At 36.2% G+C, this 70,405-nt stretch overlaps 8 protein-coding genes across 12 annotated transcripts in view; 6 read left to right on the forward strand and 2 right to left on the reverse strand.

Moving 5' to 3' along the window:
• The window catches only part of LOC117617857 (NAD-dependent malic enzyme 62 kDa isoform, mitochondrial), an 11,588-nt gene extending 9,163 nt beyond the window's left edge, over positions 1 to 2,425 (forward strand). For both annotated transcript variants that reach the window (XM_034347454.1, XM_034347455.1), the window contains 5 exons: positions 474 to 528; positions 628 to 699; positions 1,386 to 1,448; positions 1,571 to 1,685; positions 2,147 to 2,425. In XM_034347454.1, the coding sequence (XP_034203345.1) occupies positions 474 to 528; positions 628 to 699; positions 1,386 to 1,448; positions 1,571 to 1,685; positions 2,147 to 2,221 (380 nt within the window). In that variant the 3' untranslated portion in view covers positions 2,222 to 2,425. The remainder of the gene's footprint in view (positions 1 to 473; positions 529 to 627; positions 700 to 1,385; positions 1,449 to 1,570; positions 1,686 to 2,146) is intronic.
• Positions 2,426 to 12,517: 10,092 nt separating this feature from the next.
• On the forward strand, positions 12,518 to 19,512 carry LOC117617645 (dynamin-related protein 1E). The gene is made up of 15 exons (XM_034347105.1): positions 12,518 to 12,998; positions 13,268 to 13,331; positions 13,428 to 13,535; positions 14,152 to 14,253; positions 14,825 to 14,875; positions 14,966 to 15,027; positions 15,545 to 15,635; positions 15,736 to 15,800; positions 16,165 to 16,359; positions 16,494 to 16,613; positions 16,701 to 16,771; positions 17,550 to 17,775; positions 17,902 to 17,952; positions 18,038 to 18,415; positions 19,078 to 19,512. The coding sequence occupies exons 1-15, from the start codon at positions 12,861 to 12,863 to the stop codon at positions 19,204 to 19,206; spliced, it is 1,851 nt and encodes a 616-aa protein (XP_034202996.1). The 5' UTR covers positions 12,518 to 12,860; the 3' UTR covers positions 19,207 to 19,512.
• Positions 19,513 to 27,161: 7,649 nt separating this feature from the next.
• On the forward strand, positions 27,162 to 28,925 carry LOC117619113 (haloacid dehalogenase-like hydrolase domain-containing protein Sgpp). Its single transcript, XM_034348963.1, has 4 exons — positions 27,162 to 27,267; positions 27,704 to 27,973; positions 28,158 to 28,419; positions 28,528 to 28,925. The coding sequence occupies exons 1-4, from the start codon at positions 27,230 to 27,232 to the stop codon at positions 28,717 to 28,719; spliced, it is 762 nt and encodes a 253-aa protein (XP_034204854.1). The 5' UTR covers positions 27,162 to 27,229; the 3' UTR covers positions 28,720 to 28,925.
• A 516-nt stretch (positions 28,926 to 29,441) lies between these two features.
• On the forward strand, positions 29,442 to 31,565 carry LOC117618165 (probable pre-mRNA-splicing factor ATP-dependent RNA helicase DEAH2). Its single transcript, XM_034347774.1, has one exon. The coding sequence runs from the start codon at positions 29,442 to 29,444 to the stop codon at positions 31,563 to 31,565; it is 2,124 nt and encodes a 707-aa protein (XP_034203665.1).
• An 889-nt stretch (positions 31,566 to 32,454) lies between these two features.
• LOC117618936 (nucleolar GTP-binding protein 1) lies at positions 32,455 to 39,021 on the forward strand. Of its 2 annotated transcripts, XM_034348713.1 has the most exons (14): positions 32,455 to 32,634; positions 33,180 to 33,313; positions 34,596 to 34,716; positions 34,839 to 34,903; positions 35,003 to 35,116; positions 35,333 to 35,407; positions 35,709 to 35,747; positions 35,825 to 35,896; positions 36,444 to 36,557; positions 36,709 to 36,780; positions 36,889 to 36,925; positions 37,036 to 37,148; positions 37,956 to 38,162; positions 38,481 to 39,021. In XM_034348713.1, the coding sequence occupies exons 1-14, from the start codon at positions 32,556 to 32,558 to the stop codon at positions 38,559 to 38,561; spliced, it is 1,323 nt and encodes a 440-aa protein (XP_034204604.1). In that variant the 5' UTR covers positions 32,455 to 32,555; the 3' UTR covers positions 38,562 to 39,021. The 2 variants fall into 2 exon arrangements, with proteins under 2 accessions (XP_034204604.1, XP_034204605.1); XM_034348714.1 differs by lacking the exons at positions 37,956 to 38,162; positions 38,481 to 39,021 and adding an exon at positions 37,714 to 37,949.
• Positions 39,022 to 39,116: 95 nt separating this feature from the next.
• LOC117618937 (phosphatidylinositol N-acetylglucosaminyltransferase subunit P-like) lies at positions 39,117 to 40,771 on the reverse strand. 2 transcript variants are annotated; one of them, XM_034348715.1, is made up of 5 exons: positions 40,554 to 40,771; positions 40,078 to 40,223; positions 39,915 to 39,987; positions 39,441 to 39,559; positions 39,117 to 39,332 (listed from the first exon to the last, which is right to left on the reverse strand). In XM_034348715.1, the coding sequence occupies exons 1-5, from the start codon at positions 40,673 to 40,675 to the stop codon at positions 39,220 to 39,222; spliced, it is 573 nt and encodes a 190-aa protein (XP_034204606.1). In that variant the 5' UTR covers positions 40,676 to 40,771; the 3' UTR covers positions 39,117 to 39,219. The 2 variants fall into 2 exon arrangements, with proteins under 2 accessions (XP_034204606.1, XP_034204607.1); XM_034348716.1 differs by having other exon boundaries at positions 40,078 to 40,284; positions 40,554 to 40,743.
• An 18,570-nt stretch (positions 40,772 to 59,341) lies between these two features.
• LOC117617161 lies at positions 59,342 to 60,892 on the forward strand. The gene has a single exon (XM_034346442.1). It carries the CDS (start codon positions 59,697 to 59,699, stop codon positions 60,621 to 60,623), a length of 927 nt encoding a protein of 308 aa, XP_034202333.1. The 5' UTR covers positions 59,342 to 59,696; the 3' UTR covers positions 60,624 to 60,892.
• A 7,579-nt stretch (positions 60,893 to 68,471) lies between these two features.
• Positions 68,472 to 70,405, reverse strand: part of LOC117619738 (probable purine permease 11) — a 3,086-nt gene continuing 1,152 nt past the window's right edge. For both annotated transcript variants that reach the window (XM_034349754.1, XM_034349755.1), the window contains exon 2: positions 68,472 to 69,848. In XM_034349754.1, coding sequence (XP_034205645.1) covers positions 68,755 to 69,848 — 1,094 coding nt within the window. In that variant the 3' untranslated portion in view covers positions 68,472 to 68,754. The remainder of the gene's footprint in view (positions 69,849 to 70,405) is intronic.

A 70,405-nucleotide genomic window follows, 5' to 3' on the forward strand; every position in this document is an offset into this window, starting at 1 on the left:
TTACAAACAACCATGGATGCATGTGAGAGTTATGGGCACACATGCACATGCCTAACATAGATACCAAGGCCTGCAGTTGTTTGATCCTGTTTGGCGGCTCTCTTTCATGAAAAGCACAAGGGCATTTTGAGTAGTCATGTTCATCTATAGAGTATTTATGTTCTCTTTATGATATGATGCTTGTAAGCTTTACCAATTCATTGACCATTTTTTATTCTGTAGGCTTAAAATGGCTATCCTTTTCCTGCTTTGATTCTATCATTCTACTGACGAAAAAACATTGTCCTTCCGTACTACGACTATCAAAAGAGAGAGAGAAAAAAAGAAGCTTCTCTTTCTAGTGTAGAAAAGATTCCTCAGCTTTTTATAAAATTATATGCTAGTTATATTTAAGATTATGAATCATTTATCTACATTAATATAATATAAACTGGTCTATCAGAAGTTCTTACCTAGAGTTCTATATTTGATAGGAAATGGCCATATTGGGCACTGCAACCAGGGAAACAACATGTACCTTTTTCCGGGGTTAGTTGTCCACTTTCTCTTTTCTAAAGGAATGCAGATCTAATTTAACTGTTTCAGTTGTGATATTGTATGATTATAAATGCATCTTTTCTCATGCAGTATTGGACTTGGTACCCTTTTATCTGGCTCCAGAATCGTCTCTGATGGCATGTTACAGGCTGCAGCAGAGTGGTATTTCTCATAAACTTCATCAATAACTTTTACTGGATGGACATTTCAACAGCTCAATTTGTCTTAAAAAAGAATTTCAGAATCTATGCATTTTATTTATTGCCCTTGAATCATCTGTTATGATCAATAAGATATCTTGACCCAAACGAATTATCTGGTAAATTGTGTTAATAATCAATTGGAGAAGGTGCTCTGAGCCTTCCCTGAAATTATACTCTCCTGTGTACTTTTTTAAAGTCAATATGTTATCACATGAATTAGTCTCGGATTTGTAATTGGTTGCTTACCCTAACTTCAGTAGTTGTAATATACACATGCATATTGTAACTGTCATTAACAAGTGGGAGAAAATGTTAAAGGATAAGGTGGCTCTCTCTCATACAGAAACTGTATTTGGATCAGGGAATTCTAAGTATAAGGTAGTAACTGTATGAAACTAGACATATATGGAGAAAGTATTCCATTAGTCCATTGAGGATCATTTTTCTCCCTTTAGTGTGGAAGAAAAGTGGGGGAATCTGCTGATTATTCTAGTACAGATTACTATTACTGATTTATGATTGTATGCACTTTTTTTTTCGGAGATATACATGTGCATTTGAATAATTCAACTTTCTAAAATATATTCTAGAGTGGAAGATTATGCTTTAGGTTCTTCTGAGTTCTAACAGTCAAATTGAAAACAGCCTTGCAGCATATATGACAGATGAGGAGGTTCTTAAAGGGGTTATATACCCTTCTATATCTAGGTACAAAATGGCCTTTATTATTTCTTATTGTGTCCTTTCCCCCGTCTTTATCTTTATTTGATATTAAAAGGATTTATACTCAAGCTGTTATGCATGTCTATAAACCCGGTTCATATTTGCAGCATACGTGATATTACAAAGCAGGTGGCTGCAGCTGTGATAAAGGAAGCTATAGAGGAGGATCTAGCGGAAGGGTACCGCGAAATGGATTCTCGAGAGCTTCGGAAACTTAGTCAGGTATATCTGGTTTGCAATTCTATTGCTTTGTCGGATGATGTTGATAATGGAATATATTGAAAAGATGAACCATTAGCAGTGAGTATAAAAAAAGAAAGAAGATGGATTAACCATCTCATCTAGGGCATGACGATCCCTTCTGCATATATTTGACAAGAATGTTTTGAACCCATATTATTTTAATTACCGTGACGATTTGATATAGCATAAAATTTATTTTCTTGAAAATTTTGTTACACTGCTAGCATTTATAAGTTCGTGTAGAAGTCAAATTCATAAAGTGTTCCCAGAAGAACTTTCCATCTTATTTTCTGATCAGTCAAATTCGTAAGAGAAACATTTATATCCAAATCTGAAACTACTTTCATAAATATATTCATAAGATATCATGAATGTCTTTGCTTCTTCAAAATCAGTGGTTCTGGAATTGCCATGGTCATTGATATAATTTTGGATTGCAGGAAGAAATCAAGGAATATGTACTGAACAGCATGTGGAGTCCAGAATACCCTACGCTAGTTTACAGGAAGGAATGATCACGTATAGACGAGAAGTCAATAATATAAGTGTTGTATCTATCGATTCTTTTAGTCAAAATTACACGTTTTGTCATGTTGCTCTTCAATTTTGAGCAGGTATCCCAGAAACTCTATAATGTTATACTGGTTCTTGTGGCAGAGAGAATTTATTCATAAATAAACGAAATTTCAAACCATAAAATTGAAGCATAGTTGAGGAAATTTCTTACCGTGGAAGATGGAGAGGAATGACCTCAAATTTGAATGGCTTAGCAATTTTAATTTTTGGTATTGAACGGTTGATATCAATATGCCGGATGAATGAAACATAATAACAAATGGTGATAATTAATAAGAAAATACGAAGTGTCAAGACGATTTGGTTCGGTATTGGTTTCGAAGGCCAAATCAAACTGAACCAGACTATTGTGGTTTAGTTCGATGTGATCTAAGATTTCACTGTTTAGTGTAAAAATTGACCCTAATTCCTTTTATCGATTTGGTTTGAACAGTTCGTATGGTTTTTTGCCCATACCTCCATTGTAGTGGACATACCAGAAAATGTAGAGATTTTCTTACCATTTTTGTGTGGTTTTCGTCTTTTTTCTTTTATTTTAGAGGACTATGAACTAAGAGGCGAGTTTAGGGACTAAAATCTAACTCATGGAAAAGCTCAGGAAGACTTGCTCCAAATTAGCCTTTGATTTTTCTTTTATGAGTATAAGCGATTTGGGGTTTACACTCTTTGGGTAACTGAGAGTTTCGAACCTCTGCCCACATGGGCAGAGGTGTAAGAGTTTAACCAACTAATCGCAATTAGCCTAAGATTTTTAAATATGTGAGGTGAAGTTGCTAGTTTACCCTTAGGGCAAGCTCAATGGTAAGCCCTTAAAATGGTGGATAGAGCTCTATTTAGAGCTCCATTGAAATCTTTCGGGCTTTAAAGGAATTTTTTTCACAATGGAGTCCCTATATTTGGAGCTCTAAATGTTTTCATTTTGTAATTTAGGTGCTAAATTTTTTTGTTGTAACCTTATTTTGTGTTCATGGATGTTTATGTTATGTTTTTTTATGAACATTTCAATAAAATAAAATAAAAGTACAATTTGCCTGAGATTTTGAAAAATAATATAAATTAAAAGCAAACACAAGGAAACAACAAACAGAAAAAAAATACAAAATACAAAATACAAAATACAAAAAGTAACAGCATCAATCCCAAAAAAACAAAAAGAAATATAAGCAAAAAAGGGGCTGCCAAGGAAAACAAAAAGAAAAAGAAAAAAGACACAAGGTCAACCATTGGATCAGCCAAGGAAAGTAGATCCGAGCGAGTAGCCATGTGGAGCTGCACAAGTGAGTGAATGACAGCATCTAAAGTGCGCTTTAGCTTTCCACGTAACGAGCCCCGATTGGTTTCAATGGCTTCACCCAGAGCTCTATATATATGGAGGTGGATGCAACCCTCCGCCCAGACTTGGGTTTTTAAATACCCAACTTGCTTCTATTGGGGATGACTTTTCTGATCCTATGTGCTACCTTTTAAAGCTCAACAATGATGCAGCCTCATTTAGAGCCTCCATTGGGCTTGCTCTTAAGTAACGGAAAAGATTAAGGCCATCTCCAGTCATGTGCTATATTCTAAATATAGTCCTAAAATAATACAAAACCCATCTTCAGTCATGGGCTAAATAAAATTTTGGCCAAATTTTGGCCCTTTAGCCCTCCAACCGAGCCAAATGTAGCCAGCTTTGGCTTAGGCCAAATTTATAGTGGGCTCCATCCATGTGCTTTTCAATCACCACACATTAAAGCACTCTAAACTTCACTTTTCTCAAAATAATAAAATACGAAGGATCCTAAAATATAGTCATGCATGGTTGAGATGGAAAAATTTAGCCCTGCACTATTCTTTAAAAAATTAATATTTTAAGGGGCTAAATTTTTAACCTTGGACTACATTTAGCCCTATGGCTGGAGATGACCTAAACTTGGGTATATGGTCAAATTGAAGTATTGCATGAACTAAAAATTGAGAGATTCATGACCTATTGCTCATAAGTAATATTTTTATTTATTTATTTATTTAATATGAATATTGACACTGGATTAGAGTATTCTTGAGATGCGAATAAAAACTATACAAGCATATTCTTAGGAAGAATTTTTTTAAAAATATATATTAACAAAGTTATTTTACAATGAGACATTCATTCATACAAAGCCATTTTTACAACGGGATATTCACATATAACAAAGCTAAGTCACCAAAATATCACTATATATATCATTGTCTTATTGACATCGTCAAATTTCATCTACATCTTTGTTTAGGGATGGCCTGATTATAACTTAACTTAGCTACTTTAAAAAAAAACACTTATGGCTTCACTTTTCATTCCAATTTATAGAGCTATATAGTTTCATAACTTATATGACCTGCTCTTACTATAAATAAACAAATGTAATAATGCTTTACTTTATTCAAGTTTAGCTCCGTTTTTTTTTTAAATGAAGAAAAAGGGGGAAAATGCTAAAACACCAACACAACAACTAACTAGCGCTAATCAGGCGAGCCTTAACAGCTCCCAAAGAATCATTAAGTAATAAACAACCAAGCCAGGCAGGACTCTCCTCAAAATAGTAACAGCCCAGGTCTAGATTGTGACTCCAAGTAGCCAACCCATCAGCTACATCATTCCTCTCTCTATAGATATGTTGAAGCTTGATCCTTCTAAACAAATTCATAAGCCTTTTACAGCTACTGACCAACCCAGCATTAGGATGACAAGCATTCAAAACCTTACTCTAAATAAGAAGTACAACAATATCATAATCCATCTCAATAACAATATCATATACTTTTTTCTCAATAGCCAAATTCAACCCAAAAAATAGACCCCACAAATCAGCTTCAAGCACTTCTCCCTGGTCTAAATTGACAGCAAAGGCACCAATCCATTGACCTAAATGATCTCTTAGGACCCCTCCAGCACCAATGGCACTAGTACTGCCCCTGCGAGACCCATCTATATTTAACTTGACCATACAAATTTTAGGAGGGACCCAAGCCAACAACACTTGCACTTTATTAGTTCCACTATTAATACTGTTGAGGCCTAAAAAATTTAGGGTTAGGTCCAAATGAATTCTCGGTCTAACGCAATGTCTTATTAAGAAAAGACCCGATTTGGAGTACGCAAAAGTTTATCATTCACACTTTCACGAGTCACGACCACGTGCCATGCCAAATAAATATGCAATTTATCACGTTAAGAATTAAAATGAGCCTATAAAAGGCGCTGGCTCTACAAGCCCATGCTAATTATTCTGTTAAGCATTATGTCTCTTTTCAAAGATGATAAAATTCAAGCACACCAATCGACATGCCATGCCAAGCAGGAAATCATTATTTCACACCTAGCCACGCTACAAGTTTAAGTGGGCCCAAGCCACACAAACGCTCGGGGCTTGCTTGAATGGGTTATGGTATCGATGGTAACGAGTTTTCATGAGATCCATTAATGAGCCGAGAAATGGAAGTTTTGAGCTGCTTGGGAGCCTCAAAACTCAAGCCCATTTCTTGAGCCCAAATATGTGGGTAAGCATAAAAGAGAGAAAAATCAGCTCAATACTCTAGAAGAATTGGCCCATCGCCTTAATAAGATAGCCCATAACTTTAGGAAATTAGCCCATTCTCTTAATGAGCTAACTCATCACCTTAGGAAGGCCCAAATAGCCCAAGTGGCTTAGAAAATATCCAAAAAATCTCCAGCACATGGTTTGAAATGAAACCATGATAAAAACCAAGAGATGTTTGTACGCTCAGGCTGCTGGGAGACTCCAGTACATGGCCAAAGACAAACCCAACGCAAGCCATCAGAAAAACCAAAGGGAATTCAAACGTGTAGGAGGAATACCTATTAGGCAAAACGACTCTACCCATTATATTTTCCTCTGTAAGCTCTATTTTGAAAACCAAAGGAGAAAGCATGTGGCGCCTCACCACCATGGGGGAGGTCCAGCCACACAAAAACTTTGGTACCCTAAAGGGCCTCTGACCCATGCGCTCTAGTTACAGAAATTTCACAAAAATGGAGTGAATGGAAATAAGCAAAGGAAAAGTGGGAATGGAAGATCAATAAAATTAGGGTTCTAAGTGCCTATAAAAAGGAGCTTCCTCTACCCAGCAAAAATCATCATCCATAGTGCGACCAAGCTTCGTCAAGCAACTGAAAAGTCACTCGATCCACATCCAGAGAGCAAGCTTCCTCTCTTGCTTCCAAAACCCAGCAATTTCGTGCTTTGTTTATCATTCTCCCCATATCTTTCCCTCATGGCAGACTGTTCTGTTACTTGACAAAGTTTTTCGTCAAGTTGCCAGAAACTACTCAACACACCCATTATTTCTCCCATCTCTCTCTCTCTCTCTCTCTAATGATAAACTCATGAAGGCTCAGCTTCCATGCCACAAGCTTCTCATGCCAAGCCATAATATTGATCTATAACAATTGTCCATCTTGTTGGTGAGAGGAACCAAAATGCTTCCTAAGGCTCAACGATCTTTTCGAAGCACTCTTGGAGCCTGGTTCTTGAACTTAAGTGGAGGGGCAAGCATACTCTCCCACTACTAGAAGCACCATATTCAAGCTATAGTTCTTCCATCTCTCTCTCCAAAAACTGTATTCCAGATCTGAAACACTTATCTTCTGAAGCCAAGTTGAAATCATGGGCATCACCTTTTTGGTGAGAAATCCAAAAGTGTAACCAAGCGTTTGTCACCTTTTTGGTAAGATCTCAACTCTTTCGGGGTGTTTTGGGGCCTGGTGCAGCAAACTCAGACAGGGGCGCAAAAGAGCTCGATCTACTTCGCAGTAGTCCAACAAGCCTATTGTAGCTCTGAACAAAAAGACCCCAACAAATACCAACAATTGCCTGAAATCAATCCTTTGCAGCAGTAAAAATCAAATCTCTGGGGTTAAAAGGCAAATCAGTTTCATCTTTAAAAATAAAGTCATTTTTCAATTTGCAAATATACCAGCATATAAAAACAAACATAATTCTACATGGAATCTGAGCAAAGTGAGCCTTAGAACACAAATTGCTTAACAACCAAGGATGAAAATCAGTTTGGAAAAAAGGCAAAGCTTGCGTAGAATTCATAAAAACATCCCAAACCTTTCTAGTTCTAGAACAATCTCTTAAGATATGCAAAGTAGATTCAATAGGCCACTTACAGTAATTGCAGGCACAATTCCTAGTAAGATGCCTTCGAACTCGTTGCTCATTGGAGATAATTTTCTCCTAAAAAACCAACCAAAAGAAAATTTGGAGTTTAGGAGGGATTCGAAGCTTCCATAGAACTCTCCACCAAGGATTTAGCCAATCTGCCCCCTGAAAAAGCAAGCTGTAAGCAGACTTTGACAGAGAATAACCCATTAGAAGTAGGTTTCCAGATATGACAATCCTCCAAAACGCCCTGAAAATTAGCTGAACAACTAGTAACTTTTTGGACCCATTCCTCTTGAAGAACACTCCTCAACTTCTCCACATCCCACCAACCATTCACAAAAAAATCAAAAACAAGGGAATTCAAATTGAGATCAGGGGCAAGATCCACTATCTGCATCAGAGGCACATCACTGATCCATTTATCTCTCTAAAACTTAACCTTATCGCCTTTCCCGAGCCTCCAAATTAACCCTTTGTCAAGCAGCTGCTCAACAAACATAATCCCCTTCCAGTTAGGAGAACAATTTTATTTTGGGACCATATTAGGCTCACAAAAGGAATGTCTCTTAATATATTTCTTTTCAAAAATTTGGGCCCACAACCCTTCATCCTTCCTCAATAATCTCCAGCCAACTTTAGCTAGGAGAGCTTGATTCATATCATCAGTTTTCTTCAAACCCAAACCTCCCTTACTTTTAGGTTTACACACAAGATCCCACTGACACAAAGTGAACCTTATGCTTCTTCTCACTGCCTCCCCAAAAGAAATTGCGATTCACTTTATCCAAATTGTAAGAACCCAAAACAAAATATCTAAAAAGAAAGAAAATATCTAAAAAGTAAAGAAAATATCTTTTAGCGAAATGACCAAATTGGCCTCGCATTATTTTAAAAGGGGAAAATTTGACTTTTTGATCGAGAAAGAATTTGGGAATTCCGCCTACGCCATTGCGTAGAGCGCGGCGAAAGGAGTTCGTAGACACAAAGTAGACCCGAATCGGAGCCGTAACGAAGAAGTTATGGTCTAAAAACCACGAGGGGCAAAATGGTAATTTGGCCAAAAAGTCAGATTTTTATACCCTCTCTCTCTCCCCCGTCAGCTCTCTCTCTCTCCTCCCGATTACACAGCCGCCTCGACCTTCCCTCCTTCCAGTCGCTCCCGCCGCCACCACCGTACGAACCGATCTCCGGCACCGGTGCCAATCGAAAGCCAGCTCGCCCGCCGTCCTTCCCCGACCAGCACCAGCCGCGGGGGCGCCGGAGCCTGGCCGGAATCGGCCATTGTTGCCGTCGGTCGTGTTCGAACTTTCAGTTCGAATATCTCCCTCATTTCTTCACCAAATCTTTCGAGTGAGGTATGGATCTTCACCTATTTTTCATGCTCTAACTGATGGTAGGCTGGGCTTTGATCGATTTTATCTCTAGATCACTCGATTTTCGACTTGAAGTTTGGCCGAAACTTTGGCCCTTCAAAACTACTGTTTCTGGCCACTTTTTGGGGGTATTCCAAGAACAAAAGTGACTCCAAATGGGGTGTTTTACCTAGGGTAGGAGTTTGGAGTCTCGGTTCCACGATTTTTCGGCACACCCGAATCGCTTTGGACACCCGACCTGCCCCGCGCGTGTGGCAGCGCGTGGGCCAGGGTGGTGGCATGGATCTGGCCAGTTTTGAGGTCCTCGTGTCGTCACGAGCGTGTGGGATTTCGCGGATCTCAATTCGGAGTCCGTTTGAGCCCCGAACGGATTTTCCATATCGCGCGATCCGTGGGTGCAGTGTCGTTAAATAGTCGGATCGCACTGAATTTCGGATATGTTGGTCTACGTGACTTCAGGATCGCGTAGGATTCGACGGATTGCGAATCGGAGTCCCGGATACTCCGGAATCGCGAACCCTGGGGCTAGGGTTAGAGTTTTAAGCGATAATGCGATTTTGGCAAATCCGACCGTCCGTTTCGGGCCAAATTCGCAGAACATGGTTCCCGTCCTATGAGAAACTTTCCGGGAAGTCTAGATTGGCCATCGGAGATCGTGGACCCCACGGGTCCCGGGTCGGCCGATCTGACAGTTATCGCTTAGCTGAGTATCGTACCTCCCAAGAATTGGTCCAACTGTCTGGAAAAGCTAATGTGGGTATAGGAGTAAATTGAGTTGAAAAGCACGTATTTTTAGGAGCCGAGGGCAGGGTGTTTAGTTGAATTTCGTTTTATTCAGCAGTTTATTAATTTAATCTTTCGGGATAATCAGGCACCAGGAGCTCGGCAGAAGTGTAAAGGAGACCTTCGAGAGGTCGAAGTAGCTCGGACCATCTGTGAGTGGACATTCTTTCATAAATCAGATTTCATGGATGATTTAATGTGATTTTATATAAATAAGTTTATAAGTGATTTTAATTTGATTATATATAAATGAGTTTTGATAAATGAGTTTATTCGAATAAATTTCCTTATTTGATTTTGAGTAAGCTTTATTATGGTTACGAACACGATTATTACAGTAATAGTTCTATAAGTCGGTGCTGCTTCTTTACCAGTTATAGAAACAGAGTTTGCATTTCGAATCAGTTGAGACCGCAGCACGACTTAAGTTTTACAGTTACTCTTCAGATAGTTTTTTTTTAAAAAAAGGAATTTATTTTAAAACCACCTCGTACCCGTTTTCTTTGGTGATTACCCAGAGTTGGACCGATGTCTACGGACATCCAGTCTGATTATAGTTCAGTCAGTGCACTTGACTTTGCCTCACGAGTTTCGGGGACGCTCGGACCGTGAGTGCCAGGATTTGCGGCTCGGCAGACTTGGTGTCCCGAGACCTGCCAGGATTGCGGCTCGGCTGACTCTGTGTCCCCGAGACCTGCCAGGATTGCGGATCAGGCTGACTACGGTCCCCTGCATCCTGCCAGAGCGACTCGAGCTGACTTGGTGTCACCGAGGAATCTGCCGGCGGGACAGGCTGATCATAGTCCCCTGATTTCGCCAGTTTGCGGCTCGGGTAGCCTGTGTGACGCCCGAGACCTGCCAGGGAATTGACGGAAATGACAGGGGTACAACTTGGTGGTATTTTCAAAGGATTTTGAGTTACTTTTATTCAAGTATGATTTTCAGTTATTTTAAATCAGCTTTTCTGATTTTTCAAGCATATATACCTTTGTATTTGTTCAGTTATGCAATGTTTGAGTACAGAGTTCTTATACACGTTTGATTTCAGCAGTTTTATGAAAGCTTTGATTTCAGTGGTTTTGTATGAAATTTTCGAACTTGAATATGACTGATATAGAATGCCTTGAGTTGAATATGCTTGGCGCAGAAAGTACGTATTCAGTTTATTTAGCTAAATTTCTTTTTATAATGGGGAATATTATGTTTATGAAAATTGTTTTGAAGAACATTATTGTTGTCCACTCACATTTGCAAACTGTTTTTCGCCCCAGGCCATAGAGGTACGCGGGATCCACCACCGGGCCAGTCAGAGCTTCCGCACCGCCAAGTAAGGTAGAGCTGTAGAAAATCCTTTAAACCTTGAGAACTTGAGAATATGCTCTGATATCCAGTTGGAAATTTGGAGATTAGAATTGAATTGATTACTGGAAACATTCTGACTGTTGGGTGAAATATTTGAGATGGTTTGACAGGTGAAAATTTTGGGATTGGTCAAAATACAGAGGAGACTCTGCCGAATTTTCGGCAGAAGTCTAAGGAAAATTTAAAGAGAAATTGAAGTAAGAAGGATAAAAAGGTCAATTGTGCCCGACAATTACCAGATGTCGGACACGCACAGGACTTGGCTCGAATTCCAAAGTGGAAATTGGGTCGGGTCCTGTCACAAATCCTCACAAATGCTCATAGGAAGTTTAGATGTTTGCATAGCATACACTGCTATAGCTGAAGTGATAGCTTGAATAAGAGTTGCCCTTCTAGTAGCAGAGAGAATCTTACTTTTCCAAGAAGCCTGCCTAGCATGCACTTTGTCCACAAGATTGCTATAAGTAACCTTAGTCACCCTAGAGTGTAATAGAGGCATCCCTAAGTATTTGCCTAGGTTCGTAGTGAGAGGTGAACCACAGATACAACTAATATTGGCAGCCACCTCTTTGCTAATATTAAGGGAGCAGTATATAGAAGATTTTTCAAAGTTGACAATCTGACCATATGCTTTACAAAAAAGGTCTAAGCACTGCTTTATTATTCTTGCTTGGTGAGAACTAGCTTCAGCAAAAAGAATCAAATCATCTGCAAAAAAATAAATGGGAAACAACAGGCCCAGCTTAAGAAGCTTTCATAGGTTTCCATATATGCTTCCCCGCAGCCTCCACAATGAGGTGAGAGAGCTTGTCAATGCAGAGTACAAAACGATAAGGTGAGAGTGGATCACCCTGTCTAATACCATTGCTACGAGTAAAAGTTGAGGTGAGCTCCTCATTAACAAAAACTTGATAGGTGACAGAAGAAACATACTCCATGATCAATTGAATCAAGCTAGCAGGCAGATCTACTTCATTCAGAACAACCTCAATAAAGTTCCAACTCAACCGATCATAGGCTTTAGATAAATAAATCTTCCAAGCCATAAACCCTTTTTTCCCTTTAGTACTTCAAAATTTAAACATAATCTCTTGTAGCTCCGTTTTCAACTTCATGGAGTTCTAAACTTTCATGTATTGAGATATATATTTTAAACTAAAAAAAAATTTCATTAGATAAACTTCAACGATATAATAAAATCATCAACCAATTTTAAGAAAGTAACAAACTAACATATTAAAATCAAAATTAAAGCCGACAATGAACAAAATTTCATTAAATTATATTTGTGATCTATGATCTAAAACCTATATTATCCTTCGACACAACAAAATGAATTGCCATGTTAAATTCGTTAATTTAATTTCCAAAAATAGAATATTTTTATTAGTTGTTTGTTTGGTCCTCAAGCGCCGAACGAACCATCCAACTCCAAATCCCAGCCGCCAAACCATTTCCTACCAACAGGGATGGTGGGACCCCCCGCTTTTTTATTAAACTAAAAACACTCCAGAAAGATGGAACATTCAAATTTCAAAATTTGAACGCGTCGTTTATTACTAGCAGAGGCCCAATGTGTGGGGCCCGCCATTTTCCCAAACGGTGCACTTTCGACCCGAAAGCATATTCATATAATTCAACCTCGTGACTCTGACGCTTGTCCAAAAATTGTTACAGAGAGAGAGAGAGAGAGAGAGAGAGAGAGAAAAAAGAAAGAAGAAGAAGAAGAAAGGAGAAAACTGATATTTGACCATTCGAGATTTCAGAGGGATTTTTATTTTGCGTCTTTCCGACTTCCAAGTCAAGCTTCTCTGCTGCTGCTGCTTTGTTCGTTTGTTGTTTACTTTTCTTAATTGTTAAGGAGGAAGAGAGATTAGGGTTTTGGATCGGAGAGAGAGAGAGCTGAGATGACGACGATGGAGAGCTTGATCGGGTTGGTGAATAGGATACAGAGGGCGTGTACTGTGCTGGGTGACTATGGAGGCAGTGATAGTTCTTTCTCTTTGTGGGAAGCTCTGCCCTCTGTTGCCGTCGTCGGTGGCCAGGTCTGGCTCTCCCCTCACCGCCTTTGAATCATTTTGTCCCGTTTTTTATGATCTTTGTTTGTTAAAGAGGGTTTTAGGTAGAAAAAGTGAGACAGGATGAGACTTTTTTTGGTAGATATTGATTGAAAATTACTCTCAGTGAGAAAAAAAGAAAGAAAAAAGAATTTTGGTTTAAGAGACAAAGTGGAACTGATGTTCTTTTTATTATTGTTGTTTTTTAACATTTATTTTTTATTTATTTAATTTATTTATTTTTGGAATGAGAACAGAGTTCGGGGAAGTCTTCGGTTTTGGAGAGCATTGTTGGGCGTGACTTTCTCCCCAGAGGATCAGGTTGATTTAAAGCTTTGAGTTTACTTCACAATGTTTATTTCTTCTTTCTTGGTTTTCTATCTTTGATTATGGCATTGTTTTCTTAAATAATTGCAGGGATTGTGACGAGGCGGCCTTTGGTGTTGCAGCTCCACAAGACAGATGAAGGTACCCAGGAATATGCCGAGTTCCTTCACCTCCCCAAGAGAAGATTCACTGATTTTGGTATGTAAATGATCTCCCTATGTTTCCTGTATAGATGCGAATGTACGTTTCTTTCACTTAATATAAGTTAAGATTGATTATTTCTAGCTAATAAATGATGGATTTTACACAACTGTGTTGTTCACGTTCAGCTTATAGAGAAAAGCCATTATTATTCAGTTCATATACAGTTTATGACACTGTGTGTATGATTTTTAAGTCATTGTTCAGGTGAAGTTAGTTCTCCATTTGATCACCTTATTTGTAGTAAAGCTGGAAATTTTGACGTCTGAGCATTTATAGTTGGCCTACCTACTGAAATCTGTTGAGCACCTCTAATGATTCATTTGTTTAAGTTTAGGTAGAAGCAAACTGTCAATCTGATTACATTGGGAGACAAATAGATTCACATTACAGATCAATTTTGAAATGGTTTGAAATGTGGTTTGGTTAATCTTTCAGTTGGGGTTTTTAATGAGCTTGTCTGCCGATTAATAATTATTTTTTGTTTTTTTGTTTAATAGTAACTCATGCACATGCTCTTGATATGACACTTTGCTATCTTGACCTGACAGTGTCTATTGCTTTATTGCAAGAAACTGACACCCAAAACTGATATGTTCTCGTCTTTCTGCAGCCGTGGTTCGAAAGGAAATTCAGGATGAAACTGATAGAATAACAGGAAAGTCAAAACAGATATCTCCTGTTCCCATCCATCTCAGCATCTACTCCCCGAATGGTATGTTACTAATACCATTTTTTTTAGAAGTTTATTTATTATCTAGTGTTTTAATACACTTACTGGAACCTTGTCGTCCAAGCAACAAGCCGTAAATTTTCAAAGCCTTGCAGCAGTTAGTATCGCTCTTTTGTGTGTGTGTCTTGTGGGTTAATTTTGTATTGCAATTTATCGTCTTTGTGCTTATGCTTTGTTGTAGCTCCTAGCAGTAATTGGTAATTGTAATTGGCTCAGATGATTATTTCACATATGCACCCCTAAAAATGTAACTTGAAAAAAAAGCTCCTTCATAAAATTTTGAGGCTGTCACAGTTCCTAAGCGTAATATGTTTTTATGTGAGACGAAAATATATATGCAAATTCGGTTGTGATCTAGTTTTGGCACCCCTTTGATAACTCTTAGGTATTACTTCTTCTAATCTTTTTTCTCTTGCATTAATGTCACTTTTCGTGGTTCCTCCGTGTTCTTTTGTGGCATAAGAGAGGGAGGAATATTGGAGTTTCATTTTACATTATCAAATTGTTGTGTTTCTTTTCCTTACACTAATTCTTGATCTCCTTCGTTTGGCAGTTGTCAACTTAACCCTAATTGATTTACCCGGTTTGACGAAAGTTGCTGTTGGTATGTTTTATTTCCAATGCTGATTGTGTGTTGAATTGCATGATGCGATTTTATTTGTCAGTCACCAACCAAGACAGTTATTCTTTTCAGAGGGCCAGCCTGAAAGTATTGTTGAAGATATTGAAAATATGGTTCGATCTTATGTTGAGAAGGTAATGAATCATTATGAAATCATAAACGTGCACAAACACCTACATTCAGGAATTGACATTCAGGGAGTTTTGAAGTCACTGACTGGTTGCCAAATGCACAGAAATATTGATGTTCAATGAAATGATTGAAATATGTTTTAATTAAAAAAAATCGTTGGTCTTTCTCACTTCCAACTAGCCTTGTCAAAAACTATTTTGTTTTGTGTTTCAGTTTTATAAAGTCAAGCTTGAATATTGTCCATCTGTCACTGCTTTTAGTAACTGTTGCAAATAGTAATATTTTTGTTTTGTTTTTTTGGGGTGGCATTTGTAGCATCTCATGAACCTTCAGGAGTGAGATCCGTTTTGCAGGAATGCGAGGCCACTCGATCAACTGGCCTCTTGCATTCCACAAAACAGGATCCTGGTCTTGAAGTTTTTATGTAGTTTCTCTACATCCATTACATAGTTAACCATTTCTCTTTTCCTATGATGAAGGTCAATTGACTTCTAATTGATGAGTTTGTGCTTATTGTAGCCTAATAGCATCATACTAGCAATATCTCCCGCCAACCAAGATATAGCCACATCTGATGCTATCAAACTTGCTAGGGAAGTGGATCCAACAGGTATGCTCTATTTATTCCTGATTGTAGCCATTTCCCTCTTTTGAGTTGTGCTATTACTTAATTTTGTCTTCTCTTACATAATTCTCTTTATAACTTGCAGGTGAACGAACATTTGGGGTGTTGACAAAGCTTGATTTGATGGACAAAGGAACTAACGCGTTGGATGTATGATCTCTCTCTCTCTCTCTCTCTCTCTCTTACTATAAAGCTCAGTCCTATGTAAATGGTATTTGACTGAGCAAGCTTTCTGGTGAAATACATTAAAATTTTCAAATAGATGAGACCGGGCCTTTATCATTCAAAATACAGCAATTTTCAAACATATCAAAGTGATCTATTTTTTATTTATATAAAATTTTATGGAAGTGACCCTTAAAACTCTGCTCTGCTTTTCTTTACATTTTACTATGCTTGACACTAGATCTCTTTGCACTCATGGTTTTTACTACAGCTTTGAACCTAGAACCATAAAAATAAAAATAAAAGTAGAGAATTTGTTCTTTAATCTCTTACATCTCTGTCCACAAAGGTTATTGAAGGAAGATCTTATCGCCTGCAACATCCTTGGGTTGGAGTTGTCAACCGTTCACAAGCAGATATTAATAAAAACACAGACATGGTTCTCGCAAGGCGAAAAGAGCGTGAATACTTCGCAACCAGTGCCGACTATGGGCACTTAGCTAGTAGAATGGGTTCTGAGTATCTTGCAAAACTTCTCTCGAAGGTTAGTATAAAATATGTTTGTTGCAACGGAAAATATTGCTCGAAATAGGGATCATTATCTGTTGCTTGAAATAGGGTATCTTTTTTTGTTGCTTGACAAAAGGTATCATTTTGATGGGTTGATATTGTTTATAGCACTTGGAGTCTGTGATTAGGGCTCGAATTCCAAGTATCACATCTATGATTAACAAAAGCATTGATGAACTTGAATCGGAGATGGACCATCTCGGTAGGCCTATTGCTGTTGATGCTGGGGTGAGCTGTCTTTATCTTCTGCACTTGATCGTAAATAAAATGATTTTTGGGCAATCATGGGTTTGTAACCAAGAGTTTGTATTTTAGGCTCAATTATACACTATCCTGGAACTTTGCCGTGCATTTGACCGGATTTTCAAGGAGCATTTAGATGGAGGGTAAGACAATATCTATTTATTAAAACTTCGTCTCATCAATGTATTTAGAATTTAGTTTCTAGGATGAAAACTATTGTAGATCTTAAATTTGACCAATTTTGAGTCTTAAGTTTATTGGAGCATATGTAATTAAGTACCATTGAGTTGATTTTATACAATGATATGCTTTTGGAGATTATGTTAGTGTTTTTTATATTCTCTTTTAATACATTATTTACCTTTTTTAATTCTCAAGTATCCTTTTAGCAAAAGTGCCAAAAGCTGAACTCGCTTGAGATAAGATGCAAATGCTAGAAAATTAAATTTAGGTATTCTAAATTTAATGTAGTATGCTGGACAACTCTATGTGGGTGATCTGTGATCTAAATCTAATGTAGATGCTTAGTTAGTAATAGCCGGTTTGGCTGGTATGTTATTCGATATGGAACTACTTGGACAGTCAAGGTTTGGCCATTTGTAAGTATTTAGTAATGGGGTACCCTAGGTTAATGGCTTTGGGTTGGTTTTAACTTCTAACAGTTCTTGACACATCGCTTCCTGCTGGAGCCTGAAACACAGCTAGTTGCATGTGCTAGTCTTTTGTTGCTTGCTGAACAGTTTTACTTTGCATAATACACTGCTTCCTAGGGACATGCAAGTGCTACAAATTTGTCATATAGAATGGATTTGTTAACTTAAAGTTGTAGTATCCTCAGATGAATTGCTGATTTCTTTGACCAAAAAATGCCTACAATACTGTTGTCTGATGATATACTTGCGCTTCATTTTGTCATTTTAGGCGACCCGGGGGTGATCGGATTTATGGTGTCTTTGACAACCAGCTGCCTGCTGCGTTGAGGAAGCTTCCATTTGATCGACATCTTTCCTTACAGAATGTAAGGAAAGTGGTTTCAGAGGCTGATGGTTATCAGCCTCACTTGATTGCTCCAGAGCAAGGTTACCGCCGCCTAATTGAGGGATCACTGAATTATTTTAGAGGGCCAGCTGAAGCTTCTGTGGATGCTGTAAGTTATCCCCTTTAATGTACTCTCCAGTAGTCCGGTTTTGTCAGAAATGTTTTTAAAGTTCATCTAGTTGTTAAGAACTTGATAACTTTTGCATCTTTGACTGACCGAAAATCCATACTGTAGGTCCACTTCGTCTTGAAAGAACTTGTAAGGAAGTCATTAGCAGAAACTCAGGTGAAGGAATTTTTCTGTTACTTATAAAGCTCAACTATTGTTCTTCCAATGAGAAAATGGATTGATTTTGATGTTTGTGACTCAGGAATTGAAGCGCTTTCCGACTCTGCAAGCTGAAATAGCTGCTGCTTGTAATGAAGCCTTGGAAAGGTTCCGTGATGATAGTAAGAAGACAACTCTTCGATTAGTGGAGATGGAATCTTCATATTTGACTGTGGATTTCTTTCGGAGACTTCCCCAGGAAGTGGAGAAGCCAGGAAACCCAGGTACCACGACTTCTCCCGCTGTGGACCGATATGCAGAGGGCCACTTTCGGAGGATAGGATCGAACGTTTCCTCTTATGTGGGAATGGTGTCTGAGACACTGAGGAACACAATCCCCAAGGCTGTCGTTCATTGTCAAGTCAGAGAGGCCAAAATGTCGTTGCTAAATCACTTCTATATACAAATAGGAAAGAGAGAGGTACTCTCTCTCTCTCTCTCTCTCTCTCCCCCCCCCCCCCCCCCCTAAATACACAAACACTTTTGGATGCTGAGTGATTGTGGATTTATTTCATGTTAGCTTGGGTTGTCATCATTGCATTGCCTGCAGCTGTTTTGTCATTTGGACGAGTGTCTATAGACTAGAAGGCACAAGCTTGTTGTGGTTGCTGTTTTACATGATTATGCCCTTTCAATTTAAAATTTTGTTCTTAACGTAGGGCTTGTTTGATAACTATTTCAATTTTAGTTTTTAGTTTTCATAAAGGAAAAGAGGGAGAATGGAAGTGAGAATGAGAGTGGAGATGGGATTGAGAGGGAAGATGTGAGGGAGGTGTAAATCTATTTGAAATTGTTTTCACTTTCAAGTTTTTGTTTTCACTTTTGTTACTCCTCCCTCCCATCCTCCCTTCCCATCCTCTCTCATTTTCGTCTGTACTCTAGCACAAAGAATGAAAATTAAAAACTACAATTGAAATGGTTATCAAACGGGTCCATAGGTGTAAGCTTTTTATTTTTATTTTTGGTCATTAGGAGGTGTAAGCTTATGATTCAACCTTAGGTACAATGTGTCGATTGTTTTGGATTGCAATAGCTATGTTCGCTTATGGTTTTGATTAGTTGCCGCTTTGGCTTGTGTTTCAGGCTAAGCAGCTTTCCCAGCTGCTTGACGAAGACCCATCGTTGATGGAGAAGAGGCAACAGTGTGCTAAAAGGCTTGAATTATACAAGTCAGCTAGGGATGAGATTGATTCTGTATCATGGGCTCGCTAGAAGAATTAATAATCAGAGACATCAGAGTTACTGCTACCGATATGTAAACACGTCCGAATTTATTGAATTGTTGGACAATAGAGATCTTGTCCTTTTTTCTTTTTCATATTGTTCTATGTAATTGTTGACCCAACTTCTCGTGCTTTGGGATGGGATGTTGAATTGTTTTATTCTTTTTCTTTTTTTGGTCAGATCGATTGTTGTATTTCTTTTGATTACTATTGTGATCATATTAATCTTTTGTACATCTCTAAAACCTTTGTGATATAGTATATTAGAGCATTGCTTTAATTATGTCCAGTTCAATTGAGTTTGCAAAATGTAAGAATGGATATTGGTCCAACTGGTTTTGTACGGACAACTGATTCAGTGTTTGGATTGGAAGCAAACGAAAAAGAAACAAAAAACTAGTGTCTAAAACGTGACCAGAACAGGGTGGACAATATTTTTTTTTATTGTTTTTTAAAAAAGAAAATTATTGTTAATAAACATGATTACTGTTAAATAAAACTGAATTAAAGTACATTGGACTATTAGTCCTTGAACTAGGATCCAAGTTTCAATTTGGTCCTTGAATTAAGTTTTTCAATTTAAAGGTTTCAATTGTAGAAACTTTTTAAATAATAAGTGCATATAACTTCTCTAAATACTTGCTCAAAAATATAAAATCTATTGTAAAATGAACAGTATATGTTGATATATTGAGTTCCACGTAAATGAAATATAATATTTAACGAGGTTCGGCCTATGTTCTCAAAGAGCAGCAACAGTAACCTTTCCATGAAGTAAAATAATAGGGATACAACTTTAGTGTTTACAATCTCTGTCTCACTGATATTTCTCTTTTGGAGAATTTCTCTCTACTCTCGTTTCTCTCCTCTCACTCTCCTTTCTGTCTTCCTTCCTCTCTACATGGGCTCTCATTTGCTTCTATGATGGTGTGTCATTACAATGAAGGGAGGAAGTCCATTTATAAGCAAAGCCTCTTGGCTTCCCGTGGATTGCAATTATTTCTTCCAATATGTAGACTCCACTTCTACAACACCTTCATCATCACTTTACCCACCTAGCCAACAAGTCTTCAAATGAATAGTTAGTGAATTCCACCACATTCTTTGCAAAAAATCATCTTTAAACAGTCATTGGTACTCCAAAAAAGCCATTATGTATTATTCTAACTATAATTTTTCTCATGTTCTTTATACATGAGAAATGCATAATGAATTTTGTAGAGTGCTAATAACAGCTCTTTTTATAAATAAAAAAATATTTAAAAAATGTCAACAAAAAAAAACAAACATAAATAAGCCCCTCTCACAACATCCCTCCATAATTTTTTTTTTAAAAAACATTTCCTTAACATCCCACTGTTAATACACTTCCTTGACATTATACATTTTTGCACTGTAATGACACTGAATGTCACTCCACCTTTTACATTGGATGATCACTTTTTACACTGCAATAACATCTTATATATTGTTAATAACACTATAGCAAACCCAAGAAAAGTTGCAGAGCCATACATAATGCCATTCCATACAATTTATTCATTTTCCCTTATTTTTTTATTTATTTTGAAACCTCAACTTTTAAATCCAGTTTTTCTCTTTCCCTATGAAAAAATCACTATTCATTTTTCAAATTTGTTTTCTCACCCCATGAGATTTTCCACTTCTTAAACAGAATCACCAAAAAAAGTATTAGTAGCAATTGCTCATGAACGAGAGTAATAGCAAAGAGAGAAATATGATTCCACAATAACATCAACAATATGCATGCTTTTAGCATGCTTAAGACAAAAAGGAAGGGCCCAGAAGTATTGGGCCACAAACACGAGAAATTATAGAATGATACTGTAATATGGCCACGTGATATATAAGTGGACGACAATATTGATATTTTCCTTTTTTAAGAAACAATATCAATAATATTTACTTATATCATAATACATTAGACAAATTATACCATGTTATCGTAATACCGTACTACACTACCAAAGTAGTTAACACATAGATACTAGGCACACGACTGAGGATTGCTACGAGCAGCCTCCACATGCAGCCATGGAATTCCAGTTCTCACCATATCGAGGGTTTTTAAAAATAAAATAAAAATCCGAGTATGTGGTCCTTGTATGTAGCCCTCCACATCGCTACGAGCAGCCTCCACATGCCTAGTTCCCGCACAAACTCTTTTCGTAATCCTCTGTGTGGTCCTTGTATGTGGCTCTGGGAATTTCCACACGCTGTTGGGTTCCTACTATATTCGAGTTGTTTGGGTTTGGGTAGAAGCCAAATTCAGGACCCTCTCCAATGGCTATTCTGGCTATTCACAAGGTAGGGAAGACACAAAATGACCCTTTTACAAGAAGGAATATGAGACATGGGCACATGGCAGTCGTGTTCACTACCTTTCTTTTTGGACTGAACTATTTTTTTTATATTATACAAAACGATATTTAGGGAGAGGAAAATCGAACTTAGGATTTAGGATGCAGGAGTAAATGTACGATTGTAGTTAAATTTTTTCATTCACTCACATGGATTTAATATTTCAAAATATTAAACCTGACCAAAACTAAAATATGTTGACATTAATCATAGCTAATTAAAACCACACTGGACTCAGCTCAACTTCTACATCTCTCACCACCAGTTCTACCAGGATGTCCAATATTTCATAAACTCCACCCCCAGTTGATAGGTATTTCTTTGCTTTTAGTTATTTTATTTTCTTGCACAGAAAGCTGCTCGTTTCGCAAGCTCATTGTTGTTCAGTGTTTGAAGTTAAAATGTGGATTGACCATTGTTAAAAGCCTCAGTGCAAGAAAATTAATTTGATTTTAAACAGTATGTTTTATTGAATCTTGAATATACTTGAGACCTTGGATTTAGATTTCGGATAATATATTTAAGCTAGAAAATTCAATATGTTGCCTATATACTACATATACTTTTTGTACGTACAGCATTTTATTTTGAAATTGTTTTGCAATCCAACAAATGTACGATCAAATTATCAATTTAATCACATGGTACTTTAAGTTTCATGTATGATGTAATGGATTTTCATGCAATTTAATCATGTATCCACCAAAATCATGTCCACTTCTTGACTTGTTCACAAATTATTAATTTCCATTATTAATTTTCTTTATTTTGGATGGTTTTAGTGTGCTTATTTCTATTTAAAAAACGTGGTTAATAGTAACTTTCTTAGACCCCCGTTTGGGATTTTTTTTTTTTTTTGGCCAAAAACCTACTTCACTTTAAAGTTAAGTAGTTTAAGGTATTTGGTAAAAATAAAATATCATGAATATTTTAAAAATAATGGCCTTTTGACAGCAGCTTTTAAAAATAGCCGCTATGTTCCTTTTCGAAGTTGATTTCAAAAGAAGCCGAAATAAGCATTCAATGAATTTTTTTTATTTTTTTTTTCCAGTTCCTATAATACCATCATTAATTTTTTAAAATGACATTGTCTACCAGCACCACCTTCATTACCATCACCACCACCACGTCCACCCCTACCACCACCTTCACCACCACCACCACCACCACCATCAACTCCTCCATCTCCACCTCCACCTTCATTACAACCACCACCATAACCACCACATGATTAGTACATAACATTTCCAACATTATGTTTATTTTAGTCATTATTCACAGTTACAAAAGTTTTATATTAAAATTTACCAAACAATTTTGACATTGCTCTTTAAATACTAACAATACTTTAAAAATATTGTTTACCAAACATAGTACATCTTTACTTTACAACTGATTATTTTCAAAGCACAACAAAAGCTGCTTTTTAAAAAAGTGTCAGCAATCACAAACTCACCGTTAATGCCATCACTTTCTGTAATAACCCAAAACAAAAATTGTTATTTAATTAGTAATTTATTTGGAGAAAAGACAATGCCCTCGAAATATTTTATTAAGAAAAAGGTGATTTTTTGATCGAGAAGGAATTTGACAATTCCACTTACACCGTTGCGTAGAGCACGGTGAAATGAGTTTATAGACATGTAGTGGGCCCGAATTGGAGTTGTAACGAGAGAGTTATGGTCAAAAGAGTCTCAGTGGCATAATCGTAAATATTTCGAAGTTGGATTTATAAAATCAGCTTTCTCTCTCTCTCTTCCTCACTCTCTCCCGCGACCTCTCCGCCCCTCCTTCTCTCCTTCGTATCTCCGGCCACCGACCACAGCTGTGGACGGGGCCGGTACCAAAACGTCCGGGACGACGTCCTCTTCCTTCCCTGACCCTTCCCCGCCTGCGACGTGACCTGTGCTGGCCGGAAATCGCGCTGGAACCGACGATGCTCACCGGATCTTCAAGTCACTCGTTCTCCCTCAATTCTTCTCCAAATTTGTCGAGTAAGGTATGGATTCCTACCTATTTTCCATGCTCTAGCTGATGGTTGGATGTGTTTGCATCAATTTTGACCGTAGATAACCCAGTTTTCGAATTGAAAATTCGGCCAATTTTCGGCCACCGTGATCGGCCACTTCCGGCCACTTTTTGGTATAGGTCCAAGAACCAAAGTGGCTCCAAATATGGTTTTTTACCTAGGGTAGGAGTTTGGAGCCGTGGTTCGAAGTTTTTCCTGCGAGACGTAATCGCTTTAGACACCCATTGCTGCGGCGCGTGGGTGAGGGTAGTGCAGTGACCCTGGGTATTTTTGTGATCCTCGTGTTGTCACGAGCGCGTAGGATTTCGCGGATCTCAATTTGGATACCGTTTGAGCCCCGAACGGATTTTCCATATTGTGCAATTTTCGGGTTCGATACTGCTGAACCGTTGGATCGCGCTCAAATTCAGATATGTTCCAGATAATTTCAGAATCGTGTAGGATTCGACGGATTGTGAATCGGAGTCCCGGATACTCCGAAATCGCGAACCATGGGGCTAGGGTTTGGAAATTTTATGATTTCACGATCGTGGTCAATCCGATCGTCAGTTTCAGACCAAACTTGCAGGACATGGTTCCTTAAACATGAGGAACTTAAAGGAACTCTCAGATTGGTCATTGGAGGTCGTGGACCCACGGGGTTCCGTATCGACTAATATAGAAGTTTATCGCTTAATGAAAATCTCGAGTCTTTTCAGACGATTTTAAACATCTGAAATGCCTAAGTGGGCAGAAAAAAATGACTTTAAAGTTAGTACACACACTTTTAGAAGTCGGGGGTCAGGGTTTTACTTAAAATCTTATACCAAATAGTTTTATTAATTAAATATTCATGATGGTTTACCCAGGCACCCGGGACCAGGCAGGCCCGCAGGAGAGACCTTCAGGAGGTCTAGCTAGCTCGGACCAGGAGTGAGTAGACTTTCTTTCATAAATGATTTTATATAAATGAGTTTATATAATGAGTTTTACTATTTGATCTCGAATAAGTTTTATTAATTGTGATTTTTCCTAGTATGCTTGTGAAGTTAAAGATCTTATTTATATGCTGCTTAGTTGATATGCTATAGAGTTACAGAAAGCAGAGTTTGGGATTTACATCAGATATAATAGCAGCATAGTTTCAGATTTAACAAAAGTCAGCTATTTTTCAGATTTTTCACAAACTTTCTATTTTCTTATGGCAGCAGAGTTTTTGATTTAATGAAAATTTAGTTATTCAGCAAATTTTCCAGAAATGTTATATATTTTAAACCACCATGTACCCAACTATGGTTATTACCCTCAGTTATGCTGATGTCTACGGACATCCAGTTTACCCTCAGTTTTGTTAGTGCACTTGACATTTGCCTCACGAGTTTTGGGGACGCTCGGACCGTGAGTGCCAGGATTTGCCGCTCGGATTGACTTGGTGTCCCGAGGCCTGCCAGGATTTGCTGCTCGAGTTGACTTTATGTCACCGAGATCTGCCAAGATTGCGGATCAGGCTGACTACGGTCCCTGAATCCTGTCAGTGCGGCTCGGGTTGACTTGGTGTCACCGAGACCTGCCAGAGGATCAGGCTGACTATAATCCCCTGTATTTTGCCAGGATTTACGGCTCGGATAGACTGTGTGTCGCCGAGACCTGCCAGGGGAATTGACGGAATTACAGGGGTACATCCGAGTGGTAGTTTTAATTGATTGCAGTGCTTTTATGCAAGGTTTGAGTACATTGCTTTTATGCAAATTTGATTACAGTGTTTTTTTATGCAAGTTTGGATTTCAGTGCTTCATGCAAGTTTTATTGCTCTTAAATACGATTGCATATATTTATATAAATATGTAACTGCGTTGGTTTTAATATGCTTCAAAGGTAGTTTAGATATTTAGTTTTACTCAACTATATTTTTACAATGGGGGTTAGTATATTCTTAGATATGTTATGAACCCTTATTTTTGTCCACTCACATTTTCAAACGTTTTGCGCCCCCAGGCTGTAGCGTGCACAGGAAAACCACTACCGGGCCATCTTGCCTTCCGCGCCGTATCGTTACAAAAGTGTGGGTTTGTAAAAAGTTTAACTTATCTGTATACTATTAGAATTGCTCTGATATTTGCCTTAGTTGGAGAATTGAACTGGGTAGTGTATCTTAAGTATGCTGGCTGTTGGTTGTATGGATATTTGTGCTCGTTTTGACAGGTGTAAATTTTGAGATTGAACGAAATATAGGGAAGACTTTGCCGAAATTTCGGTAGGAGTCAAGGTTAAAATTTCAAGTAGAAGGGCCAATAGGTCATTTGTGCCTGACATTCGCCAAGTGTCGGACACGCATAGGATTCGACTCGAATTCCAAAGCGAAATTTAGTTCGGGTCCTGTCACTTTCACTCCTTTATTCGGCAACATCTTAGTTTTCCTTCAAAATTTGTAATTTTTTATTATTAATGTTTGTGGAAATTTATGGACATTAAAAAGATGAATTAATGTACTTGTAAGACAGGTTTATTATTCTAATGTAACAGAATTGGCTTCTTCGCATCAAGATAAGGGATGTCACTCGACCAGATATACATTATCCATCCTTATGCAATATAGATTGTTTTACTTTTCCACATCAGGATGCATCTTTCTCCTAGCCAGATTATATATATATATATATATATATATATATATTTATTTATTTATTTGATAAAAAGACATGTCCTTTAGTTCAACTTGATATGTTCACTAATTTTTTAATCAAAGCAGAATCAAAATGAGGAGTTAAATTTCAATTACAGATTACTCCTACTTTTATTTCACATAAAGGAATGAAAGTATAATAGTTCTTTGGGTGGGGAAGTGGTATTCTAATCCTAGAAAACTAACCCATGAGTAATTTATCTTTTTTATCCATTATACCCCTCGCATATATTTTTTTAAAGTTTATAATTTGCCATCTACTTTAACCCAAAAAAAATTTGCATATAAAATAATTTATTTAGAATAAGGGCATTTTAATATCATATGAGTTTCAATTCCGATTTATGGGGATTTATTAGTAAACAACTTATAAGGAATCAGTATCATTCCTATTCCAATTCGAGTTAGTTTAGTAAACAACTTCAATGGAATCTAGATTTTAACTCCTCCTTAATTCATTTTCTCATCATCTGATTACAGATTAGTAAATATGTATAAACATTAAAATAACACATTATGTAAAATCTTGAGAAAATACAGTAACATTATATTTATGCTTTACCAATTATAAAAATTTGTTGAAGTTGAAAGAGTAAAAGTTTGCAGGAATTATAGAGTCAGTTTATAACCTTGGTTATTTTAAAAAAAATAAATAAATTTATAAACTTAAATGTCCGTGTGTAGTTAAATATTTTATTCGACAGTGAAATAAATTTTTTCACATGGATTTAATGTTTTGATATTAAATTTGACAAAAAATAAAATATGTTGATATTTTAACTTCCAACATTCCACACCTTCTTTTCTGACCACTTAAAAAGGATCATGCCATTTGCCGAAGAAAAAAAGAAAACTATATATCATTGTTGCAACCTCACTCGACTTAGCTTAACTTTACCTCTCTCCCCACCACCACCACCACCACCACCACCACCAACGATGTCCAATATTTCATCAACTCCTCTCCCACTCGATAGGTATTTCTTTGCTTTTCTTTTCTTTGATTTGCTTTCCTTTGGTTTTTTATTTTTCTTTTCTTTTCTTTTCTTTTTCGCACATGAAGCTGCTCGTTTCCCAAGCTCATCGTTGGTGCATGTTTAAAGTTCAACTGTGGATTGATCATTGTTAAATCCTCAGTGCACGAAGCTTAATCTGATTTTAAAGATGGAAAATTCAGTGTTCTTCTTTTCCATTTGTTGAATCTGTATCTTGACCTTTGATTGTAGATTTTGGATAATATAAGCTAGAAAATTCAGTATGTTGCCTATGACTTTATGGCATAATCATACTCTGGACTATATTAGTCCAAGCATTTTTTTGTCCAGACAATCATCTTGTTTTCTTTTTCTTTATGTTCAAATTTTTTGTTGTTCTGCTGCTGGCCTTAATCCTCCTCCTGTTTTGTGATGGCAGGAAATGTTCGCTTGCCCTTATCGCTCCTCTGGAAGCAATTCTATTCGACATTGATGGAACATTGTGTGATTCAGATCCCCTCCATTACTATGCTTTCCGTGAAATGCTTCAAGAGGTAGGCTTTAATGGAGGGATTCCTATCACTGAGGAATTCTACAGTGAACATTTTAGTGGAAAGAACAATGAGTATCTTTGCAGTACCGTCTTTCATGACTGGGATCTCCAAACAGCAAGGAAATTTTTGGACGACAAGGAAGCCATGTTCCGGAGGTAATTTAAAGAAATTATGGTATTTGCTGCTACATAATGGTTTGCTATATTTATTTATATATCAAGCAAGCATGTTGTGTTACCTGTCAATAGTCTAGTTTGATAGTTTGTTGGCACACATTTCCATACAGTGTTCAAGTTTTGCTTCTATTCCTGAACCTGACTTAATAAAGGACATATGCAGATTGGCTGCTGAACAATTAGAGCCTGTCAAGGGTCTGGATAAGTTGCGCAAGTGGATCGAAAATCAAGGCTTCAGAAGGGCTGCTGTAACAAATTCTCCAAGAGCTAGTGGCGAGCTAATGATATCATCTTTGGGGCTCTCGGATTTCTTTGAAATTCTTGTTATCGGAGTCGAATGCACACGGGCAAAACCATTTCCTGACCCTTACTTGAAGGCTCTCGAAACACTTCAAGTGTCTCACAAGCATGCTTTCATCTTTGAGGTTTGTCTTTAAGGACTGTGTGCTTTGAATTAACGAATAACGATAACGTTCCTGAGTAAATTTTGATATAAGTTGCACTTTTTTTTTCTTTTTTTTGGGGTCGTTAAGGATTCTGTTTCTGGAGTGAAAGCTGGAGTAGCAGCTGGAATGCCAGTAGTTGGTTTAGGCACAAGGAATCCCGAGACATGGTTGACTGATGCCGGAGCCACTTTCGTTATTAAAGATTTTGAGGACCCAAAATTGTGGGAAGCACTGGAAGAGTTGGAGAGGAAGGCAGAGGCAACAACAGTTGCAACTTGAAATGGCAGTAACATATTACATATAATACAGGAACAAAAGCTGTAAACTCAAATTGATGAGGCACCAATAGGCAGTATCTATCTATTTAATAAGCCTTATTATGCTTATGTTCTTGTACCTTATTATAATCTGTTCTTTTTGTTCCGACAAACGATTCTTCTTTCGATGACTTATGAATAAAAGCTTAATTGTTCCAAGAAAAAAAATTCAAATAACATCATCTCAAGATTGAGGTGATGACATTATTATGTTTAGATAAATGGTTTTTATTCTGTCATTCCAATTTATTATGTTTATATAACACACTTCGCTGCTTATTGGCACCAAGGCAATCAGGAATTCAAAGACTTCTAATCCTTGGTTCAAACAGATTTTAAATCCTTTTACCAAACGGACAGATTTTAAATCCTTCTCCTAAACATATTTCAAAACTTTTTGAAGTTGATAAACTTTTTAGTCATATCATTGAATTCGTACTTCGTATACAATGTGAAAAACTCAATTAATACGTGTAGGTATTCAATCTAGCTTGCTTGCACTTGTTGCAAACAGAAGCACTTGAGAAGAAGTATTATAGTTATATATACATACTGCGGTTTCTTTTTTACTCCGGTTCTTCAAGTCTCTCCAGGAATCCTATTCCCACAAGAACATGGATTCTCCACCTCCATATTGTATAAAACTGACTCTCCAACTCTAGACAAAACGCATTATTGATGCGTATGGAGAGGAAGAGGAAGGTGTGCTTGTTTAACACGGTGGTCTCATCATCAGCGAAGATGAGAAAATCAGGCAGCGGTGGGGGAGCCACAACGATTGACAGTGCGGTGGTAAGCAGTGTGATCAATCCGTGGACTGGAATGCCTTATTCCCAGAGCTATTATGAGATCCTTGAGAAGAGGAAGACTTTGCCAGTTTGGCAACAGAAAGATGAGTTCTTGAAGGCTCTTAAGGCCAACCAATGTATAATTTTGGTTGGTGAGACTGGTAGCGGTAAAACCACTCAAATCCCTCAATTTGTTTTGGAAAGTATTAATGCAGAAATTCCGGATGGTAAAAGGATGATGATTGCGTGCACGCAGCCACGTAGAGTTGCCGCAATGTCAGTGTCTCGTCGTGTAGCTGAAGAGATGGATGTGAAGATAGGAGAAGAGGTTGGCTACACTATTCGTTTCGAAGACTGCAGCAGTGCCTCTAAAACATTGTTGAAGTATTTAACAGATGGTATGCTTTTAAGAGAGGCAATGGCAGATCCCTTGTTGGAAAGGTACAAGGTGATAATACTGGATGAGGCACACGAAAGAACGTTAGCAACAGATGTTCTTTTCGGGCTTCTCAAGAAGGTGTTGAGAAATAGGCCTGATTTGAAGTTGGTTGTGATGAGCGCTACTCTTGAGGTCGAAAAATTTCAGGGCTATTTCAGTGGTGCGCATTGTATGAAAGTTCCTGGCAGGCTTCATCCAGTGGAAATTCTTTACAGTGAGGAACCCGAAAAGAACTATGTGGAGGCAACAATTCGAACCATTGTGCAGATTCATATGTTTGAGGGTCCAGGGGATGTACTTGTCTTTTTAACTGGGGAGGAAGAGATTGAAGATGTATGCTACAAAATTGACAAAGAAATTGCAAAATTTGGTGATCAGTCTGGTCCTGTCAAAGTGTTGCCTCTGTACTCAACTCTGCCTCCAGCTGTGCAGCAGAAAATATTTGAGCCAGTACGTTCTGGGAGGAAGATTGTGGTGTCAACAAACATTGCTGAAACTTCTTTAACCATAGATGGAATCGTTTATGTTATCGACCCGGGATTTTCTAAACAGAAAGTTTATAGCCCAAGAGGGTGTGTTGAGTCATTGTTGGTGTCTCCAATTTCCAAGGCCAGTGCTTGTCAGAGGGCAGGGCGTGCTGGAAGGACTAGACCGGGGAAATGTTTCAGACTTTACACTGAGAAAAGTTTCCATAATCATCTTGAAGCACAAATATGTCCAGAGATATTGAGATCAAACCTTGCAAATACAGTGCTTACTTTGAAGAAACTAGGAATTGATGACTTGGTTCATTTTGATCTCATGGACCCTCCTGCTCCTGAGACATTGATGCGAGCACTAGAGGTTTTGTATTCTTTGGGAGCATTGGATGACGAGGGTAATTTGACCAAGCTGGGGGAGATTATGAGCGAGTTCCCATTAGACCCTCAGATGTCAAAGATGCTCATCATGAGCCCTGGATTTCACTGCTCTAACGAAATCCTGTCAATCTGTTCAATGCTCTCGGTACCTAATTGTTTTCTTAGGCCTAGAGAGGCTCGAAAAACTGCAGACGAAGCGAAAGCGAAGTTTGGTCACATGGATGGAGATCACATAACGCTTCTCAATGTGTACCACGCCTACAAGAACAATGAGGATCCTGTGTGGTGCTATCAAAACTTTGTCAATGAGAAGGCACTGAAGGCTGCAGACAATGTTCGGCAGCAGCTAGCGCGAATTATGGCTCAGTTCAATCTCAAGTTATGCAGCACTGATTTTAAGAGTGGGGACTACTACATCAACATAAGAAAGGCCTTGCTTGCTGGATATTTCATGCAGGTGGCTCACCTGGAAAGCAACACAGGACACTACAGCACAGTGAAAGATAACCAAGTTGTACACTTGCATCCCTCCAGTTGCTTGGATCACAAGCCAGAGTGGATTGTTTACCACGAGTATGTCCTGACCAGTAGGAATTTTATCCGGACTGTGACGAATATTTGCGGCGACTGGCTAGCTGAGATTATGATTGCACTAGAAAAATCAGGCAAAAAATTGGGTTATGGAGGGCTTAACTTAAAAGACAGGAAGCAGACTACTTGAAGATTAATGAACAAAATCCCCTTGACACTTTCTGTTTAACTTTCCATGTAATAAGAACCTTTAAACATTTTTAAAATTGAACAAAAGAGGCTCCAACAAGCGTGCAATAATCCAAGTTGCTACTACTAACTCTAATTCTGTGTTTATGCATTGACAATGAACTCTCCATATCCTAATTTCACTAGGCTAAATTCACCAACAAATTTAAAAAAAAACCATCCTAATTTCAAAAGATTCACCGAAAAAATACTATTAACTCTTTGTAACATGCATTTTCATTCTATAATCTCAAATTCAAAATTTGACTCCAAAAAAAATTCCATTTTCGAGCTTCACATAAAACTGAAAACTGATATCAATTACCACACAACTTTTGTTCAGATTTTACTTTCTTTGAAAACTGGAATTAATTACTAAACAAGTTTTTAATTTTTAGATGTGGAAAGATAAAAAATAAAAACTAAATGGTTATCAAACGACTCCTAAAGTTTTGAAAAAAAAAAGAAACTATGACATGCCAAAAATACCAACTATAAATTCAATCACGTGCAGGGACGGACCGAGGTGATGCACCTATAGCCCAGGTGAATTTTATTATTTTATTCTTATAGCTAGTATATAAGTTTTTTAGGGTTTAGTCTAGTTCAAAACTAACAGTTTACCTATAAGGAAAATTTAACCCACTTCATTTTTAAAATTTTGTGTCCGTTGCTGATCATGTGTAACTTGAAAAAAAATAAAAAATTATGCAAGTGATATTAAGAGAGGAGAGAATTGAACCTATGCAAGGTCAATATTATAAATATTTTTTTAATAAGAAAATAATACATTTATGAGATAACTTTCTCAAAACAATAAAATTATATATAAAAACTTAAGAGAAGGAAAACACTCGATAAACCCCAAAAACCTCGCTTACTTGGCCACTCTTTTGCTCTACCAGGGCTAAAACAAATTCTTCAAAAGCTGCTGGACTGAGGAGAGAGGAGGATGAGCAGGGCTTGTAGTCTCTTCCAATTGTGCCAGAATCCAAACAGATTACTACTCAGAAGCTCTAAATTTTCCAAAGGTGCCCATCATTCTCTCCTTATCTTCTCTCTCACTTTCCTATCGTCAAAACAAGAAAAATCCCACCATTTTTTATGTGTATAAACTCTACTGTATGTGTGCCTTCATTTAGACTCTCTGTCACTTTCCTTCTTGATTTATGCTGTTAATTATTCATTATCTACCACTGTATTTGTTGCCATTGTTATTTTGAAATTCACGAGCTCATTTCCATTGCAATCTCAAGCAATTCTTCAAAACTCTTTTCCACCAGTCTGGGCCCGACCCTGAACACTATTTTAGCTTTTTATGAAACCCATTCACGTCTGGTAGCTTTAAGGTTGAGGAAATCATAGAAATTTGCGTTTCATAAAATTGAAAAATCTGTCTTTTAACTACTGGGGTTCTCTGTTAAGTTTATTTGTTTCTCCCCTTTTCAATATCCGTTGTGTTCCTGACTATTTTGAGAAATTAAATGTCTTTTGGTTTGGTGCGTGATTACCGTATTCATTTTAAACTTAAATGACTTGTACCATTTACAAATATTTGTTTACCCTCCTAGTGCAGGTCCGTACTTGATACCTAGTGCCAGAATTTTTCCAGTCCTGTGCCTCTCTAAGGAAATACAAACTTCCGCATATGAAGTTGTCAAGGGAAGCTATGTACCCACAGCCTTGGTTAAACCAGAAAGCAAACCGAAGGTATTTCTCTTTGGTATGTGTGTTTATTTTGGTCTCAAGGGCATGTTTAATAGCAAGATGAGGATATAGTGAATAGCGAATGAAGCAAAGCAAGAATTGATATGAAATAAAAACTTCGTCCTAAAAAGGAAAAAAGGAAGCAGATGTATTATCATTACTTTTGTAGTTTAACGGAAATATTTAACAAGAGAATTGAGTTATTAAATAGTGTTACTGTGTTCATATAAGTAACTGTATATGTCTTTACTGTTATGTGTGAATTCCATCCCTCATTATTTCTTTACTACCATTTTCTTGTTGGATGACAAAAAGTGTGAGAGGTTGGAGTGACCTCATGAATAAGTATCAGGGCGTGGTGAAATCTTATGTGAGATGCAGGATTCAAGCATCAAATGACTGACTGCAATAAGGGTATGCCCTTCTGGAGCAGTCAGAGATGGATATGGGTTTAGATCAAGAACCATTCTGAACTATGCCTTTGACATTTGGGATTTAGAAGTTGCTGGCATATAGGGAATGGAGTTATTGGAGTGAAAGAATGGCTGACTTTCCTGCTTCTTTAGTTTGTATTTTGGACTCTGATCTACAGGGTCAATCTCATCATAGGGCAGTAGTTATTTTGTTTGTTTGTTTTCTTTGGGCTTTGCCTGCCTTTTCGCACTGGTTGACTTTCCAAGGTGTGTATTTCATGAGGTAGGTTGCAGGAATATTAAGGACAATTTCGTTATAAGTAAATAATCGATGTAGTTGACAAATTCAGTGTTTGGTCTGCTAACAATAAGAGTATTATGTACCTGGTAAACAGACATATAGGTGAAGGCATGCATTAAACAGTATAGTGCCTGCATAGATTTTGTGAGTTGGGGGTGTTTAGCTCACTAATTCATCAAGGTTGAAATATCCATGTTTGATTAAATTTTAGAACGTAACTACAGTTGTATGTGCAAAGAAGTTTGATTGTGATTATTTGGTGCTTTCATATGGCATTATACCTCAGTTAAAGTGACCTTGACAACCTTAGCAAGTTTTAAGATCTGCATGCCATTTATGTTAGTGGATTGTTATTGTTTGGGTTACTTTGATATTCTAGTGTTTAAGCAAGGGCATTGTTCTCTCATGTTTAAATAAGTTTCACACGTGTACCAATTTTTTTTCCCCTTCATTGGTGTAATTTTGTTTTGTGATCCATACCTTTGTGCAATCTTTTGTCATTAAGATTTCTTGAGACTAAAGTATTGGAAAAAGTAATGATGGCTACCATGGTCCCAATGTTGTAATGTAGGACAAATCACCAGAAAATCTTGAAGGAGTTGGTGCATTCCAAAAGCTACCCATGGTGATGCCATCTGTTGACATTCTGTATTCTGCACTAAGAAAGGCTAAGAGGATTTCACCAACAAAGGGTATTTGTTATGGGCATGTGTTTTAGATCAAAATTGACAGAACAACATTAGATTCAAGTCGGATGGAACTTGGTTTATAGGACCTGCTGCTAGCCCTGATTTTTAATTTCTTTATGTTGCAGGTATTGCCAATATTGCAAAGCGGGAAAGAAATAGAGGTGCAAAGCAACTTGATGCATTGATGAAAGTTTGTTCTCAACTTTAGTTTGTCATTTTATTATATTTTCTATTGTGATGTTTTTATATGATTCAATAATGACTGACTAGCTTTCTTTTTCATCTTCAGGAATTAGCAGTACCCTTGAGAACTTATTCAGAGAATTTTCCAAATAAAAAGTATCTTCACCCTTATGAGCGATCTCTTATTGAATTAACTCTTGGGGATGGAAATTATGAAGAGGTATATCCTGAGAAAATTGTGGCCAATTTCCACTCAGAATAACTTGAGGATGTTAGTATGATAAAAAATTGATTGAAATAATTTTTTTCTGCAGTAAAAATATGAGTTTTATTGGATTTTCATGTTTCCTTTTACATTAACAGAATGCAGACAGGTATAATCTTTTAGACCCTTTTCAACTTGTCGTACTTCAACTTTTTAATTTGATAATTACAGGTGTTGGGAAAGGTGGATTCTCTGAGGAAGAAGGTTGTGTCTGTTGGAAAGGAACACGCATCTCTTTGTGCTAAGGTAGAACTCTTGGTTTTTTAAAGCTTTATGATGCAATACCTCCTTCAAGCTTCTTATCTCCTTTTCATTTATTAGCTTTTTGAGGAGTACATGCATCTTCTGTTACCAGAAACACACAAACACTGCATTCCATGATTACTTTATGAATTTTACTCCTCCATGTTTAATTTATATCTATAATACACTCTTGAAGGTTCCCATCGAAAAAAAATAAAAATAAAAATAAACTCAGAATTAATTTTGTTTTTTATTGATTTTGAAGACGAAAGATTTTAACAAACTCTCATATACACTGTGGCAGTCATTGTCGAAGAAAGAAGCAGAGGAAAGGCTAACCGAGGTTATTTCTTATCTTTAGCCAAAAAGAAACCTCCATTCCATCTGTGTAGATTTTTACTCTCTTAACTAAATCTACAGGGCATTAAGAAAGTTGAAGAGACATTTAATCGTGGAGGAAAACATGTCGATGATTTGTTACACATAGCCAAGGTACTTTGCTTTCTGAAATTGGAGTTCTATAGTGGCTTTAGTTTTTCTTTATTGATTCTTTTAATTCAATTTAAAGGAATGCATGCCATGTATCATGTATTATGATGGTTTAGTAACTGTTTAGATTTTTCAACGCACTTTTGATGTACGTGTATGTGTGTCTGTGAACCTGGTCTTACACCTTACACCAATAGAGTTGAATATTCTATGAAAACTTAGGTCAGTCAAAGATGTTTCATTCAATTCACTTTATTTTTAGACACTGGAGGAAAATTTTATTTTTCTTTTGGCCAACAAGATGTTTTCATATATTATTTTTAATTCATGAACTTTTGTATCATATTTCAGTTGTCTAAATTTTCATACTATTTGGCTGCTTCTTACTTGTTCAGTCAGTATAACCTATAAACAACTTTCCATGCCTTGTTTAGGAGTGCACTTTGGGACCTATAGTGGTTGTTTTTTACAACTCTAATTTGTTGAGTGATTATTGAGTTTTTTGTTTTGTTTTGGTAAGGCCATCTCTTTAAACTAGTTATATTTGCAGACTCTGCGAGCAATGCCGGTAGTTGATCTAGAATCACCGACACTTTGTCTTGTTGGAGCACCGAATGTCGGGAAGTCGTCTTTGGTCCGCATACTCTCCACAGGGAAGCCTGAGGTGTGCACAATTTCAATTGTCAATGACAAAGATAATATCTTGTTTTGTATATGTGGTTGGCTATATAGATAGTCCATTCTTGAATGGGTTGAGCATATGTTGCTGTTTGAAGCATGAAAGACCTGTTTTTCTTTCTTTTGGTTGTTTGTAGGTTTGCAATTACCCTTTTACAACAAGAGGAATTCTGATGGGTCACATTATTTCAAACCATCAAACTTTTCAGGTGGCTCAATTTCTCTAATATTTAGAGTCGAATATATATATTTTTAAATTTTTTAAATTTTTTTTTTTTTTCTCAATCTTAATTTTGTTATATGTATAAACTGTGCAGGTGACAGACACTCCTGGGCTGCTCAAGAGATGTGATGGTAAGTGACTGGCGTTTATTGGTTTTAATTATGTCATTTTGAGGGATGCTTTCTTGGACTACAGTGCTTTGCATAAAAAATTTCATCTTTTTTTTTCTTTGGTGTTGCAGAGGACAGAAATAATCTGGAAAAATTGACGCTTGCTGTGCTCTCGCATTTGCCAACGGCAATACTCTATGTCCATGACCTCTCTGGACAATGTGGAACCTCACCTTCTGATCAGGTTTTTTTTCTTTTTTTATAGTATCGAGAATTAGTATGTAAAACTCAAAAAATAAAAGTAGTATTGCGGCGTTTGCATACTGGATATGCATACGGGTTCGATACCCTAACCCTAGTCGATACGCACGGGGTAGGGCTCGGTATACGGCGGCTGACAAAGAAGAAGGAGAAGAAGAAGACAAGGGAGAGATAGATAGAGGGATGGGAGAGAAGAAGGCGATGCAGAAATGAAGATGATATATATATATATATATATATATATAGAGAGAGAGAGAGAGAGAGAGTTGGGAACTGGGAGCGAGGTATGATGCGGCCCATCTGCTGCTTGTTATCAGATGCAGCCCCACCTAAATGATATCTCTAATATTTATCAATTACAAATAAATTTCAGATTAAATATTTACCAAAAAAATGCTACATTAAATTATTACCGTATGAAAATACTAAATTAAATATGACCATGCACAACAGTGCCAAGTAAAAAGAATAATATTATTTTAATTACCGTATCCTTATTTTGCCTGTATTCTAGTTTTTGACTGTTGCTGTGTTGCACTGTATCGTAGCCCTGTACCCATTCCTGTATCTGTGCTTGAGAGCTGAGACAATTTCAGTGGCATTGGGTTGAATTAATTAAAATGGAAGTGATTTTTACAGCTCACAACACATTAAGTGATGGTTGAGAGACAAATCACTATAGTTTCTTTGTAATCCACCTCTATAGAAAATGCTCCCCTTCGCTATTCTTCTGTTTGTTCCTTCTTTCTCACATATATTAAATTCATGATTTTTGTATGACGGCTTGCAGTTTGTCATATACAAAGAAATAAAGGAGAGGTTTAGTGAGCATCTGTGGCTTGATGTTGTGTCCAAATGTGATCTGTTGCAAAAGTCTCCAGTGCTATTTGCTACTGATAAGGGTGATGATTCTGATCTTGAGCTGGAAAGGTACCGGAAATTGGGTCCCGATGGAGCTCTTCATGTGTCAGTGACAAATGAAGTAGGGCTCACTGAGGTAATCTTTATATCATAATGTGACTCTCCGATATAGTGTTGAACACGGAAGCCTTGAGCTTTGATATTTTGAACTTTACAGAAAGGGGCACATTGCTTCAAGGCACATTTGTGTTTTCTATTAGTTGTGCTCATTTTTATGTACACACACCCTTAGGCCTCTCCTTCTGAAACTAAAATTCTCATCTCTTGCATTCTATAATAATTGTGCTCTGTTTGATTGATGAACTTGTTGCTTGTAGTTTCTTAACAAATTAAATCGGAAAGAAAGTATTTCCTTGTAAACTTAAAATTCAGACATCAACTTTTTGCACTGCAGTTGAAGAGTATAGTGCATGAGATGTTGAACTCTCAGATGACAAGGATCCAAGTTCAAGAAAAGCTGGAAGTTCTTACTTGAGAGAGCAATGTCTGAAATATAAACAATATCGGTTTCCGCTTCTGATGAAATGAAAATCAAATTACAAATTAGATCATCCTCAAGGATGGTTTCTGCCTCAGGTGAAATGACAATCAATTTACAAATTTTGTCATCCCCAAGGGAGGGAAGCCATTTGTGAGTTTGGCTTCAGGACTAGCGGAAGACCTGCAGCATGCAAGTGCTTGTCTATAATAACACACTCCTGACTTTTCAGATTGTTTGGTCTACTTGCGATCGTCAGTCTCTACAGAGAAGCTAATTGCATAAAAGAAGCATTCCACTTAATGCATTGAAAATTGTATTACCATTGCTAATTGGAAAAGAGCTGTACTAAATCACAGTCGTTCACATTTGCTTGGACAACTATGAACCATTTAAAGATACATGGAATAGGTTCAGCTGTTATGTCAAGCTAAATTACATGTTTTATCTAGTTAAATTTTTAGCTCCCGTTGATGATTATATGTATAATTTTATATCACTTAACGAGCTCTGCTCGTCCAGGTGTATTTTTCTTTCCTGCTATGGACCCCCTTTTGCTCAACCAAGTCACCAATTCATTTCAAAACTCAAAACCATTCTTGGGAAAATAGAAAAAAGTTATGTACAAGTTTCCAATGCCCTAAGGGTTCTTGTGTTATTTAAACATCGAACGGTTGATTCTGTCGATACTGATATCGGATATAGGTTCTATGGGCTGATCATCACCCCCCATTGGAACAGAGCTCAAAGGATCTCTGCTGAATTCATCTGCAGAAGAGAATGGAAGTTTATGCAAAACTTATCAAAACAATGAACTTGAAGCCTGAACAAGACATCCAAAACTTTAATCACAAGAGGGAGGCAATCAACTCTCACCATATACAGTATATAAGGAAGATGGGGGAGGAGTGGACATGAAGTTGACGCCACAATAAAATCCCAAAGCTAATACCACTGTCATCATAGCATAAGCTGGCACTGCCAATGCCCAATACCTGAAAATAGTAACACAAATTCAAAGATTAACTGAAAGTGTTCAAAGGCCTTGACTGTTAGACTTCAAAAACAAAAAGTGTTCAAGGACAAAACAAAATTACCACATAGAAATCACCACCAGAGCAATTTTCTTTTCTTTTCCCTTTTTTCACTACCATAGCTGATTTTGTTAGAACGCACTCCACAAACTCTTCCATTAAGAAACACTGACCAAACTTTTTCTTTCCCAATCAAAGTAACCTTATTTTGATTCAAACATTAAGTTCCCCTAGCTATGACAAAACATTATCAAAGTTCCAAATGAACAAAATCTTTGAAAAAAACTTGCAAACACATGAGAGAAACCAAGCTGACCTGCTGGGATAGTAAAATATCCCAATGGAATGTAGCCAAGACTCTGGAACATATGCCCACACCAAGAAAATAACTGCTCACAGAAAAATACCAAAGTAAATATTAAAAGAAAATTTTGTTTTCTAAAATCTCTCAAGGAAGAAGGATGGTAGATGAAATATACCTGTAGCCACAACAGTTGTGATGGAACCAACAAAGCCATAAACTTCAGAAGGTTTGGGGCCATGAAACCCAGAAGCCTTATCATCTGAATCCACAAAAGACACTGTTGCCCTCCTCTTCTTTGATACACTCAGGATTCTTCTGGGACTGCAAACAGAATAAGAATCTTCCATGCTTTCTTTTGGAATTCCAGCACAACCCAAAAAATCTATAAATTACAAGGAAAAAAAAAAAAAAGATTTGATCCATCTTAGTTCATCAAGGAGTTGGGTCATTTTCTCCTATGTTACTGGTTGAAATTCTGTAAGTGCATAATTGAGATAAGAATAAAAATCATGAAAACATATCATAATAAATTTAGGATACACAAACAGAGAGAGAGAGAGAGAGAGAGAGAGAGAATATGGGAAATGAATTGCGAAATTAATGCAACAAATTGCTCATCAGATTTTTGTTAATGGGAGTGAGAGAGAGCACCTGGAATCGGCAAAATGCGAAGCCAAAACGCAGGACAGGGAAGCGTTTTGTTGTGGCTGTTGTGCTCTGGTTGAACCCAGATTGAAGCCGAAGGTGGTGTGCGTTTGTGCGTGTATCGCCATTGATACGAGACTACCCCTGAGTAAATGCTTTTTTCTGGATATTGGGCCTGAATAAAAACATAATGGGCTTGGGACTCATGATCTTCAAGTAATTTTGAGTTAATCCTAATTTGACACACCAGTCTTCAATAATTTTGAGTTAACCCCGCAATTTCTATTATGAATTCGCCTTCCTTTGTTATTGTTTGTATAAAAAAAACAAAAAACCAAAAAATAAAAATAAGAAGTCTAAACCTCAGCAAAGAACAAGAAGACAAACTAACAAAGTCCACATATCCTCACCAAACAATATAATGTTAATTCATTCAACTCTCTATTTATATTTTCGATGTTAATGTTGTATTTTAAACTAAGGCCTCGTTTGGTGGCCCGGCTTGAATTGGATTGTAATTGAGTGTAAATCAGTCCTTATGAGTAGGGCTCGTCAATGGGCCTAGCCAAGCTAGCCTGGTCCAAAATTAATAGGCTTGGGCCGAGTCGGGTCGGGCTTTAAAGATGAGAGAGAAAATATCAGGGCAGGCCGGGCCGGGTTTTTTTAGAAAATTCAAAGCCCAAGGCCGACCCATGAGCCTGGCTTGAGAAAGCCCATCCGGCCGAGCCGGGCTAAGCCCAACTGGCCGGGCCTAAACGGGCCCTACTTCATTAAAAAAAAATCATAAACTTAATCATAAAGGCATTTTAGTCCAAATTTGAGATTAAACTCACTTAATTCCAATATTTTCACTTCAAACCAAATTTATAAAACACCCAATAAAGTCACACAACTTATAAGATTTTCCACAAAAATAATAAAATGAAGTATTATTTTTTAGGTTATTACATAATTAGATCATAATATGTTTTAAGAAATAATTTAAAAAAATAATAAGTATCAAAAATATATTTTTTTAAAGGATGGTATGAATAAATATGCAAATATTTGGTGATGTGTTCAAGAAAAGCATGATTATATTTGGTGGTACGACTATGTTTCGTGATATGATTATATTTGGTGATGTGATATGTTGTCCATCTTATATATATGATTAGTGTGCTAATCATCCAATTATAATTGTTGGATTAACAATTGACACAAAATTATAAACTAGGAATGAGTAAAGAAAAGTAAATGAAATTAAACAAATTATATATTTGATTTAAGTAATATAATCCTAAACCTAAACTCTTATTTATACATAATTATATATGTATGCGGGCATAACGGGCCGGACTTTTGTGGCAAGGCCGGGCCTGGCTTTCTTGGGCTTAATCGGGCAGGGCCTACGGGCTGGGCCGGGCTTCAGACACTCAAGCCCAAGCCTAGCCCGAAGCCCATAACTGGCCGGGCCGGGCTTTTTTTTTCAATGGGTCGGGCGGGCCCCCATCGGCCCATGAGCCCGCGGGCCAAATGATGAGGCCTACTTATGAGTCTTCACCCCTTTATGTGGGACTTATAAGACATAATATGTTGGATTGTTGTCCATTTTAATAAGTCCAGTCCCAGCACACCAAACAACAACCATAACTTATCCATTTTAATTGAAATAGTCCAGTTCAGTCTCACCCACCAAACGTAGAGCACATTCTTTATTATCTCCCCCATTGAATTGTCCTTGTAATATAAATTCTAAAAACTTAATAAACTACTTTTGATGAAGTGATATTTCTTTTCCTAAATTTGAAAGCAACCCGAATTTTGAATTCCCCTTTTGTATTAATCTGAAAAATAAAACTGAACCTTTCAGAAAGATATCATGATCACAGTATCAGCCTTATAAATACTAGGATACACAAACATAAATACTTACCAATTTCACATACTTTTTTTACAAGTAAAATAAAGTACTTTTGCTTGTGAATCTTACAATCAAAGCATTAGCAAAACTTTCCTATATAAACCAGTACTGAATCACGCTTCTTTTCAATCTCTCAGACGTGCCTCCTCCATTGTTTATACTTAAACACCTCAAAATTTGATTGCAGAGTTTGTAGTAACTAGTACTATCCATGGCAGGAGCCATTGATGAATGGACAAGGGAAGAAAATAAAGCCTTCGAGATTGCCATAGCCACCTACAATATTGAATGCATTGAAAAAGGGGAGTGGGAGAAAGTTTCTTTATCTGTTCCTGGAAAATCTATTGATCAAATAAAACTACACTTCATGCACCTATTGATGGATGTGGAGGCCATCGAGTCTGACCAAGGACCACTTCCTGATTACAAGTATGATGAAGACGAGAGCGATGGTGACGATGGAAACGATGGTGAGCATGGTGATACCAAAGAGAAAGAGATGTCGATCGTGCCATGACGACAATTAGATGAGAATTTTGCAGTAAACCTAAAGATTTGTAATTTTGATCAACTTTACTATAGTACAATTGTTTTCTCCATAGGGTTGAAGTACTTCTCTCACTTTTTTGTTTGTTTTCTCTCCATTAATAATTATGTTCCAATAGCAGAATATGTATTACTAACATCTTCACCATTCACATTCACATGTAACTAAAATACAAAAGACATTGTTAAGTATAATGTCTGAGCAAGAATTCTAGTGAGGGCCTTATATATGGCCCTTAGTTGAGGTTTTATTTCTTAATTGTTTAATCAAATTGATAAGTCGTTGAATCAAATTGATTAGTCTAATCCAACAGTATCTAAGGGCCATATATAAGGCCCTTACTGTAGAATGACCTCTTCTCCCCTTCTATTTTGCTCAACAATTTGTTCATGCATCTGATCCATCTTGCCCAATCTAATTTTGGTCCAGCTTGAACATCTATCAATTGAGAACTATTGGGTCTAGTGGGGTCGGCCCAGAACTTGGGCTGGGTCAATCTTTATAGTACTCAATTCCAAATTAAATACTCTTTATATCGTAGTTAAAAAATTATCAAAGGTCAAATTCCAGTTTAAATTTACTCTTTAAAAAAGAAAAAACCAAAAAATTAAAAAAATAATATATATATAGATACAGCCTTTTTGAAGTACACCATTGGTTGCTGAATCATCGGCATCATTACTGTTCAGATTGCATAAAGACCATCTTTGCAGCACCGTTGTTGAATACTTCTTTATATAAGACAGTTTAGACCATATCAAAGTTGCAAAATAAATAAATATTTAATTTGATTATTTTTATTCAACAAAAAATAAGTTGCAAAATAAATGAGTTCCTCATTTGAATCTAATACGAAACATATAATGTAAAAAACATGATTACCATTGTTTATACTACTCGTTTGTGACTAATTCAAACAACTCATCTGTAAATCATCTCATTAGAAGAAGCTTAGCCGTAATCAGTCGTTTCGACTCTTAATTAAAAGGGAGAATAATTATTGAGAATTTAAAAATATATATGGAATTAATTAATCAAAAGGCCAGTTCCATAGCGGCCAGAAACTGGTTCAATATATTTTGGAATCTTGTATGTTTATTGATTCAAGTGAGATAAATAAATAAATAAAGTTTAAGAATATTTATGGGTAGAATAAAATTGTATTAATCACTTGTGCCTATGAATCATGCATAATCCATCTTACCTAGCACTTAATGACAAATACTTCAGAATTTAAGGCAGGTAGTTACCCAAATTCCAATCTACACTTTATAAATAGAAGTCTTTTTTTATGGTCGATATCAACAGATGTCCTCAGTTTTGTTGTTATACTTCATTTTATAACTCACTACTTTATCATAAGCAATTATAATATGTGAGGAGAATAACTTGTTAAATTTGAGGACGTATTAGATTAGAATAAGGGGGATCGAGAATAGTGATGCTTTAGTGTTTGGATTCAATATAACACATTGGAAAAATAGCATATTTTAGGATGGTTTAAGAGTTCTTGGGCACGCTTCCATATCCAACATTCTCGTTGATCCTCTCTATCAATACTGATCTGCAGCTGTGGATCCAAGAATTTTTTAGGAAATATGTAATATTTAAAAGGCTAAAATATCATTAAAAAGTTTAGACAACTAAATACCCTTACAATTTAATCAATATTATTATCATTCATAATTTACCAAAATTCATATCAAATCATCAATTAATCTAACAAAAATTAGTATAAATTAATCTAATTAAAATGCATATCAAATTATCAATTAAATAAAGAAATCAAAATGCATATCTCGAGTCGTGTGTCGCGCAGCCACTTCAAGTTTGCTACTGATAATACAAATACAAAGGGAGCTAAATGAGAAACAAATAATAACAAATATATTATAATAAAAAATAAAGGAAAAAATTATCAAATATATTATAAAAGGAAAAAGGAAAAAAAAAAAAAAAAAAAGGAGTGATGCATTGGCATGTAGTGGTGGACATTCAAACCGGAAAATCAGAAAATTGTTCCGAATTGGGCAAAAAAAGTTGGGTTGACCAAAACCCAAACCGGACCAGTTTGGTTCGATTCTAGTTTCGATTCTTGTTGCGAAAAAATGGACTGGACCGTACCAACTGTGCATTTTTAATTTTTTAAATAAAATATTTAACCCCGATGCTAAATTTCTAAATCCATAACTAATCTTTCCCCAAGCCCAAATCTAAATCACCTCTCTTTTATAGACTCAATCAACTTCTTTTGCATAAAATTAGGTCATTTGTGGGTTTTGTACAAAAAAAAATTTCTTCCGATCCCAAAAATCGAAAAAACCGAAAATCAAACTAAATTATGAGCAAACCGAAATGAATAATTTTTTTTATAAAAAACTGGACCGAACTAGACAGGATGAATAGTAATGGTTCTAATTCCGATTTGGAGTGAGAAGCAACTCATGCCCACCCCTATTGGTGTGAGAGCCTCTTCACCTTGGATTAGGTCTGCACTACAGCAAGGAAGAGAAGAGGCTATTCAAGTTTTAAGGATTTGGGATCGGGCCTTCAATTAATTTATATGGTTGTTAATATCTTGCAAGAGGACTCCTTCCCTTCCGTTGTATACATTGATTGCAGCAAATTTTTATTTTTTTTGCCCTTGACCAAGACGTCGTTTTAACCACGAGCTTTTTAAAATTATTAAAATAAAAATAAAAAATTGGCAATATGCCTGTGCGCAGCATAGAAACGCAAAATAGAAGCTGCACTGCGGCATTTCCACGAGCACTTGGCGGGCAGCTCCAAGGCAGACCATAGAAGCAAACTTTGACACCTCCAACATGTTTTCTGGCGAAGGGAGGTGCATCTTGCGCCTCTCTAAGTCCGCCATTGCTGCTCTGGTGGTAGCTATTTTCGTGATTTGAGGTGACTTCACTCATCTACCAAGAGCTCTTAAACCATCCTAAGATATATAATTTTTCCAATGTGGGATCTTGAGTTCTAACACTTAGAGTAAGCATAATCACTCATCCAATGGTCTTTGTAAAAGGCTTGAGAATGAGACTTTATAGGCTTTATCGATAAATACCGCATGCATTATACTTTTCCTTTCTATTGAGAGATCTCTCAAATAATTTTATTTGAGGGACGCCCTCTAGGGTTTCATACTAATTTTTTTTCCCAACAATCAAAACCATCTATTTTTTAAGTCTTTATTCATAGATCATCTTTACAAAAAAATTAGACAAATCAGAAACCATTTAGACATCTAATTGTGTTATTGAAAATCAACGAACACGGTACTTCAAGAAAATACTAAAATTTCAATAATTTAATTGAGTGGTCAAATGATATCAAATTCAAGTGATTCTTTTACAGAGATAATGAATCCTGCAAAAATATCCCTAAATTGAAGCTATATATATACACACACAGAGGATTAGCCATTTCTCATGATCGTGTTTATCCTTTTGTTTTGACTGGTGACATTGTTTATCTTTTCCGAATTGGCTATGTAACTAATTGGTTATTATCATTAATGAGAGAAAACTAAAAAACTTTGATATCTTCAGCTTCCTATGATTAAAATAATATTTTGCGGAATGTCAGCTTTTAAAGAAACATGAGTAGTTGACCCGAAGAAACAATGGACTAAAATGAGCATGATTAAAATTCAACTTAATTAGCGGTTTTATATATCCTGGCCTGCTCTTCGTCCATCAAAGGGCTGCTTGAGCATATTGTAGATTTTATTACTTTCATCTATTTATAACATTTTCACTCACTTGTTATGACAAAAAGTAAGGAGAGATAAAGACTGTTACTATTCACATGAATAGTATATGTCTAGCAATTTGTTTGTTGGTTTTTCACCCATTACCATAAAACCTAAAGGCAACTACTATTCACATGAGATATGAGGAGATGAATTTATATAGAGTTTTGGTATAGGAAGTGAAGAATATGGCTAGGCATTTATTAAAAAAATTCTGAAATTTTTGGTTTTTTTTTCCTTATTTTTTTCAATTTTTATATATTTAAATTGGTTGTTAACGTCAGCATTAAGTCAACTTGCCCTGACAGCAGCCCATGCAAATCTTGCCTTTGAATTTGCCCAGGTTGGTAGAGCCCAGCTCTTGCCCTGGCAAGACTTGGGCGCTGGAAACACATTTGGGGCCCTGGGGGGCCTCTTACGAGGGTTGGGGCCTCCCTGTGGAAATGCTCTTATAAACCAAAACATGACCATAAAATAAATATAAACGAGTAAAAATGACAATGAGGTGACTATTTCGGCATATGTGAGAGACTTGTTTATGTAGTTTCTTGAAAGGAAATTCGATTTCGACTTAGATAGTGTAACAATGTGGCTCATGCTCTTCGCTGTTTTGCTTTACACAAATAATTTCCTTTTTAATTGGTTAGAAGAAGGCCCAGGGGCTAATAAATTGTATTAATGCCAGTGGTTGTTTACCATAGTGGTAAAGGTGTTTGTTTGCAAACCCAATGGCACCGGTTCAAATCCGCCCTCCTCCCCCCCGCTGTAACATCTAGGGAAAAAAAAAAGATTTAATAATAATTAAAAAAAAAGATTTATTTTAACTTAATTATGAGTTTAAAATTTTATTCTATTAAAAAAAAGAAGAAAAAAAAGAGAGGCAACGTGTAAGTAAGCTTTTGTTCTTCCCTCCATTCTTCCCCCCTTCCCTCTTTCTCTTCAAAAAAATCTGATTTTGGGATGAGTTGTTCATCTATTGGAGGTGAGTCACCTAGTCTAGGCTAAAGATATTAGTTTCTTAAACTAAGATAAGATTGGGGATGAAGGAAATGAAATTTGGGTGAGGAAAAGAATGGAGAATAGGAGGAAGAGAAGAAAAAATCTATAAGGTGAGTCAATTTCGAATTTGTGATTTTTTTAACTTGGTGTTTGTGTGTTTCTAGTTCCTTAAAGAGTATTTTGAGTCATTTGAGAGATGAGAAAATTGAATTGGAAGAGGTTGAATTTCTATTTTCGGGTTGGGTGGATAGAGCAATTTTTCAAGTGTGGGTATTGTTGATTTTGGTTTCATTTTGGGTTTTTGATGAGTTCTATGATAGGCATGAAGTTTAGAAGAGTTTTGACAGCCTTAGGAACAATCTGGAGATGTTAGAATGGTTGGAAACAACTTTGAACCAAATCTGGAAATTTGCAGTCTGCGAGCCTCACTTTAGCTCTCTTTTTCTCCTAATTCTTTGAGTGTTTAAGGAAGTCATTTATCGGGTTTTAAACTAGACTTGGCGAGGAACAAAACACAATTAGTTTCTTCAAATTTGGTTGAGTTTTGATACGTCAAACACATGTGTAAAATTTGGAAAAAAATCTGTTTTCTGCAGAAAAACCAGCAACGAGTCCAACTTTGGAGCAAGTTTTCTCCTTTGATTTAGCTCTGTTTTGAGTGTGGTTTGTTGGGTTACAAACTAGAGATATTAAGCTTCGAAATCACTACAAGTTTGCCCATTTCCGTTAAGGTTTGCTAGGTCAAAATGTCTCACAAAGTCTAAGATTTAATTTGGAAAAACAGGGGAAGTTGTAGGATTTTTTGAAGACGATAAACAGTAACCGGAAACAAGCCAACTCGCGGTTCTGGCGAGTGGTGGCGTGTGGTATATATTATTGTTGTTATCTATATTATTATTCAGCAGAGCTAAATGATGTTTGCGCTGCATTACATATGCATCATAAATACATTGGTGTTAAGGGTGTGTGTGTCGTTTGACGTATATCTAAGGGGTGGGAGAAGACCTTAGATATATCTAAGTGAGTAAAAATGGGGAATAAATTCAAGTGACGGGAGCAGGGCTTGAATATAATGAGGTGATGGGAGCAGGGCCTCTAATGAAAAGTGAAAGTTGAGAAATTCGTAAGCAAAAGAAAACTGGGTTAAGGGATAGATGAGCGCTAGTTCATATTTTAGGGTATTCAGAGCCACATTGGTCAAACGCATGGTATGGGACATGCATGCTTGTTGCCTTAAGGTATGAATTAGTGGGATTAGAAGGGAGTGAGGTCATGGCATCACTGCATATGCAAATTTATTTATCTGATATGGTTGCATAATTTCTGTATCTTGTGTTGTTTGATGCATGACACTTTGATTAACTGCGATAGTTGACCTTGAGGAGTTTGACGGTACTCTACTGGGCATTAGAATCCTCATACCCAAATAGATTGTGCATGATTCAAAGCGAAGTTTGAGGAAGGGGTTTCAACCAAGCTACTAGGCTTTTGTTGTTGATTTGTGTAATTAACTTTTGTAAGTAGTCAACGGTTTGATAAAGATCTTAGTGTGTAATTAACTACAAGTTACTGCGACTCTGATTCTGTGTTGTTAAGTAAATTTGTATTTATTTGTGGCTCTTTTTCCCATCATATCATGGTTGTAGGATTTTATTTTTATGACTATGGTATGACTCACACCTTGATTCGGGACTATTCCTTATTTTCGAATCGGGTCGTGACCCCCTTAGGAGTCGGTGGCTTCCTCATCTTCCATCTTTCTCTCCCCCTCTCCCTTTCTCCTTTCCTAGTTTTCTTCCCCTCTCTTCTTCTCTCCCCAGATTTATTTGGATCTTGGGTCCTTTTGCCTAAATCTATCTGGATCTCGTCTTTCGTTTGTTTATTTGAGTGTTTTCTGCTGTAGGTCCTTGGTGACTTTTTTTGTTCTTGGATGTGTCTTGTTGTTGTTGGGATGGTTGCTATGTGATGTTGTCGACCAAGTTTTTTGCTTTGTTTTTTCGTTGTGTTTTTCAAGCAAGTATTGCAATCCAACCTTGATGCCATGATTTTGTTGCAGCTTTTGGTCCACTCACATGAATTTTTCTCAAGTTCAGTGTTTGGAGTTGGAAAAGTGATTATTGCTGGTTCGTGTGGGATCGGGTTTTACCTATGCAAATAAGAGGTTAAGCCATGTTGATGCTACAAGTCTTTTGGTTTGCTGGAAAAGATGTGGTGCGATGTCCTTGTTTATGTGTTTATTTTAGTGTAATAATTCTCAGAAACTCATTAGGAGTTTGCTGATGTTTGTATTTATTGTTCGACTTTTCGATGCGAATTTGCCGTTACTGTTGTTGTTGGTGGATCTGTATTGTAGGTCTGAGTACAGGTGCTTTTGTATGCCGAATTGGAGATTTTACGTTTTTCTGGCATGCGTAATTCTCTCCAAATCAAACCAATTTATTTTTGTGTTTGGTCACTAGAGATGTTGTACTCATATTTAGCATTGTGGCTAGTATGTACTTTTTTTCTGTGTTATCAATAAAATTACTATCACTTTTAATCAAAAAAAACAAATTTAAAGTTTTCATTTAATGGTTGAATTTGACACAATCAAGATAAACACTCAACATCTCAATAGTTGAGAAGGTTCTAGTCTTGTAGTTTAATAATGAATGCTATTAGGCTTTGTTTATTTAAATTTCAATCTCAATGAAGTCCTCGGTTTACCATTGAAATGAATCAAATTTTTGTATTGGGGTTACCCCAAATGGTGAGGGTGGGTGAGGAACTATGATAGGATTTAGGGATGGCCAAAATTCTAGTCGGGTCCCCAAATTTTAAAAATCCCTAGTCAAAGGTAGGCCAGGGATGGTATTGTTGTCCCCATATTTGAACCCAATCCCATAAGTGATTTATTATTTTCAGGTAGTATATAGTATAATATAACCATGTATGGTTATAATATAATATTTATTTAGTTGTGTCAAATTGAATTGAGATGATTGTGAGTAGTTGAGTTGAATTTTATAATTCAATTGAATATAATTGAGTTGAATAATAGTTTAAGGTGAAATGAGTGTTAAAATGTGTTATAATGGTAGTTCAATGAAAAAAAAGGTAACATTGGTGTTATAATGTAGGATAATCAATTATTTTTATTTTTATTATAAAGTTGAGATTCGGGTGGGTTTGAGAGATAGCCTCCCAATGGGGATATGGATGGGGACGGAGATGAGAATATATTGCCATACCTAACCCCGAACCGGCTCGAAGTCACCCCTAATAGGATTAGGCGGTTACAATGGTTCAACTTTTTTGCATTGAAACCCCCAACCTCGCCACTTGGGATAACCCTATGGGATTCAACTCTTTTTAGTTTTAGTTATTCATTAAAGATTGTAGTAGTTAGATCATCGAATCCAAAATTAATTGGCGAATGGTAGGGAGGGTCATAGCAACCTATTTTGTAACACAAGGCTCAACATTCGGAATGCGGCCATAGTATGAACATGTTACTACATAAGTCACTTAAGTCAAGTACGTTGGCAATCTATATTAAGTCACATGGAGCACATTTTTTTCATTTGACCAAATATGTGGATTAAATATTGTGTACTATAATATAATTTTAGCATCCAATCTAAAACCAATTAGTAATAGTTGAAAAGACTCATACAAAATATATTTATAACCCAAGGTTCAACATTTTCGGTGAGTGATGTACTCTTAAAGACGTCTTTGTTGTTAAGACATAAATAAAAGGAACTTAAAAATATTGGTTGTTTCTTTACTCTTCGCACAAATGTTAAATTATATGCAGCTCCGACTAATCCATTATTTTTGTTTAAGAACATGCATGAGCATCATCAAACTACAACCTAAATTCTTAAACTTTTTTTGAATATTTTCCTTTAAAACAGAGAAATAAATGTTATAAACTTATTGGGGACACAACCAGAGCCAGCCCTAAGTCAAAAGTGGCATTGCCCTTCCCCCCACCCCCCAATATATATTGGGAGCATTTTTGCTCATCTCTTTAACCCAAGATGTATGCTCATCATCCTTCTCAATACTTGACTCGTGTCCATAAATATAACCATGATTATATAAATTAAAATGAAAAGTTAATCATGGTTATGCTTATGGACACGTGTCAAGTGTTAAGAAGGGTGGTGAGCATACACCTTCGGTTAAAGTGATGAATAAAAATATTTCCATATATATTATGTGATGAACAATTGATATAATTCAGCTTATCACCCCTCAACCACTAAATGGTTGGCAAATGTCCATTTCAATATTAATATATATTAGGAAATTTGTAATATATTACTGGGAAAAAAAAAATTGCATCTCTTATAGGTAAAAATTACTCAAGCGAAAACAATTATATAATTAAATTTTGTGTTTGTCCCATATATTAAATTTTGACTCTGCCCAAGGTGGGAAACTATTGTTTTTTTTTTTTTTTTTTCCCGCAAGCGAAATTGAAGGAAGGGGGAACCGAACCTAAAATCTAGAATATAAAGATAATACTCTTAACCATTTGAGCTACAAGCCTCGTGCAGGAAACCTTCGGTCGTAAGAGCATGCCATTTTTTGAAAAGGCTTTTTATCACAAATGGTCCCTTAGGTTTACAAAATTATCGCATTTCGTCCTTAACTTTTTTTGTGACACTAATGGTCCTTAAGGTTATCCTTCATACATCAAAATGGTCTCTGCCGTTAGCTTCCGTCAAATTTTCTATTAAGTAGCTGATGTGGCACGTGTGTGGAGCCCACAAATCCAATAGTATACATCCACGTGGCTTTAAATAAAATATATTACATTTTAAATATTTTAAAACTTAAAATAAATAAATTTAAAAAAAAAAAACTGTACGTTCTCCCTCTCTGCCAGCTCCTCCAACCCTCGCAGACCCACTCTTTGCCTCTCTCTCCCTCCTCTTCCTCCCTCCTCTCTCCCTCTCTCCCTCATCTTCCTTGGTTGTGGGTTTCATTGATTTGTAGGTTTTGGTCAAACAAAAAAGGACCCAAGTGTACTGCAACTATGCCAAGCCCAATCTTGGTTCCAATGCTGCAGAGACAGATTCTGGGTAAAAACGAGTGCAGAAATTCAACAAAAATAATTAGCTTCTATTTTAAAAACTGAAGCAAATGATCTTCCTTGGTTGTGGGTTTCATTGATTTGCAGGTTTTGGTCAAACAAAAAAGGACCCAAGCGTTTATTTCATCAAGCTATGGTAGACGCAGAAACTTCCTGATGCAGAAACTACATCAAGCTATAGTAGATTAGCCTATAAAAATCAAGGAAGATGAGGGAGAGAGAGAAAGAGAAGGGAGGAAAAGGAGGGAGAGAGAGGCAGAGTAGGTCTGCGAGGGTGGGTAGGAGGCGCGGCCAAAGGAAGATATAGGTCTTCTTTGTTTTTTGGATTTTAAGTTTTAAAATATTTAAAATATAATATATTTTATTTAAAGCCACATGGATGTATATTATTGGATGTGCGGGCTCCACACACGTGCCACGTCAGCTACATAACAGAAAATTTGATGGAAGCTAACGGCAGAGACCATTTTGATGTGTGGAGGGTAACCTACTATTGGTGTCACAAAAAAATGTTAGAGACGAAATGTGATAATTTTGCAAACCTAAGGGACCATTTGTGATAAAAATCCTTTTGAAAATGAGAAACAATGGTTGGCTATGTAGAAGAGGCAACCAACAAAATAACATACGTTTGATCTTCCCATTTTGGCATTTTCCTTTTTGGAATTGATTATGTTTTGTTATTTTGAATACCTAGTCTCACCGTGTCGCTGGCACCACATATTTTTTTTGCATATTATACAGGAAATAGTCTTATGCAAGACTGGAGCCTAGAGGGATGGAAATGGATAAGAACAATACTCACTATACTAGCAAAGTACAATTCTCGTCATTCTCCTTTTATGTTCAGAGAAAAAAAAAACAGAAAATATATATATTTGAGAAGGCTGAGTTTATTACATTATTCTTGGAATTTTGACTTTCAAAATCGTGTAGCCAAAACCTCTTTAATTAAAGAACACCACGCAAACACAGAGAACCCTTCAAATGAATCTATCCAAATTAATATTGGTTTTTTTATTTATTAAGAAAACCAAATTAATATTGGTTTGGTTGACCTAGGATTTAGTCTATAGTTTATTTGCAAAATTATAATATTGTGGTCTTTATACTAATTGTGTGTGATGTATATAGTTAACCTCATTATTAATCAATACCGTCAAATCCTTCATTTAATAAGAACATCGATATATGATTGGTAGTGAAGCTAAAGAATACCACTCAAATGTTGTCAAGGCGAGTGATACTTACTAGATTTAGGGTCTATTTATGTAGGGAGTATTTTTACCCGTTGTTAAATTTGTAAAGCAAAAAGTCACTTTTTCCTCCCTGTAGTTTGATGAAATTTTTACTTTCGTCCTTGTGGTTTTAACTTTGGCAATTTGACTTATGTAGTTTGATTTTATTGAAATTTAAGGACATGTCTAAATTTTCATAGAATTTCTTGACATAATAAACATGTGTCTCTTACATGAATGGGTATTTTGGATGGAAATTTGGATGTGCCCTTGAATTGATATCAAATCAAAGTATAGGAGTTAAATTGACAAAATTAAAACTACATGGACTAAAGTGAAAAATCCGGCAAACTATAAAGACCAAAAGTGACTTTTTTCCAATTTGTAAAGAAATGGGTTTAAAAAAAATACATATTCCCCAGCAAACACATCCTAAAACTTGACCGAAGTTGATTTTATTAGTTCACACACATCTACTCTTGTTTTTAAGTGGAGAAGTTATGAGGATGTGAAGAATTATCCCAATTTAGAAAGTTAAGAAACATTGTAAGCATAAGAGTTTGGGCACTTCCCCAATTACCAATTAGTTTTGGGGTTGAAATCTCAACATCTTTTATGGTATCAGAGCCAAGTTTACTCACGTTTAAAGTCTAACAATCATGCGTGCTCTAGGTCACTAAGTTAAATTGTTCACAGGTTAGGCTTGAAATTTTGCTCTATAGACATAAAGGGTCATGTAAGGATGTGATAATTTGTCCCACATTAGAAAGTTAAGAAATTTTATAAGAGCTTATAAGGATGTCACTCCCTCATTATCATTTTTTATTATTTTATTTCGATCAATAGTCTATTCTAAGGGGAAGGGGCACCCACAAGGGGATTAGAACTGATGCCATGGGATTTGCAAATAAAAACTTCAACCACTAGGGTAAACAACCACTCGCCTCATTATCAATTAATTTTAGAGTTGAAATCAAAGACTCAAAGTAGTATGCTTTTTTGTCATTATTACTAATTTCAAAGATTTGGGTACCATTTGTTTTTTTCAATGGGGCGGTTGTACGTTCCCTTACTTAAGCAAGCACCTACAAGTGTTGTTTAATTAAATTAATGGCAAATGGTTTTGTGGGTTACTACCAGAATGCGACCCAGTCCCTACATATATATATATATATATATATATATATATATTATGCACTAGAAAAGTTTAACATGCTCAAAAAAGTTGCATTGCTTTTAGGGATTTCTAAAAGGTGAGTTGGGTGCTCTATAGCCTTGATTAGATGGTGGAGGTCATTGTCGAATAGAATTTAAGTCAACCCTTTTACAACGACGACTTTGATTTTTACTAATATTTAAAAGTAAATATTTAACACGGTTATTCACACATTGCAAAAAATTATCTAAATACATCAATAATTGATAATTATTCATACACGTATGTAGTGGCGGATCTATTAAAACGTAAAGAGGTACATAATATATTTATCAATTTACTTAAGTTTACAATGTAAATAAGGAAGTATCCTCCATTTGAATTCAAATAAAAATACTAAAAAATCAAATTCTCACCAAATCAAAATATGAAAAATCGGTTTTAGTGCAAAATATGCAAAAATGATGGCTCATTAAGTCAATATATACTTTATAATAAAATCCCATAAAATCAAGTTTTCTTATTTGATGTGTAAGGAATAAAAGCCGCAAAAAATTATCTTGAGAACATGATTATTTCGAAAAACTATTTTTCATACTTAGTCAATATTTTTACATAAAATAATTTTTCATGTATGATATGAATGAATAAAGGTACCTAAGATCAATCTAAGTAAAAAGCTTTAGATGTTCAATCTAGGTAAAAAGCTTTAAATGTTCAATCTACAAAGAGTTTTTAGCCTTTTAAAATTGCACATCCGTTAAAAAATTCTTAGATCCGTCAGTGCGCATATGCATGACTGTTTAAAACAAAACTCGTAATTAAAATTATACAATAATAAACACTCGCGCATAAAGGATTGTCTAAAACAAAACTCGTAACCGAAACCAGATTTTGGTTGCATCTGGATCTACAAGAAAGAGCCTTAATTTTTAAGACCAACGGTACTTCGATTAAACATTGAAATGATCACAATGATAATAAAATGACTATATGATTTTCAATTTGATTAAACTTTTCATGAATAATCTTGAAATTGGACATTTTGGGTACTAGTCTGAAAGAGAGAGTAAATATAGCATTCCTCTTTCATCAAAGGGTAAGGTCTCTTAAATATATGCGGCGCACAAAAGTGACTAGTCATATATTCAATTGCGTTGTCTTGTATTATCTGAAAATAATGAGATGGCGACATTTGAAACTTTATCTATTTGTTCTTGCTCTCTATAACGAATAGGTCTTTGCTCTACATTGGGCATGTAAAACTATCACAATTACTATTTTCACCTTTTTCAACTACCAATTATATTTCAAAATTTAGAAACAAAAAGTAAAATAATGATCATATTTTCACGTAGTTATGTATTTACTCAATAGATAATTCATCTTCACTTTCAACTAATTGTGTTCTTTTCTAACATGAAATGAGTTGGGATGTGTATTGTAATTATTCATCTTCCTAATTTTTCATGTGTAAATTAACACATGGTATTGATTTAAAAAAGAAAAAACTAACACATGGTATTGGAATGATTCAAATTGTTAATTGTTTGTAGATCACTAACACGTATAGAATAAAAAAGTATATATGCTGCTTTATACGACGCTACTCATTCGACGTAAATCACTTAATATTTTGTAGCGAGCTCATCACAATATGTAATCCAATATTTGAAAGTTCAAGAATTAGAAATTGATTAGGGAAATAGTTGATCCAATTCCAATTCATTCTCCCTGATTTCTAAGTATTATTTAAACAAGATAATACAAGAGAAATAAAATTGTACCGATAAGGGGATCGATCGACCAAAAAAGCCTTCGGTATAGAATTATTAAGTTATTAAATATTCTAAAAGGCATTTTCAACTAATTGTAAACTTGATATGAGAAAAGCAATGGAAGTTTCAGAAACTCATAAGGACACGTGTAGTATTAAGTACAAGCAAAGACTTTGAACCATCAAAATCCTTGCCGTCTGACCTGTACCATTGACAAAGGATGCAATAGGCATTAAAATGCAGGTTAAGTCCGCATACAAAATGGGTCAAACGCGTACTGAGTTTGGTGGCCAAAACACACACCACAAACAGAAGGTTCAATTCAAGCTCAAGCCAGAGCCCCAAGGTTCAAAGTCCCTTGTCCCTCTCTAGTCTTTGCTTTTACTTTTAATTTAAAATCTTGAATGGACGTTCAAGAAAAGGAAATAAAGCAAATGATTCAAATATGTATGGGCTCACTTTTAATTTGAAGTTTAAGAATAGGGATTTCTGGGTCTGAACGATACAACTTTTTTTTTTAATTTCTTTTTTTGTTGGAAAATTATAATTTTAGGAGACGATCCGAGCTTTAACATATATACAAATTTTGAATTACATTATAAATAGCGTCATCCTTCCATCAAAATATAGTGTGATATGAACTTGAAATATTCTTTTACAAAATAAAGACAAAGGTCACTAAATTGAATGATCTTGACAGACACTCGACCTTTGTAATGTATATAACAATTCAGTTTTAAAAATTCAGATAAAGGTAGTTTAGGTAAAACACTAAGATTCACCAGAATATGTATCTTTCATTTCAAATTTGTTCAGTCTTGAACAAAAAAAAGAAAGTGGAGTAAAGGGATACATTCCCCCTCTAAACTAAACTCCTTCCCTCTCATTCAAAATTCCCAATCAAAAGATAAGGGCATCTCACCTTTAATTTCCTTTTTCTTTTTTCTTTTCTTCATCACCAAATCCCTTTCTCAATATGGCTCATTAGTTCTATAATTAGATAAGAAAAGAATGAATGAATGAGAAAATAAAAACATTATTTTCAGGACATGCTATTTTCATAGGTTTGTGTTGTACCATATGACACCGATAGGAGTATAAAGAGAAGAATTTTTGGTAACTCTTGTTTTTATAAACCAAAATCCTTTTTTTTTTTTTTTTCATTATTCTCTAAGAAAGGGAAGGGGGGAGTATCATATTGGGTTGCCTCAAGATTGTCTCATACCTGTAACATGAATCAAACCTTGGTACACTTAGGTGGAAAAGGAAGATTTTGAACCACTTTTTCCAGTGTGTCACCCCATGTGCGAAACCAAATTCCCAAATTAGTTTCTTCCATTTTTTTGCTTTCCATTAAAAACCTAATTTCCATGAAAAATGAAAAAATAACTAGAAACAAGAAAAAAAAAAAAACACACAGAATTCCACACTGCGCCGTTTGTTTTTGTATACTATTCTATGATACAATAATATTCTCCAGATTTTAATCCAATAATGATAAGACTGGTTTAGATCCTATAATATTGGATGAATACTTTTCCGATTGGAAGAAATAATTTTTTATTCCAATAATAACTGTAAATACCAAATAAAATATAAATAGTGATGAAACCCAATATCAATTTAAATATTGTTTAGCAATAAAAAAACAAATGGATATTGAAATCCTTCCAAAAAGCCCATATGCTTTGGCTTTGCCCCCACAAGGCAGGAGATTTAATTTGCTCCATCCAATTCCCAAGCAAAGTTATGCTCAACCACGCGCCTATAATTAGTGGTGCATTAACATCTCCTCTAAGGTGGTAAATCTTAAACCCAACCCATAATTACAAGCAAAATCCCAACTACAAGATAGGATAATATATGTCAAGACTTAAAACCAGATTTTCCCTCACCTAATGATTGAAGATTAAAGACACAGTGTTTGCGCTGTACATTAGAAAGTCAAATAGAAGATATCCAAAAATTAACAATTCAAATTTACCACGGTGTATTAATGATTGACAACTATTGGTGTATGTAAAATTCACACTCAATGTTGACTGGTAATTAGTTAATTAATTACCCGATAAGTGAAGAAATCATGTTTTTGATAATTGTGATTAGGAGTTGTGTTGTCTTACAAGTATAGCCAACCTTCCAAATTAATTTGGTAATTGGATAAACAACAAGCTGTTACATGCATCATCCATGAACATCTTCTTCTCTCAAGGTTTTGAGCCAAGTAAATGAATTCTGACCCTAAACCCAATCCAACCTAGCACATGTTTTTCTTATACTTCAACTTTGACTCTCTCTCTCTCTCAAACTTTTTCTCTCTAAATTTAATAAAGATAGCAAATAGCATACCCCATTGCACACCTCACACAAGCACACACCCACACACTAACACACAAATACACACATAAAAACTCCCACCCACTCTCCCATTCTTTCTCAAATACAAAACCAAAGCCAAGAAGAAGACAAAGCTCCCCCTTTTGGCCAGTGAAGAAGCCCTTTGGGTTCCTCATCATTTCCCATAGGGATTCAGGAGAAGATCTCTTTCAATTTCATACCCAGAAAAAGAAACACCCTATTTCCTCAAAAATGCCCACAAAGCCTTAAATTTCTCCTCAGACCCACTTGCACAAGCATTTCACGTTCAAATTGAATTGTGGGTTCGGATAGTAAATGTTTTAGATGAGGTGCAAGAAGCACCTTTGCGACCTCACCAGCGCCGTCGGTGTCTGCTCCTCCTGCCTCCGGGAACGCCTCACCGCCCTCATCGAGGCCCAAACCAAGGCCCAGGCCCAGCTTTCTCGGCTCCACTCCCGGACCTCCGCGCCGCCCGATGAACCGAAGCGCAAGTCCGACCCGAACCCCCCGCCTCTCATCTTCCCTCGCTCCGTCTCCCCCTACGTTTCTCGAAGAAAATCGGACGACTCCACGTGGCACCACAACCACCGTCCAGATCATCAAAACCAGCAACAGCAGCACCGAATCCGATTCTACAGTACGCCCCAGGTGGGCCCCACCTACAACAGCGCCACCAGCACCAACATTGAAGGGTCGTGCAGGAAGACCAAGACCAAGTTCTCGCTCTTCTCGAGCCTTTTCCGGTCCAGATCCGATAAGTTTTGGTCGGATCCTAGTTCTTCGACGGTTCAGCCCACGTCGTCCACCTCGGCTTCGTCGCCGTCGTGGTTCTCGGCGATCTTCTCCGGAAAACGACGGAATCGATCGAAGCAGCTCTACGCCGACGAGTCCAACAACACCGGCGGGCAGAGACCTCGCGGGTTGTCGCCTGATATAACGCCCGATCCCTTCGAGGACTGCGAGCGATCGCGGTCAGGCAGCGGGGACTCTTCGGGGGCGACCCCGGAGTGGAAGCGGACACCGGCGCTGGCTCCATCGTCGACTCGGAGGACACGTGTTGGCCAGGGGAAGAACAACGTCTCGGGTCTGGCGTTTTGCCTGAGCCCGCTAGTTCGGGCCAGCCCGAACCGGAACTGGGGCCAGAAGGGGTTGCCGCCGGAGTTCGCCGGCGAGATTCGGGTTGCGGCGGCGTTTTGCAAGAACCGGTCGAGGAAGCTGGTGGATTTCGGTAGAGCCAATCCTAACCGTTGATCGTACTGTTGACAACCGCACTCTTGTTTATGGCGTTTGTCTGTCGGAAGTACGATTTTGCCCCCTTCATCTTTAGTTTTTTTTTTTTTTTTTTTTCTTTTTCAAATTTTCATTTTTTAAACATATGGATGGTAATGTAAAAGGGAATGTTGGCTGTCTTTCTGTACACTAAAAATGTTGTTACTTGTTGGTTACCCACAAGATAGATTCTTTTTGTTGTATAATTTGGAACCTTATATAATTTTAAATACAGTGAGTAATTTTTTAAATTACGCAATTGCCCTCCTATCTCTCTCTCTCTCTCTCTCTTCTTTTTGAGTTTGGGTCTGAAAGTGGGAAACGCCACCGCATTGTGGGAACCATGGGGGCTCATCCGGGTGCTCCGCACTGGCAAAGCACTGGGGTGGGGCCAGGTGGTTCAAATTTTTTATCAGTGGCTGGTGTGGGTCCACGCGCCCACTTAAGACTAAGGTGGCATCGTGACCATCGAGAATCTGTGTGCTGGTGGGGCCACAAAACGCTGCGTTGTGTTGTGTCATATTGTTGTGTGCGTGTGTTAAATTTTTTAGTAAATAAATTTGTTGAGTCTGATGGATCGGATTCAGATTTTCGGATGCTTAGGAAGGTAATAGGGTGGGGCCCTACGTGGGTTTTATATCGGTGGGACCCAATGGAACGGGCCTCACCTGACCATATCTGCAGCTGCTTTATTAACGGTCATGGGAAGAAAATATCAAGGGTTGGGGGATCTTAAGGGTGTGTTTAGGGTATCTTCAATATTGTCCCAATTCCCAAATTTTTATGTACTTACACATAGATTTGTAGTCACAATCTGTAGTTTTATTTTTATTTTTGTTTACTATTCAATATAGTGTTTATATAATGTTGTATCATCAAATAATTTTACTTGTTATGTTATCGATGAACATTGCAATGACAGAATTATATTTGAAAGAGAAAAAAAATTCTTCCATTCGAATCATAGTCTGGTAGACTAGTCATTCGAATAATAGTCATGTAACCTAATCATCCTTTAATTTATTCAAACTAATATATATATATATATTTTTTAAGTTGGAGGAATATAAGGTGAGAAAATAAAAATGAAAATCACAAGGTTCTTTTATTTTTCTTTGTTTTAAATTGTGAATAAAAAGCTTTGTTTAGAGTTGGTGTGGTTTCCTAGAGAGGTAGATTCTGTACGGTCAATGTCCTTTGGCTTTTGAAAAAAATGAAGTTTTGTTGGTAGTGGTACTTTTCAGTTGGCCTTTCCTTTTCATCGGGTGGCTTAATTATTTGATTAGAAGTTTTTGCTTTGGACCAGTTTGTTTTTGATTTGAAGTTGAAGCATGAACTGCTTCATGATGTTCCTTTGATTTTTTCTTTTCTGACAAGTTAAAATCATGGGCTTCTTTTTGCTTTTGTTTCCTTTATTTGAAATTGATTTTCTTCTTTACTCAAACTGAACAAATCATTACAAACCTAAAAACTATGAGAAATCTCACAACTTATGAAGAAAACTTATGTCACTTTGACGAAAGAATGATCGCAATATTTTATTGAGGATTGTAACATGCTTTGATACTTTTCACTAAGACGTCGTTTCTTCTAAAAACAATTATTTTTTGATAATAAAAAAATTAATATCTTCAATATTCTACTCGACTGGTTATTTGTCACAAGAGTTTTTAGTTTATTGGTATTTCTCTTTTTGATATTGAAAAGAACTTTATAATATCAATTATAATCAATTGATAATCAGTTTCCAACCTTCCTCGGTCTGCAACTGAACTCGTCCATTAATTTTTTTTTATTGTTTTAGTCAAAAGTGATAGAATTTTTATTGATGATATGAAGAACAAGTATAAAAATCGGACTATACCCTAGAGGATTAGGCGAGCATCTCTATACATAAAGGTATGACGTTCAAACTAACCCAGTAACCTACTCTTTCAAACCATAATAACGACGTCTTGATATATAGAGCAAACGGGCACCCGACCATTAAATTAAAGTTTAGCATTTTTGTCAAGAAATATGAGATGACCAAACGTTTTTCTGAGTTCCAATCAGAAAAGATAAAGAATGTTATAATTGTAGGCCAAATTTAATGTGGTAGACCGACTCTCCCATTCCATGTGCCACTGATTTATTGCGAAGGAAGGGCACGAATATTTTCACCCACATTGCTACCAAATAATTAAAGACATGTCCAACTTCCCATTTTACTTATAAATCTGTCCCCTGTGAATCTTGAAGCAACTTCCCATTTGAATTATAAATATGCTTTTTTCCATCCAAAGGCGATAAAATTATGAATCTGTTGATTATGTTTTCAAAGACATAATTGGATTTAAAAAGTCTCATGAAGCATGAAATTATGGATTATACATGTGTAATGTGAGTTGGTGAAACAATAATTTGTGTGGCATTTGGGTCAAGATGAGTTAATTGCTCTTTAACTCTACTATAAATTATTGACCTGAATAATTCAGACCTATCAACCGTAAACTTACTTCATTAATACTTCAATTCTTTTCTCTTGTCAGAAATTTAGATTGTTTTAATTGTCCCTAATTCACATTCAATTCACCAAAATTACTCAATAATGAATACTGATCTCAAAAAAGTGTCCAACTTTGAAGTGGTGAGGGTTGATGGAAAAATGATCGTATCCTTGATTTATCATAATCGTTTTTAATTACATTTAAAAATGGTCGAACCTTTGATCTATCATAACCTTTACACATTTTTCTCATCCTCACTTCACTTAATCTCAAGGATTATCTTAAGACCGTATTCTTTGGTTACATTGTAAAAGATCTAACCCTTGACATATCCTAGTGCTAACTCATTTTTCCACTCTCTCTCGCTACTTGAAACTAATTCGAAGAGCCTTATCTGTTATTTTGATAATTCACTTCATGCGCGGGTCTAAAATACGTATCTTTTGTTTCATAAGCAACTAAGCCGCTAGCCTATCTTATTGAAATTTTTTGACTCCGCCCTTCAAAATAAATTTGGCAAAGGAGGAATTTGATAAATTTTTAAAATAGTACTGCGACTGCAGCACTTGATGAGCCTAACCAGAAGATGAATTCAAGAATTCTTCTTCTTAATATATATTTTTTATATTCTCGAAGCTCAACACTAATACAATGGGAGCCTACCTATTTATGGCACACCCACCATTGACGTAGAACTTGATGAAAGTAAAATTTTCTTTGTTTACAGAAAATTAAAGGAAATTTCAGTTCATTAATGGAGGTCACCATCCATGGACTGACCATAAATATTGGTCAGTCAGAAGAATTACAATTCTCACATATACACTGAAGGAAAAGAGATAAACTAGAAGAATTTTTCTAAAGCTAACATTGTTTTGTTACAACAATCATAAGCATGCACGTATATGAATATGAGACTTGGTGTTTTATTCTGACCCCATTTAACATTTATGATTTATTCAATGTGTCACCCTTGCTCTCCACTTTCAACCTTAGGACCCAGAGATTGATGGCTTTTCTTTACAAGATTGGCAAGCAAATTAATTAGGGGACACAAGTTAGGTGAGCTTGGTCTCAAATGGAAGACAGACAGAGAGGCAAAAAGTGAGGAAATGCAAGAGAAGAGACATGGGTGGTGTATTTTTGTTGAAGAATCTAAAGTCTTTTATTGGAAATTAAACAAAAATAATACAATATATAACGAGTGGTTCCACCGCTAATCGTATCGAGGTTTTTTATATATAATAAAACTCAACTCCTACTTGGCTAAACGAAAACAAACTGAAATTATTTAAAATTGCAAAAATAAAATAAAATAAAATAAAAGGACAAAACTATATTAGTGATAATTTATTATTAGTTGCTAATGAAGGTCTTATTTGTTTGAAACGTGCATAAACTTGTTTATAAACTCCAAAAAATATCATTTTCTAAACTCTACCAACACGAAATCAAACGGTCTCCATCGCTTTCCTTGGAGACATATTTATAGTCACCTACTATGATGCTAATACATATGCATTACACTTTGACCTATAAATAATGGCCTAGTTCTAGGCCAGGCCCAGCAGAGACAATCATACAGAGAGAGAGAGAGAGAGAGAGAGAGAGAGAGAGAGAGAGAGGCATCCAACAGTTGCCAATAGATTGTAACATCTCATTCAGCAAATTAATTTATGTAGTTGCTATCAGTGACGGACTCAAGATTTTGAAGATGTGAGGTGAACGTAAGCAATAACTGATTATTTTTAAAACTAATTCATCTGCAAGAGAGAAGCCATCATATATTTATTTGCAAAATATTTATAAGAAATCTATTGGATTTTGATATTTTGACTTACGAAGATATTTTGCTTGTCAAATTGAATAAGAAGAAGTCAGTGAATTGCGTGTGTGAATTTCTTCACCTTTCCTAAACTTACAAGGGCACAAAGAATAGGGAGAGAAAAAGGGGATGGATGGGATGAAGGAAGACAAATTGAATGTGTATCTCTAATTTTTATTTATTTACAAGTACTAGCTATAGGAAATGTTCCAATCCTTGACTTCAACCATGTTTACTAACATATAAGGTCGGACAGTTGCTTGACCCATTTTGTAAACTCTCTCTCTCTGAATTGGTTTTTATTCTTCTTATTATTAACTTTTAGGAATTGAAAATGAGTTGTATGGTATGAGTTTTGGTTATTTGTTGATAATATATTAATATTTATGGGAGAGCTTGTCTATTATTTTTGTGTTGTATTGCATTTCCCCATTCATGAAAGTAAAAATGTCATACATGGGTTAGAGAGAAAGGGAATGAGGACGGCCAAGAAGAAGAGCGGAGAAGATGGTTGGGATAAAGGAAGACAAATTGAACGTTTATTCCTAAATGTTATTTATTTATTGGGCTAGAATAATGAAAAGAGTTCAGATAAATTAAGGAGCATGAGTCAGGATTTAAATTACTAATTACATGTTCTTCACTTCCCACAACAAAACTCTATACAAATTTCTCTTCTCGTATCTCATATGAGTAGTGTTTGCCTTTACTTGGCATGACAATGGGTGGAAAAGCAAAATAAAAAATGGTAAGGCAATTACTATTCACATGAATAGTATCTGTCCTTACCCTTTGCCATGGCACCATAAGTGGAAGTGCTTTTAGAGAGATCCTTATACGTCCTCATTTAGGTGAGTTAAACTGATATGCAGATTATTTGGAAAGACATAATAACATTTTAATGAAGTGAAAAATCGGAATTCATGTAAATGGATTTCAAATAAAAATATTAGTATTTCCACCCCATATTCTATTTTTCTACTCATCTTATTTTTAAAATTTTAAAGATAAATTTACACATATATAGTTGAATCAAACTCCTAAATTTTCATCGACATGGTGATTGGAATAAAAAATTGAAAATCATAGTGGGAGCGTGTGTAGAGTAGATTTTTGGGATAATTTCTTTTGGTTGGAGTGTGGGAGACAGAGAAAGAGAGATGGCCGTGGCACGTGGATGATGGCGGATGGGAGGAGGTGGTTGTGGGTGAGAAGGGTTCATCTTAGTTATTTTAAATTATTTTTTGTATTTTAAAAATTAGTAATGATTAAAAAAGATAATTTTTTTGAATAAATAATTAAAGAGTATTTTAGGAATAATGGTGGTGGAAACATAAAATTGTATTTTTTCAAATTTACATAATAAATGAGAAGATAAAATAAATAAAAAAATAGGACAAATGTGTGAAAATAGCAGCACTCTTAAATAATCGGGAGCAAAACTTTGTATTGTTGTTGGTATTCTTTATTGGCGGCCTTGGTTTCTGTGGACTGATCTGGGTCCAATTTTCTTGCACGAACCAGTTAACAAGACGTCAAAACCAGCTTATCTTATTAATCCACATAATTGTGTATTTTAAAACTCGGATTTTTTTTATATTTTATGTAATCAATATAATTGTTTATGTTTTGTTAACGTTGGACACAAAACATTCATGCCCTAGAAACCTAGTGGTAATTAACTAGACATTATTTCACAACCAAATATTATTGCATTGAATAGTCACACCAAGGGGATGAGTTGACCATGGACTAAGAAGACTTTCAATCTTACCTAAAGAAAAAATTTATAAAAAAAATCAAAATAGAAAAGCATATAGTAAAATGATAAAGTCAATGTTAATAGATAATATGCGCATCTGTCAATGAATTAAATTTTGATTTAAATTCGATATAACTAATGGGGGATAGACTGAGATTCTTAATCCTATTATGACCGAAATCCGATAATTTATTAGCTTAATAATTCAAATATGGATTATAGCTAAACCAATCAAATTTAATTTAAGATATTATTTGATTTTTATGTGCTTTTAAGAATATTATATATGTGTGAGTGCATTGAGAATACACTTAAACTATTTAATTATAGAAAAAGAAAACAATAAAAGAAATTTGTTAGTAAAGAGATTTAGATTGTTTCTAAGTCTTAAAATGAATCCGATAATAATTCGATATGAATTTGATGCTTATCAAATATGAATCAATAAGTTCAATCCAATAATCCAAATACGATCGGATTTGGGTCGATGCCATTTTGGTCTGAATTTGATCAATTTATAGGCCTACAAGTACACAAATAACAATCATTACTATCTTAGAGGTTTACACATAGATTAACTTCCACCTTGCAAGTCCCTGGTTTAGCTCATCTTCATTAGTATAAATTACACATAGTAGACGTACTCACACTACCAACGGTTCACATGAAAAACGCTAGTATCAATTATTCACGTACACGTAGGTGACTGATAACTGAACACAAAAACTCTATTGAAATCTACCAAAACCTTCAGTTAGGAGCAAATACTACGAGAAGTCCTCTTTCATCTTAAATAAGAAGGGAAAAAAAGTGAAATAGCTAACTCTTATCCTAGGCATTTGTGGCACATATGTGCTATGCTAAGAACATGTGTATAGCTTTTGCTGGTATGCTTTCTAAAGTCTTATTACAGAGGTCTTTGTATGATCAAATATTACTCAAACTTCCAACAATTTCCCCCATCAATAGAACTATCTTCGCCTCAATAATTTAGAGATGCCCTAATCCAAATCAAGCGAAAATTGACCACCTCAATTTGGAATATTGCCTGGCCTAGTGGTTTGCTTGGTTTGGCCTTTGGTTCTACATTGCCTGCACTACAGGTTTTCTGTTTGTCTTTCATCTTTTTACTGTTTGTTTTTCCTGCTGTCATGTTTCCCTGGATGTTGCTGGCTGTGCTTTGTGCTCTTCCAAATAATTGGCTACTCTCTGGTTTGTGGTTGGGGTTTGATTTTTCTGCTTGTTTGTTTCTTCCATCATGGCCTTTTTGCCATGGGGACTGGGAAGAGAGGCCTGCTCCCCTCGGTTTGTGTTTGCTTTGTAACTTCCGCTGGGAACTGTCCCCTTGCTTGTGTCTCCTTTCCAGTTAGATATATTCATTCATATACCACAAAAAAGAAAGACAAAAAAACCACAGATTTACATTAAACATGTACATTTTCCTTCTATCATGTTGATTTAGAGGCTACCTACTGCCAAATTTTCAGCCATCATTAAACGTCGCTTGTGCATACGTTTTAAGCACTTTCTTCCTAACTAAAGCATCTGAAATCACTTGGCCGGAAAAAAGATGAAGAACCAACACAGAGGTACGATCCTACATAACAGATCCTGCTCAAGATTGTGCTCTCTCTCACCTCTGTCATCAGTCTACTAAACCTAAAATTCAAGTTGAGACTGTAGAAAAGCTAAAATTAACCTTAATTCTCAAAAGGACTATTTTACACTACGTGCAGTTCAAATGCAATAGAGTATAAGAGGATCTGAATGACCAATTACATGATCGACTGAGACTAATACAACTCCATCCCATGATTGTTTCTATAATTCTTTATCTATTTCGACATTTAATCATCTTAGATGACCATGACCATAAATATTACAGAGAAACAAAATAAATAATGTGATGTCAATGACATTAAAAAAACTTGTATAACCAATATATAAGTTGTATGGCGTTGATCAAAGTCTTAAAAAGACAGCTGCTATAAATAATTGAAGAGAAAAATGTATTCCTGTGCATTTTTATTCAACCAATCAGGCAGAAGAATCATTGTGTGATTCCGTAACACCAGTCTGCCTTCTTCTTACCTTAGAATCATCAAGGTAGTTCTGATAAATATAAGTGGCAAAACCCCAAATTGCCAGAAGCATAGCAATTATCTTGACACCGTCCATCTTGTCATGGAAAATTATCACAGCAGCTATAGGAGTAACAGCCAAGGAAAGAGTACTAATTACGTTGGAGAAGAGAGAAGAAACGACGAAAATTAATCCCACAACACCAACAGAACAAACTTGCCAAGCCACAGCTGTCCAAACTAAGGTCATCACATAAGAAACTCGTCCCTCACCAAAATTTTCCATTTCCCCATGCAAAGTCCTCCATTCCCCACTGGCAAAAAGACCCACAGTTGCAGCACAACTGGCAACCAGTGCTGTATAGATTTGCATTTCCAAGACCACAGAAAAGGTTTCCTTCTTAAGAACTTTTTGGAAGGTAAGCTGCATGAGGGAAAGCAGTAGAGAGTAAATTGCTGAAGCTCCAAGGGTACAGATGAATCCAAGGATATGTTTCCACTTTGAGACTCCTGCTGGTCCACTGGAATCATCACTGACAGCAATAAGAGCTGCTGAGAATGACACGATAATCACTGAATTAAGAATCAATGCAGTGAACTTCTGGGAGTTGATGAAGTACGAGAAAACTGCATTGAAAGCTAATTGAGTTGCACAAATGAGGGAGTAAGTAGAGGCAGATAGGTACAAGAGTCCGACAGAATACAACATGTTGTCACAAGCCAAGAGCACTCCAAGGGCGAAGTAAATCAAGGCAAGTACTTTAATGGAAGGTGGGGCTGAAGAAGTTGATGGATCTTTGGATGAAGGAATAAAATAAAGTGGGATGAGAAGAACTGGGAATGCTGCAGTTTGGACAAGAGTGGCCATCCATTTACTATTACCACCCCGGTCATAATAGAATCTCCCAAGTAAAACCGCAGCAGCCTGCCCCACAATGAGGAAGAAGATGTTGAGTGCCACCATAAACCACCATTGACAGCGGCCAAGTTTGACAAATTGTGTTTGCTCTATGACAGTTTCATCTTTGGGTAAAATCGATTCTTGGCTATCTGTATTTTTACATGAAAACAAATTAGCTTCTTTATGGGTTTATCAAATTACCAAAAATTAAAGCATTTGAACCTGGAGAATCATGAAACATGTAAACCGAAAACACAACATCTATAAAGAGAGTTTTTCTCTACTGGTAAATGTCATAGCCAAATTTCAGATAGACACTATTGGTCGAGAGGCAAGACCTCATTTCCTCATACTTACAATCAGCATAGACCTTTAATGATCTTTGAAAGAGTATTACTTACACATTACTGCGTATTTAAAGGTCTCCTGTATCTCTTTTTTTGTAATTGCAAAAGCATATGCACGCTTCTATCAGGTTAGCCAAAATAAATCACAAGCAGGAAACCTTGGAATGTCCTTTTCTAATAAAGGTGATTCGAAGATTCAAAACAGAACAAAAAGGCCTTCTTTTTTGTATCACTCTTTTGCTCTTACAATACACAGAAGAAAAATGTAATTGTCATGCCCAGGAGGAGCATTTGATGCATTGGTATGATAGGCTCCAATCAACAAACATGCATGCAGTTAAGCATATCATTTATAATCA

The sequence above is a fragment of the Prunus dulcis genome, chromosome 2 (assembly GCF_902201215.1).
Source record: "Prunus dulcis chromosome 2, ALMONDv2, whole genome shotgun sequence".
Classification (NCBI taxonomy): Eukaryota; Viridiplantae; Streptophyta; class Magnoliopsida; order Rosales; family Rosaceae; genus Prunus; species Prunus dulcis.

Coding starts and splice junctions, on each gene's coding strand:
- LOC117618936 (XM_034348713.1), top strand. CDS start 32,556: ATGAGCAGGGCTTGTAGTCTCTTCCAATTGTGCCAGAATCCAAACAGA. Junction 34,717..34,838: donor GAGGATTTCACCAACAAAGG/GTATTTGTTATG, acceptor TTTATGTTGCAG/GTATTGCCAATATTGCAAAG. Junction 34,904..35,002: donor AACTTGATGCATTGATGAAA/GTTTGTTCTCAA, acceptor TTTCATCTTCAG/GAATTAGCAGTACCCTTGAG.
- LOC117619113 (XM_034348963.1), top strand. CDS start 27,230: ATGTCCAATATTTCATCAACTCCTCTCCCACTCGATAG. Junction 27,268..27,703: donor ACTCCTCTCCCACTCGATAG/GTATTTCTTTGC, acceptor TTGTGATGGCAG/GAAATGTTCGCTTGCCCTTA. Junction 27,974..28,157: donor AAGGAAGCCATGTTCCGGAG/GTAATTTAAAGA, acceptor GGACATATGCAG/ATTGGCTGCTGAACAATTAG.
- LOC117617161 (XM_034346442.1), top strand. CDS start 59,697: ATGAGGTGCAAGAAGCACCTTTGCGACCTCACCAGCGCCGTCGGTGTC.
- LOC117617645 (XM_034347105.1), top strand. CDS start 12,861: ATGACGACGATGGAGAGCTTGATCGGGTTGGTGAATAGGATACAGAGG. Junction 15,028..15,544: donor TTCGATCTTATGTTGAGAAG/GTAATGAATCAT, acceptor TGCTTATTGTAG/CCTAATAGCATCATACTAGC. Junction 18,416..19,077: donor TACAAATAGGAAAGAGAGAG/GTACTCTCTCTC, acceptor CTTGTGTTTCAG/GCTAAGCAGCTTTCCCAGCT.
- LOC117618937 (XM_034348715.1), bottom strand. CDS start 40,675: ATGGCGATACACGCACAAACGCACACCACCTTCGGCTTCAATCTGGGT. Junction 40,224..40,553: donor TCGCATTTTGCCGATTCCAG/GTGCTCTCTCTC, acceptor TTCTGTTTGCAG/TCCCAGAAGAATCCTGAGTG. Junction 39,988..40,077: donor CACAACTGTTGTGGCTACAG/GTATATTTCATC, acceptor TTCTGTGAGCAG/TTATTTTCTTGGTGTGGGCA.
- LOC117618165 (XM_034347774.1), top strand. CDS start 29,442: ATGGAGAGGAAGAGGAAGGTGTGCTTGTTTAACACGGTGGTCTCATCA.